This window comes from Salmo salar, chromosome ssa06, assembly GCF_905237065.1.
Source record: "Salmo salar chromosome ssa06, Ssal_v3.1, whole genome shotgun sequence".
Taxonomy (NCBI): Eukaryota; Metazoa; Chordata; class Actinopteri; order Salmoniformes; family Salmonidae; genus Salmo; species Salmo salar.
Window position 1 is genome coordinate 37,982,268 of NC_059447.1, and position 72,089 is coordinate 38,054,356.

At 42.1% G+C, this 72,089-nt stretch overlaps 1 protein-coding gene across 1 annotated transcript; it reads left to right on the forward strand.

Moving 5' to 3' along the window:
• Positions 1-5,585: 5,585 nt before the first annotated feature.
• LOC106607398 (protein shisa-9B) lies at positions 5,586-37,385 on the forward strand. The gene is made up of 4 exons (XM_014204320.2): positions 5,586-6,486; positions 8,199-8,314; positions 27,065-27,223; positions 33,348-37,385. Exons 1-4 carry the CDS (start codon positions 5,966-5,968, stop codon positions 33,764-33,766), a joined length of 1,215 nt encoding a protein of 404 aa, XP_014059795.1. The 5' UTR covers positions 5,586-5,965; the 3' UTR covers positions 33,767-37,385.
• Positions 37,386-72,089: the final 34,704 nt, after the last annotated feature.

A 72,089-nucleotide genomic window follows, 5' to 3' on the forward strand; every position in this document is an offset into this window, starting at 1 on the left:
TTTATAAAAGGTTTGTAGGGTGGGTGCTCCTTATATTAAGCAGGGAAGTTAACTATAGTGTATAGCCAAGGTTTGAGGATAAATCCTTTAGAATGTAATGTAAATATCTATACAATTGCGATCCACCAAATTAATAGAAATCCTATAGGAGAAAAAAAACATTGAAATCTTATAGGATCCTAATCTTACAGAAAAGTCCTATCAGTGTGCTGGAGTCTGGTGTAGTGGTCTAAGCTCCCAACTCCAGACCACATGCCCCCTCGGTGACAGGGGTTTGTGCCAAGGCTCGGCTGACTGTCTGTGCCTTTAAGCCCTTTCTGTACCCTTATCTATGTCTCCGTACCTCTACTTACATCTGTCCTGTAAAAAAAATAATAACTCTGATCTCCTAAAAAATAAATAACATTTGACCTACAGTATAGGATCCCCCCTGGAACTAGTCCTATTGGACTCCTATAGGATCCCCCCTGGAACTAGTCCTATTGGACTCCTATAGGATTCCCCCCTGGAACTAGTCCTATTGGACTCCTATAGGATCCCCCCCTGGAACTAGTCCTATTGGACTCCTATAGGATTCCCCCCCTGGAACTAGTCCTATTGGACTCCTATAGGATCCCCCCTGGAACTAGTCCTATTGGACTCCTATAGGATTCCCCCCTGGAACTAGTCCTATTGGACTCCTATAGGATCCCCCCTGGAACTAGTCCTATTGGACTCCTATAGGATCCCCCCTGGAACTAGTCCTATTGGACTCCTATAGGATTCCCCCCTGGAAATAGACCTATTGGACTCCTATAGGATTCCCCCCTGGAACTAGTCCTATTGGACTCCTATAGGATTCCCCCCCTGGAACTAGTCCTATTGGACTGCTATAGGATTCTAAAATAAAATCCTATGGGTTAGGGGCACAATTTTGTGAATGCATTTGATTTGTATGACTGTACATCTTGGCAGGGGTGGGAAAAGTACCAAATTGTCATACTTGAGTAAAAGTAAAGATACCTTAATAGAAAATGACTCAAGTAAAAGTGAAAGTCACCCAGTAAAATAGTATTGAGTAAAAAGTCTAAAAGTATTTGGTTTTAAATATACTTAAGTATCAAAACTAAATGTAATTGCTCAGATATACTTAAGTATCAAAAGTCAAATTAAAAGTATAAATAATTTCAAATTCCTTATATTAACCCTTGTGTAGTCTTAACATTCTGTATTCTCCCCTTGTCCTGAGGGTCAAAAATTACCCACCTTCACTAAACCCCTAAAATAAAGCAGCTTGATTTAATTTTAAACCCCAAATCTATTTTGTATAAAGAAACAACCTGTCATTCATCACAAACTTTTTCAATATCTGGGTTTTCCCTCTTCACAATGCAGAAAGTGCATTAAATCAGTGGACACCACTCATTTTTATTACAACACACCTGTCATAATTGTTTTCTTTACTAAAGTAGAGGGTTATTATTATTATTATTATTGCTAAAGGTACTGCATAGGTGTAAACACACATTTTTTAGCAAAAGATAGCACTTCTATAGCCTAAGAAAGTAGCAGAAATGTGCAGAAAGTAGTTTTGAATGAATTTTATTGAAGGGAAACTTTTTGGGCAACATAGTAATATGTTCTTATGTTCAATATGTTCAATGAGGAATTCAACTACAAAATACGAGTCTTCTCCCATTTTTTTAACCATTGCCCCCACCGACAAGATGTATAAACAGCAACAAAAAATAAGAATAAAATAAGATAATAGATACAAAACAAAAATGTGAAGAACATAAATCAATCAACTCTAATTAGCACATGTAGGGCAGTATGCAAGTGTGTGTGCATTGACTTTGCAGATGTATTTCTCACATGTGCAGCACATAGTATTTGTTTTACATTCCTTCTTTGGTGGCGTAATTGGCATCTCCTCCTCTTGCCTGTCCCAGCTGCAGCCACAGGTGGATCAGGACTGAACAGCTTTCACAAGCGCTGCAGACGCTGCTGTGCGGGGGAGGCGCTCCCTTCTTTGAATGTGTGGGGTTACACGTGCCATTCCCAGCTGCTCCAGGAACACCCTCCTCTTGTTCTGCTTATCAGGCATCCAGGTAGGGTTGATCTTGTTCCATATCACGAAGGCATTGTAAGAGGACACATCAATGATGTTTTGGAAGATGACCAAGGGCCAACGGGCAGTCATTCTCCTGCAGCTGTAAGTTCCAATCACCTTGTCCAGGTTGTCCTTGCCTCCTATGTTGTGGTTGTAGTCCAGGATGATGGCTGGCTTCCTGTCCTCACGATCACTGATCTCAGCCGTTTTGTGCAGTGTGCTAAGGAGGACCACATTCTTGTTCCTCTTTGCGAGGTAAGAAACTAGAGTGGTGGTGGGGGTGAATGCAAACTTTGATGAGAAGGCCTCTCTCCTCCTTGTTGCGGGGAGTGCAGGGGGGAGCTCAGGCTTGTTCTTTCTAACTGTGCCAACCATGGTGATCTTCCTCTTCAGGAGCTGTTGGCTGAGTTCATAAGAGGTGAAGAAATTGTCACATGTGACATTGTGCCCCCTCAGTTCATCTGTCACATCAAGCAAAACCCTCATCCCCTGGTTCTTCTCCGGGCCTCCACTGGTTGGCTTCCCTGTGTAGACTTGCATCTTCCAAGCGTAGCAGGATTGTGCGTCACAGGCCACACATATCTTGATGCCATACTTTGCTGGCTTGCTGAGCATATACTGCCGGAAAGGACAGCGACCTTTTGACAAAAGAGACCACTATCAGTAATTAGTATCAGTGTTACAGAAAACAATCACATAAATCAGTGATATTACAGCAATACATAATAAAATGAACAGTGAAAATCACTTACATTACAGATATGAAAATAAAAATGTACCTCTGAATGGAATTAGTTGCTCATCCACTATTACTTCAGGCCCAGGGTTGTAGAGGTATGGTAGACACTCCACTCACTTCTCCCAGACCGCAGTTTGTCTCTCACATGTCTTGCAGGTCTTGACTCACAGTTATCAAATTGTAGCATTTTTTAGAAAGTGTGAAAGACTTTCAGTGGCATCGTGAAACGGAAAATCTCCCTTCCACTCTCTGCATCCCAGAGACTACATGTAGCCTCGCCTCGGGACCTATACACACCCGCTAAGATTAGCAGCCCTATGTAGGAACGCAGGTCAATCTCATCCATCCTTTTCCAGTTGTCTCCATATTTACAGAAACCCTCCAAATTTGTCATCTTCAGGATGATTTTTTCGATGGCTGGTGTGATGAACATGTAGAATGTTGAGGCGATGTGCTGGGCATGGGTAACTGCATGTCTTGTGGGCCCTGGGGTCATCCTTATGACATTTTGTGCTGCCATCCTGCCCTGTTTGTCATATGGTGACAAGGACCATACTATTTTGCTGTTCTTTGACAAAAATGTCTCTTTTTCAGCTTGTGGGATGCATGCATGCATCGTGCATCGTGCTCTGGGTTGTATTCTTCCCCACCTTCTTCTTCAGATACCTCCTCCTCCTCTTCTAAATAATTGTTCTCTTGTTCCTCCTGGAAAACTGAAAAAAATCTGATCTACGACCTGTTGGGCACTGAAACGTGCACTCATGGCTTCAGCAAAGAGAGAACTGGGGGGACTGTCATCTGCAGCACCTTTATAGCGTCTGACTGCATTCCCCATTAGTAAACACCGCTTTCAAATAATTTTGATTTTGTCTGAAATTATTTTGATTTTGTCTGTGAACTTCCGTCATGTGTGGAGTCATGGAGGAGAGATGCTGCACATGCACAAGAAAGTTTTAGTTTTGTCTGAGTTCAATCAGTAGCGCACATAATCTCAATGTCTCATTGTGTGTGTGTGTGTGTGTGTGTGTGTGTGTGTGTGTGTGTGTGTGTGTGTGTGTGTGTGTGTGTGTGTGTGTGTGTGTGTGTGTGTGTGTGTGTGTGTGTGTGTGTGTGTGTGTGTGTGTGTGTGTGTGTGTGTGTGTGTGGTTTTTGTGGTGTGTAAATGATGTTATAACTGCTGGGTCAAAAATGACCCTAAGACAATCTTTGCACCCTGGTGGTGTACAGCTTTCATGAAATATGAACAAAGGCAATGTTTCACTTTTTCTCATGTTGGGGTCACTCTAGGAAAAGTCATCAAATTTCCAGTTGAAAAAATATAATTTAGGGTGTTTTCTCTGCTGTTAAACATAGTGGCGGGTCATTTTTTACCCTTAAGACAACACAAGGGTTAAGCAAACCAGACAGCATCATTTTCTAGTATTTTTTTTCAATTTACGGATAGCCAGGGGCACACTCCAACACTCAGACATCATTTACAAATGAAGCATGTGTTTAGTGAGTCCGCCAGATTAGAGGCAGTTCTCTTAATAAGTCTGTGAATTTGACCATTTTCCTGTCCTGCTAAGCATGCAAAATGTAACAAATACTTTTGGGTGTCAGGGAAAATCTATGAAGTAAAAAGTGCATTATTTTCTTTAGGAATGAAGTGAAGTAAAAGTAAAAGTTGTCAAAAATATAAATAGTAAAGTAAAGTACAGATACCAGCAAAAACAATGAAAGTATTTAAAGTATTTTTACTGCAGTACTTTACACCACTGGATTTTGAAATGCTGAATGTACTGTCTTCCCTGATTGTACCACACACAAAATAGCATGATCATGCAATTATTTATTTAGGACTTTTACTGTGGGAGTTGAAACCTCTGAAGCACTTTAATTTTGAGAACATCTACATAGTCAAGAACTCCTATTGGATTCCAATAAAATAAAAACTATTGGAACCAGTCCAAATGGACCCCTATAGGATTCTATAGGAATAAAATCCTATAGGATAGGTTCTACATTTTTCTATTGGAATCCTATAGGATTTTTTGACTAGGGAGTTGTTCTCAATGATCAAGTACTTTAAAGGTTTCAACACCCACAGTAAAAGTCTTACAGAATTATTATTATTTTTTTTTTTTTAATTTTTTTTTTAATGATGTGATCATGCCCTTCTGTGTGTGGTACAATCAAGGGATATACATTCAGAATTCCAAAATGTACAGGTATACAAATAAAATGCATTAGTCAGACGAATTGTATTGATTATGTATATTTTATCACCTCAAATGACAATACAGTTACAGCACTGCAATGACAAAGGTCACACCAATACTAATCACACCTTGTTTGCTTGGGCTATAGGCTCTTTTCATAGCTGTGGCCTATTGAACAATACATAATGATACAAATAAGGTGCAATATATGGGCCACAAATAGCAATCAAATACAACATGCATGAAATCACATTTGACTTGACAGACAACAGCAACATTACAACTCTATCATTTCAAAGCAACCTGCGACTTTATAGGCATATAAAGAAAAAACTATTCGGACAGTATTGTATTGTCTGAATACAGTATATATTTTTCTGTAGCCTGCAGTAGGCTACTATGAAAAAATGAAATCTGAGCATGTTGTTCTGTATAAAAACAACAGATTGCATACACCAGATCTCTCTCTTTCTGCCTGTCTCTCTCCCACCTACCACAAGTGTCTCCTCCTCCTCTTTCTTCCCCACTCTGTCGGTAATCGGTTCGGTAATATTCCCACTGCCTGGAGTGAACTACCAACAAGAGCTCCGACTGTCAACGGAGGATGTCTGTGGCGTAGCGCAGAGAAAAAATCTAAACCTATTTAAGATACCTGTAGCAACTGTAAAAGTGTTGTTGTCGCATCAGTGTAAAGATCTCATCAGTTTTTTTGTTATAAGAAATTGGAACAGATATAAAATTTACACAAATTCCCATACATCACCGTGCGCTGATGGACAATTACGCGCAGAAGGTGCGGTGCGTAAAATCATGATAATAATCGCGGATGGCTGTGTTTCACGTTCTTGGATTATGCGTACAAGCTTGTTATGATACCTGGTCATCGCCTTTCCTTCGTCTACAGTGGAGAAGAAAAGTAACAAAGGGACGCACATGATGAGAAGCGCGGGGTTGTTGCTTGGCTACTTTTTGGTGAAAGTTCTTGTATGCGACGCGGAGGGGGAGCCAGGGCAGAAGCTGGACGGCTTTATTATGGTACCAACGGGTACCAACGAGTCAAAATTGAACAGAGAGAATAGCGTTTCGGAGAGTCCGCATACAGAGGACAGGTGCCGGGGTTATTACGATGTGATGGGCCAGTGGGATCCGCCGTTTGTGTGCCAGACGGGCAGTTACCTGTACTGCTGCGGGACCTGTGGCTTTAGATTCTGCTGTGAGTTTACAAGCTCGCGGCTGGACCAGACCACCTGCAAAAACTATGACACCCCGCCGTGGATGATGACAGGCAGACCCCCGCCTAAGAAAAAAGACCCCACTCACGACCCCACAAAGGATAAGACAAACTTAATTGTGTATATAATATGTGGAGTTGTTGCCATAATGGCCCTCGTTGGGATTTTCACAAAACTTGGACTTGAAAAGGCGCACCGTCCACACAGAGAAAACATGTCAAGGTGTGTGTACAGTAAACAACATCAGCAGTCCCTGTGCGCAATGCAGTAACAACTTTGGATAGCCTAAATGAATGCAGGAATGTAACTTTTATTCGAGTGTCAGAAGTTTCCTAAAAAAAAAAATGGATGCATTAAATATGCTGTTTTGTTAAACTAGGTGATAACCCACTGGACACAGACGTCAGTTCAATTTCTAGTTTTGATTTACATTTGGTTGAAATCAACAACAAAAATCAACAAAACATTTCGTTTAAAAGTTGGGTGAAATAAATACGAAATTTCCTTACCTTGATGACCTTTTTCAAATTCAGTCAGTTTTCCCACATCACATAGATTTGTTGGTTGAAATCAAATCAAATTGTATTGGTCACATACACATGGAAACATTGATTCATGATCCAACCAATTTTTGTCCAGTGGGAAGTGTTAAAATATAGAATAAATATACATGCTCAGTCAGTTCTACTGACCACAATTTGATTGGCAATCATAGGCAATACCTATGCAGCCTACTATATTTTATTTGTGAGTGACTGTGAATACCTGTCCAATTGCGTTGATGTCTTGAGCCATGCTCACTACGTCCTGGTAAAACCAGATGTGTTGTAGGTAGTAGTGTGTGAGGAGCCACGCTCACTACGTCCTGGTAAAACCAGATGTGTTGTAGGTAGTAGTGTGTGATGAGCCACGCTCACTACGTCCTGGTAAAACCAGATGTGTTGTAGGTAGTAGTGTGTGATGAGCCATGCTCACTACGTCCTGGTAAAACCAGATGCGTTGTAGGTAGTAGTGTGTGATGAGCCATGCTCACTACGTCCTGGTAAAACCAGATGCGTTGTAGGTAGTAGTGTGTGATGAGCCATGCTCACTACGTCCTGGTAAAACCAGATGCGTTGTAGGTAGTAGTGTGTGATGAGCCATGCTCACTACGTCATGGTAAAACCAGATGTGTTGTAGGTAGTAGTGTGTGATGAGCCACGCTCACTACGTCCTGGTAAAACCAGATGCGTTGTAGGTAGTAGTGTGTGATGAGCCACGCTCTCATCTCTCTTGATGTCATCTACCAACATGGTGCCATTAAAAGCCACTTTTTTACTCCATTACACCTGCAATTGTTTTTAATTATCTCACTGCCCTAGATTTCAGCATTTTAATTAGCTTCGTTGTTCTTTTTTGGGGGAAGCGAACTTAAGGTTCACTTCCCCCAAAAACTGGTTGATTCAATGTTGTTTCCATGTCATTTCAACAAAAAGATTCAATGTGATGACTTTAAATTAGTTGACAACTCAACCGAAAGTAAATCAAAACCAGACGTTGAACTGACGTCTGTGCTCAGTGGGCTGCCTTCGTCTCAACATGCCTTGTGATCCCTATTGTGATTTGTCATAATTCTCAACTATATAATCAATGCACAAAGGAAGGTGATCCCACTAACCCAATATAGCATAAATGGTACTGTGCATTATGAAACGAAAACCCTTTGAGCGTATGATAATTGGTCATTGGTAGTTCATCTACAAGCATGAGAATAATTGATTTGATTTCATCTACATTATTCAAACATTAAGACCTGTAAGGATTTCCGATAAATATCAGATAAATATTGAGGTTTACGGTGTTTGAGCTACTGTAATTTTGCTCGATTTCATAGCCATTTTGACGTTTTATTAATGCGTGAACCAGCTGATTGAGGTGTTTGTGTTTCTTGTCAGGGCTCTAGCCCAGGTGATGCGCCAGCCTGGTCCAGGAGAACACTCAGAAGACATTGGAGTGCATGGACAGCACTATGACAACATGCAAGCCAACAGGGTACCTGCTAACAGTCTCCGTAAGTAGGCCTCTTCCATCCCACGTCTCATTTCATAGAGACTAGCCACTACAACAATAGTTTGATACACATTGGAAAGTACAACCAATGGTAAGATGCATAGTGTATTATGTGAAGCTCTGCAATGCATTGGGTATGGTCGTGATTGAGATACAGAGATGGTATAAACAGGATGCCATCTGCATAAGACTGAGGGTCTGACTGCTGTGATCAGCCGAATCATGCACAATCTTTACCTCTGTACACACATACACACAATGTTTCAAAACAGCCACTAGCAGTAAACCTTATCACGCAAGAGAACGTTGACATTTTAATTTTCATCAATTCTATGCTGGAGTCCTATTGAAGTGCCCAACAGTCTCCGATTGGTCTTTGTGGTTGTAGTGAGGCAGCTGTGAAATTCAAAAGGCTTATTCACCACCACCCTTTGCCTTCCTGGCTCGCCTGATTTAGCCGCTCCAGATAAGAGAGTTGTGAAAGAAGTCCATTCTGGAGAGTCCTGTGAGCTGCTGAAGCAATTACTCACAGCCTCAGTAATCATTTAACACACTGGGATAATTATCATCATCAACCGCCGCTGACTAATAGTAGTATAAGGCTTTCGCTGCTCTCCATCTCTTACAACTGGCTCTTTCTTTCTCATCCCTCTCTTTTTAGTCTCTCTCAAACAGGCAGGCACACATCTACACAGACCCGCAAGAACTCACTCACTCGCTCACTCACTCGCTCACTCACTCACTCACTCACTCACTCACTCACTCACTCACTCACTCACTCACTCACTCACTCACTCACTCACTCACTCACTCACTCACTCACTCACTCACTCACTCACTCACTCACTCACTCACTCACACTCATGAATGATGCAGGATGTATTATTTTATTATGCATTGCATGTCTCAGACTGCTGGTTGCAATCACACAGGCTAGGCTCTAGTCACTAATGGCAATGGACAGACTTTTCCCCATTTGCTTGTTTGGAAGTGATTGTAATGTATGCCGTCTGTTGTTGGAGAGAAGTAAAATGACATGTTTACTTATGGTAGTGCATTTTTCCTGCTGAAAAGGAGTGTCAATGTTTGACATGAAAAACAAGCTGTTTGTTTGTGTGAGACGGACAAATTCAACTTGGAGAGAATGATAATGGGAATACTAGTTTTATGTTGACGGCATAAGCAAATGGCAACAGTGTTTTTTAGTTTTTTTTTGTCAAACTGAAGTAGATGAGGTAGCTCTGGGTCAAGAGCCTCCACTTTGATTCTTGAGTGTAGCTGAGTGTAGCTTCCACCGATAATTGAAGCTTGTAGCTTGTATTCGCATGAAGAGCTGGCATATTTCTCTCCCATCCCTTGGGTAGGAATTACCAAAGGGATTGGAGATCCAGTTCTGCAATCAGGTGGGCTGCATGGACACACATTGGCATTGTCTCTCCTCACAGTATTGGGAAGGATCCATATGTTTTCACACAATAGCACTGTGGATTGGAGAGGGTAGATGAGTGGAGAGGTGGGTTCTGGGTAATCTCTTCCTTTGTCAGTGGCCCTCCCACCTCCTCCAAGCACAACACTATCTCTCTTAGTCCGTCACATCAAGTTGAAGCAACAAGGACCTCTTCAATCTCCACTGTGTCGGCTCACAAAAGGGATGTGTAATTTAGTGCGACATAGCTTTTCAGGTGTCCTTAGAAGGCCAGGGATTGGGTGAAAGCAGTGTGTGATTCCACTAGAATTCCACACACTGTTTTCTATTGGTTTGGTATAATGTGGGCATTATGGAATCATAAGGAGCAGTTTGTCACTATTAAGGTGTGCACTGTATTGGAATAGAGGTAGTGTTGTTTAGTTAGGCTAACTGGAACCCTTATTCAATACAGTGGGATGATAGCACAGGGTTCTTAGAGCAGCTATTCACACTCATTCCCACACTGACTGTTCTCTTGTAAAAAGTCTCACAGGCAGAGCAGTGTCTTGCTGTTTCATGAGAAGATGTGACGGGTTATTGTATCAGTGTGAACAGCTTCACCCAGTGAGCTCCCTGTTGAAGATGTGGAGAGGCGCAGGGAGGTGTGTGAGGGGAGACACCCAGGTGTTGTGCTGTTAAAGAGCTGACCCCATCTCCATGCAGGCTGAGGGGTAATAACCCAGAAAGTGGGGTGTGTGACTGTGCTGGGAGCAGGGCCATTTCATAGAGCACTGGGACTAAAAAGCCTTTACATTACTGAGGTTCTCCAGTCTGAAGTACCATTAAAGTGCTTAAAGCAGCGAGTGCTGAGACTGACTGGCAGGCACATACTCTCAGGCAGCAACACAGTGTGTGATTGTTTTGAATTAGGTAACCCACTGGGTACAGCTTAGTAGACAGACATCAAGTCAGGAAATTCACAGGGCTTTTTATGGTAGCATGGTACCTCAGCAAGAATAGTAAGAAACCACAGCCACTAGAATAGAGAGCATAATCAGGGTTGCTATAGTGGTGTAAAAAAAAGAAAAGACACAATCAGAACAAAGGAAATAGTTTAATTCAAATTGATTTTCAAATTTGCCTAACACAGCATCAATAGAATCGGAATGGAATGAAACCCTTTGGGCTGAGGCGCCTGAAGAGTGTTATTCTGGTGAATGAATCTCATTATCACACATGTAAAGCAAGCACACTACGCTAGCAGAAGCTCTCACTTAGACAGGCTATTCCAATGGATGTGAATTATGCAGGGTATCTAATCTAGTGAGGCTGATGTCCATGTATGTGACACCCCATGGCATACATTGACTGCCAAAGAGGACTGTCTGTGTGTGAACTGTGTCTTGTGAAGAGTAGCGCTCTGAAGAGGTGGCAGCACAAGTAATTAGGTTAATGTGAGGCTGCATGTGTTTGAGTAACATCTCCTCCTGGGTTTTCAATCTGATGTTATATTACACTGAACACTTGCTGCGTTGAGGGTTCAATTGAAAGAGACTCATTAGCATGGTGAAAGGCTTACTTGTGTCAATATTTAATTTTGTATTTATTTCACCTTTATTTAACCAGGTAGGCAAGTTGAGAACAAGTTCTCATTTACAATTGCGACCTGGTCAAGATAAAGCAAAGCAGTTCGACACATACAACAACACAGAGTTACACATGGAGTAAAACAAACATACAGTCAATAATACAGTAGAAAAATAAGTCTATATACAATGTGAGCAAATGAGGTGAGATAAGGGAGGTAAATGCAAAAAAGGCCATGGTGGCAAAGTAAATACAATACAGCAAGTAAAACACTGGAATGGTAGATTTGTAGTGGAAGAAAGTTCAAAGTAGAAATATAAATAATGGGGTGCAAAGGAGCAAAATAAATAAATAAATACAGTAGGGGAAGAGGTAGTTGTTTGGGCTAAATTATAGATGGGCTATGTACAGGTGCAGTGATCTGTGAGCTGCTCTGACAGCTGGTGCTTAACCTCTATGGGCTAGGTGGGACGCTAGCGTCCCCCCCGTGGTGCACTCCATCAACAGCAGGTGCATTTCAAGAGCGGCAAATTTGAAACCAAATAAATGTCAAAATTCAAATTTTTCAAACATACAACTATCTTACACCCTTTGAAAGATAAACATCTCCTTAATCTAACCACGTCGTCCGATTTCAAAAAGGTTTTACGGCGAAAGCATAAAGTTAGATTATGTTAGGAGAGTACATTGACAATAGCTGTGTGTAATGTTTTGTCAATTCAAAGACAGGGTCACCAAAACCATAAAACCAGCTAAAATGATGCACTAACCTTTTACAATCTCCATCAGATGACACTCCTAGGACATTATGTTAGACAATGCATGCATTTTTAGTTCTATCAAGTTCATATTTATATCCAAAAACAGCGTTTTACTATGGCATTGATGTTGAGGAAATAGTTTCCCTCCAATAACCGGCAGTAAAGTCAGCACCACAAATTAAATAATTAAAATTAGAAAACATTGGTAAAATATTATATTGTCATTTAAAGAATTATAGATTTACATCTCTTGAACGCAATCAACTTGCCAGATTTAAAAATAACCTTACTGGGAAATCACACTTTGCAATAATCTGAGCACTGCGCCCAGAAAAATACGCGTTGCGATACAGACTAGCCGCCATGTTGGGGAGTAAATCGAAAATACTATGTAAATAATCCATTACCTTTGATTCTCTTCATCAGATGTCACTTCCAGGTATCACAGGTCCATAACGAATGTAGTTTTGTTCAAAAAAGCTCATCATTTATGTCCAAAAATCTCCGTCTTGTTAGCACATGATCTAAGCCCGCCGGACTTCACTTCATGAACGAGGGGAAAAAATATATTTACGTTCGTTCAAACATGTCAAACGTTGTATAGCATAAATCATTAGGGCCTTTTTTAACCAGAACATGAATAATATTCAAGGTGGACGAATGCATTCTCTTTTATAACGTATTGGAACGAGGGTACCCAACATGAACTCGCGCGCCAGAGTCTAATCGGCCATCACCGTTCCATGGCTCTTGTTCGGTCAGATCTTTTTTTTTTTTTTGGCAAATTATGAAACAGCAAGACACTGCTCTGCCTGTGAGACTTTTTACAAGAGAACAGTCAGTGTCTCACAGTAAAAGACTCAAAACACTTTGTAAAGGCTGGTGACATCTAGTGGAAGCAATAGGAAGTGCCAAAACATTAATCAACCCCTGTGTGTTTCAATGGCATAGGCTTAAAGGTAATTCAACACATCAGGTATCCACTTCCTGTCAGAAAATGTCTCAGGGTTTTGCCTGCCAAATGAGTTCTGTTATACTCACAGACACCATTCAAACAGTTTTAGAAACTTTAGGGTGTTTTCTATCCATATATAATAAGTATATGCATATTCTAGTTACTGGGTAGGATTAGTAACCAGATTAAATCGGGTACGTTTTTTTATCCAGCCGTGAAAATACTGCCCCCTAGCCCCAACAGGTTAAAGCTAGTGAGGGAGATAAGTGTTTCCAGTTTCAGAGATTTTTGTAGTTCGTTCCAGTCATTGGCAGCAGAGAACTGGAAGGAGAGACGGCCAAAGGAGGAATTGGCTTTGGGGGTGACCAGAGAGATATACCTGCTGGAGCGCGTGCTACAGGTGGGTGCTGCTATGGTGACCAGTGAGCTGAGATAAAGGGGGACTTTACCTAGCAGGGTCTTGTAGATGACCTGGAGCCAGTGGGTTTGGCGATGAGTATGAAGCGAGGGCCAGCCAACGAGAACGTACAGGTCGCAGTGGTGGGTAGTATATGGGGCTTTGGTGACAAAACGGATGGCACTGTGATAGACTGCATCCAGTTTATTGAGTAGGGTATTGGAGGCTATTTTGAAAATGACATCGCCGAAGTCGAGGATCGGTAGGATGGTCAGTTTTACGAGGGTATGTTTGGCAGCATGAGTGAAGGATGCTTTGTTGCGAAATAGGAAGCCAATTCTAGATTTAACTTTGGATTGGAGATGTTTGATGTGAGTCTGGAAGGAGAGCTTGCAGTCTAACCAGACACCTAGGTATTTGTAGTTGTCCACATATTCTAAGTCAGAACCGTCCAGAGTAGTGATGCTGGACGGGCGGAAAGGTGCGGGCAGCGATCGGTTGAAGAGCGTGCATTTAGTTTTACTTGTATTTAAGAGCAGTTGGAGGCCACGAAAGGAGAGTTGTATGGCATTGAAGCTCGTCTGGAGGGTTGTTAACACAGTGTCCAAAGAAGGGCCAGAAGTATTCAGAATGGTGTTGTCTGCGTAGAGGTGGATCAGAGACTCACCAGCAGCAAGAGCGACATCATTGATGTATACAGAGAAAAGAGTTGGCCCAAGAATTGAACCCTGTGGCACCCCCATAGAGACTACCAGAGGCCCGGACAACAGGCCATCCGATTTGACACATTGAACTCTATCAGATAAGTAGTTGGTGAACCAGGCGAGGCAATCGTTTGAGAAACCAAGGCTATTGAGTCTGCCGATGAGGATGTGGTGATTGACAGAGTCGAAAGCCTTGGCCAGGTCAATGAATACGACAGCACAGTATTGTTTCTTATCGATGGCGGTTACGAAATCGTTTAGGACCTTGAGCGTGCCTGAGGTGCACCCATGACCAGCTCTGAAACCAGATTGCATAGCGGAGAAGGTGCGGTGGGATTCGAAATGGTCGGTAATCTGTTTGTTGACTTGTCTTTCAAAGACCTTAGAAAGGCAGGGTAGGATAGATATAGGTCTGTAGCAGTTTGGGTCAAGAGTGTCCCCTCCTTTGAAGAGGGGGATGACAGCAGCTGCTTTCCAATCTTTTGGAATCTCAGACGACACGAAAGAGAGGTTGAACAGGCTAATAATAGGGGTTGCAACAATTTCGGCAGATCATTTTAGAAAGAAAGGGTCCAGATTGTCTAGCCCGGCTGATTTGTAGGGGTCCAGATTTTGCAGCTCTTTCAGAACATCAGCTGACTGGATTTGGGAGAAGGAGAAATGGGGAAGGCTTGGGCGAGTAGCTGTGGGGGGTGCAGTGCTGTTGACCGGGGTAGGGGTAGCCAGGTTGAAAGCATGGCCAGCCGTAGAAAAACGCTTATTGAAATTCTCAATTATAGTGGATTTATCGGAGGTGACAGAGTTTTCTATCCTCAGTGCAGTGGGCAGTTGGGAGGAGGTGTTCTTATTCTCCATGGACTTTACAGTGTCCCAGAATTTTTTTGAGTTTGTGTTGCAGGAAGCAAATTTCTGCTTGAAAAAAGCTAGCCTTGGCTTTTCTAACTGCCTGTGTATATTGGTTTCTAACTTCCCTGAAAAGTTGCATATCACGGTATCTATTAAAAATAATGTTTTTTCTTGGCCTTTTCATCTGCATATTGTGCTTTTTTGTAATTGTACAATATTATTTTAAGCAACTCACTTAGCAAAAACATGTTGATTCAAAGTTGTTTCCAAGTAATTTCAACCCCAAAACTCAAATGTGATGACATTGAATCAATGTGGAATACTGATTGGATTTGCAAAAAGTCATCAACATAAGGGAATTTAGTATTTTTTTTACTTAACTTTTAACCTAAATCCAATGACAGGATGACATTTTTGGTTGATTTCACGTTGAATTCAAGTTAGTCGATAACTCAACCAAATGTAAATCAAAATTAGACGTTGCACTGATGTCTGTGCCCAGTGGGAAAGCTTTCTCCCATTGTTATGGCCGTAGACTTCAAGTACATTCAAGTAATGAGGCCTTTGTTTCAAAGACCAATTTTGAAACATTCATTAACCCTCGTCAGACCTTTAATTGATTATGAAAGAACTGTGTTATGATTAGACCATGTCTATGAATTTTTTTGAAGGGCTTTGACATTCACAATACAAAGTCCTCTCTTTTATACAAGAAGAGTCAGTGGTTTCCAGTGCTTCAGATCATGCATGCTATAGTGTCTTCAGGAAGTATTCATGCCCCTTGACATATTCCACATTTTGTTGTGTTACAGCCTAAATTCAAAATGGATGAAATATATTTTTTCTCACCGATCTACATACAATACCCCATAATGACAAACTGAAAACATGTTTTTAGAATTTTTTGCAAATGTATTTAAAATGAAATACAGAAATATCTAATTTACATAGGTATTCACACCCCTGAGACAATACATGTTAGAATGATCTTTGGCAGCGATTACAGATGTCAGTCTTTCTGGGTAAGTCTCTAAGAACTTTGCACACCAGGATTGTACAATATTTGCACATTATTTTTTTTATTCTTCAAGCTCTGTCGAGTTGGTTGTTGAACATGGCTAGAACGCAATTTTCATGTCTTACCATAGACTTTCAAGCCGATTAAAGTCAAAACTCTAACTAGGCCACTCAAGAACATTCAATGTCATATTGGAAAATAACTCCAGTGTATATTTTTTAGGTTTTTGTCCTGCTGAAAGGTGAATTTGTCTCCCAGTGTCTTTTGGAAAGCAGACTGAACCAGGTTTTCCTCTAGGACTTTGCCTGTGCTTAGCCCTATTCCATTTATTTATTTTTATCCCAAAACCTCCCTTGTCTTTACCGATTACAAGCATACTCATAACATAATGCAGCCTCCACCATGCTTGAAAATTTGAAGAGTGGTACTCAGTGATGTGTTGGATTTGCCCCAAGCATAACGCTTTGTATTCAGGACATAAAGTACATTTCATAGTGAAATCCCTGAGCGGTTCCTTTCCTCTTCGTCAACTGAGTTAGGAAGGATACCTGTATCTTTGTAGTGACTGGGTGTATTGATACACCATACAAAGTGTAAATAATATATCAAATAAAATATTAATTTAATCAATTTTAAATTCAGGCTGTAACACAACAAAATGTGGAAAAAGTCAAGGGGTGTGAGCACTTTCTGAAGGCGCTGTATATGGCTCAGGTGGTTTCCATTCTGATTCCCTTATGTCACATGATGGAACTAATACATATGGTGCCAATACGCATGACATCTCCATGGAAACGAAGGTATGACGACCAAGTGGCCTGTCCATGGATTTTTTCTGTTGTAGGTAAAATAGATAGGAGCAGAAAAAAGGTGACTGTTGTTGAATTACACTAACTTAAGAGGCAGAATACATTATATCTGACTTTGAATTAATTTCCCCACAGTGGCAAAAGGACCTGATTATACACTTGCAGTTTGCTGTTACACTATCAACTCCTATAGGATTGTGCATGCCTGTATCCATGGCAATCTCACACAATTGTGCTGACACTGATTTTTTTTCTGCCCCTTTTAACTTCAGATTGAACTGATAAAAAAATACTTTTATCTAAGGAAATTCCCCTGAGGAAAACTATACATATAGACATTTGAGGCACCCTTAAATATCATAATAATCATGCTTTGAGGGAAATACTAATAATGAATGAACATTCCTAATAGGCAGCTTAGTTCTTTGTTTTCAACACATCAACTGTTGAATAAGCATTTTCTTTGGTTAATGCTTCCACTTTCTCCTCTTACATCTAAACCCACCAAAGTAGAGTACGGAAATGTGTGGACAAGGTAGTATCTTTCAGAAAATGGCTACCTGGTTGTCACAGGCATATAGTACCCTGAACATCAAGCCTACTGTACCTCAAGGTATGCCTACGAGATGAGTTTTCTCCTTCAGCTGAAATTATTATTATTCACTTTAATGAATTCAGGCGTTCTTGGTGCTGCCATGACAGGCGAATAATTAATCATTCTTTAAACAGAGACCCCTTTTTTTCTTCCGTGCCCCCTCCTGGAATAATGATCCGTTCATTACCAGCCAGCCGACATGTTGACAGGTAGGTGGTGGAAATCAGGGGCTCAGGAGCAGCTAGCGATGGGATGGGAGCTTCAGCGCTTTGGCCTATAGCTGCCTCACTGATGGGTCATAGTAAGCTACATTTAAACCTACAGCAAAATGTAATACGAAAAAGATTAACATGAATCCCTCCCTATACAGTACATTAAAACAACACAACATGTTCAACAATGTATTTTAAAAGTAAGCTGTAGGTTTATCATATACCAGACTGCCGATCAGACCCCAAAACCCAATGCCCTCATGTATGACCAATGAAAATGATTTATTTTAGGACTGCCTAATGGCATTTTTGAGTAGTCCAATAACATGGGGGTTACTGCAGATACCTTAGAGCACTTGTTCTGAACATCCTCACACTACTCAGGATACTCTGCCTCCATGCTGGCTGGTGATTGGTAAATTACACAGAGGGCCTGTTGGGGGTTCTAACACATCCAATGTAATGTAATATTAATACTAATGTCCACTGAGAATGGTCACAGCTTCAAAGGGGGCTTTCTTCACTTACTCTTTAAAGATGGTTCTTTGGTCATCTTTTCTTTGTTGGCTAGTGTTGGCAAGCCCCTCTTAAGTGGTAAGTGTTTAAGTTTACTCCCAGCTAAATGATGAATATCTACATTTATAAACAGATTTATATGTAGATGAAGCACAGCCCATGTTAGATCATGAGCGTTATTAGTGCATCATTGGCATCATAGTATCCACGATCTACAATACCATAGGAAACACATCCCTCTGAAAAATATATTGCTGTTTTTGACCATAATTGTCATAATGTTTGTGAAAATTACTGTCCTTCCATAACTCTTTTGTAATTATTACTAGGTCAGCAAAGACAGAGGTAGTTCATGTCAACAGATGACCAGACGTTTCTTGTAACAAATGGATGCTTTGGGGTAAAAAATGGTCATTGTCAGAATAGAAACCCAAACAATCACAACCATGCATCTTACAACCTCAAAACCACCAGACTTTATTAGTCCAGGAGACCATGAGTTCAGGAGCAGCATAGTAATACCCAGTCAACTTTCAGTCATTGTAGTACACTAGCATTAAACCTCCTGGGCCTGGTAGTTCTCTCTTTGTAGATAATGCCTCAGTTGTACAACAACATACCTCCCATGTTATTTTCAATTTTCATGCCAGGTTTGCATCTGGTTGCAACAAAATGGGTTGTGCTCTGTTTTCGTCCACAGGAAAATCTATCACCGTCACTGTCGTTTTGATGTATTTGAGGACATCGAGGTGTGGCTTTCATACACACACACACACACACACACACACACACACACACACACACACACACACACACACACACACACACACACACACACACACACACACACACACACACACACACACACACACACACACACACACACACACACACACAGACTATATTGTTACGAGATAAACAAAGACACAAGGATCTAATTTTGTCAACTGAACATGAGAGGTAAATAATTGCACCGGCAGGAACAGCAGCACTAGCTATGTGACTGAGCCCTCTTCAGTTGGTTGGTAAGCATTCAGCAGATTAATCCCCTTGTTCGGATGGAGTAGTCTGTGAGAATCAAGAAATCAGGGCAGCACAGATGGATTTTAACATTAGATCAACTAGCTACAATGGACAGATATTACAATAGAACAACAAAGCCTGTTAGCATACAAAGTCTCCTTTCTCCCAATCAACAGAAAAAAGCCTTCAGAAACACATGACAAAATCCTGTACCCTGTATACAGAATATAGTCTGCTATATCCCTGAGATTATAGCCTTGAGAATACATTGTCGGGAGACAACGCATTGTGCCTCCTTCCCATATGTGTTGAGGACTGCTGTTGTTTTGACTGCACAACAGCTCCACTAAAATGGTTATTTTCTGCTTCTGTCTCTTTGACTCACTTCTGGGCAGGGGGTAGAGTGGTGTGTCTATAGGGCACAGTCCTGCGCCTGTTCCCCTCCTCGTCCCCTAGCCATGTCTGACACTGTCAAGTGTACCCATGCCAGGGCTGCCTCCCTAGGATGGATACTGCCTCTATGGCAGGGGTTGTGGGTGCCTGGTTGGCACTGAGTGAAATGGTCCAGAGGGAGTTCTCACACGTGTCAGCCGTCACAGATGACACAATCCTCTCAGACAGACAGGGCTTTGTTCTAGTTCCCTCTCCTCTCCTCTAGTTGCCTCTCCTCTGGGTGGCTGGCTGGCGGCTAGGCTACACTCCACTTCTGTCCTGTGTGCTGCTGGGGCCATCTTGGCCACACGCACTGTCCTGTCCCTCTCCTCCAGGCCTGCCTGTGTGAGCAAGGGGCACCTGTGGCCACTTGGCCTCTTTTCTCTCTAGGCAGCCAGCCGAAGAGAAGAAAGTTCTCCCTTGCTGCCAACACACACGGCCGGACGGTCTGGCAGGCCCTTTCCCCACAAGACAGTGTCACAGGAAACTGTATTTAAATGGGTTACTACTACCTTCAATGATGAATGGAAAACAGTTACAAAACATCACCTTTATTTCCAGTTATATGCCTGTTTTTTAACAGGGCATTTTGTATCTCCTTTTCCTTTTTATATCTGCCTTGTTGAATGGTATTAGACAAAAGAATGCTGTGATCATTTTGAGACACTTTAGTTAAGCTTCCGCCTAAGGGCCAAACCTTTAAAAGTACTGGTGCTGCATACTAATACTGTAGTTCTATATCTTTGTTGGTACCTGACATGAATGATAACACCTTGTCAAGCTTCCAGGCTGAGAAGAGAAGCTTCATACAACAAGGTTGAAAAGTGAGATGAGTGTTTACTCCCACTAATGGAATACAAATTAAGTTCTCTCTTGTCTAAACTAAATGATTTAATGTACCATAAGTAGCACATGGCAATATGCAAGCACTTGGATGAGCAGATAGTGATTAGCTTTTGCATTGCTGTGGGCATATTATCTATTTTGTAGAAGTCACATTTGTGGCTGTACTATAGACGAATGAAACGCACGCTTCCATGCACAGACAACTTTGACCCAACTGGTGGCATGGAGAGTACCACTATCACAAACAGTGCACACAAACCCACCATCATGCAGGGTTGTAAGTAGTTCACCCAGACCACAGCATACACATCTTAATGCACAAAATAGTGAATATGGTGTATCTATATTTAATGTACCTTTTGCACATCGTTATTCTGTGCTTGCATTTTTACCTAACGGTTTACTGAATTATCCATTCATAAAGCACATACAATGGAGTCAATGTAATGAATAAGTTTGACAAAATAACTGTGTTGTCCATCCAATATACCCTTAGCATAGGGGAACGTCAATTTCATTCAGTAATACAAAACGACAAAGCTTATACATTAGATTTACACAGTGCCGGAATATAAATTCATTAAATGTTAATTTCATGCAGGCTTTTTGTGATCTCCCTCAGCAGATAAATAATGTGAGTATGAACTGTTGCTCATGTGGGTGTTGCCAACTTTAATGTATGAACTATGGTACAGGCCATTGTAAGTTAGAGATTCCATTACTTAGTTGACGTAGTCAAACTTGCCTCTGGAGAGAAACCTGTTCACCTAGTTTGCCAATCAAGCCATAAACATCAACAGTTACAAAGTGAAGTGTCGCCCTCAATAACACTCAGAGTCTGGAAGCGTAGGCTACATTTCAGAGGTGAGCTGATGAATGCGTATGAATTTAAGGTAATGGAAGCAGGTAGAGCACAGAGAAGGAGTGAACAATGCTCTGAGAGAGGAGAAGAGAGGAGGCATTATTGATTCTTCTGCTGCTTTTATCTCACAGTGAGCTCTACCTGTCAGATTGGATTACACAGACAATGGCTTTCCTCAGTCTGGATGAATTCCGATACATACTGTTTTTATGCCATCATCTGCACCCAGATCGGTTATGTTCCATCCCTGCATATGCCTATTTTATGTAAATTACAACTGAGGAAATTCAACCTATAAAATGACCTGTCAAGTCATGATTTACCCTGGTAAATCAAAGGTTTTTCTCATCAATCTTCAAGGCCTGACTATTAATCTTTCAGCTTGTCCAACCTTTATGAGTATAAAGAAGAAAAGCCAGGGGCTAGACACACATTTACATGGAATATAGACTTCTTCCATCAGGGCAAATAAGAGTGACTGAGTGACTTTCTTCTTGCGCACTGTCTAATACCCTGTAAATCCGTCTAGCAGAAGTAGGTTTCTGCGAGAGGCTTAGTGTTAAATGTCACACTGACTATTCTAGACAAATTCATTTGTGAAAATCAACATCAAATACTGACAAACTGTGCAAAGTATTGAAATCACATTCCTTGCAGTAGGTAAATTGGAAGTATGCATATATTAGGTTATTTTCTGTACATGCTTATTGAATCTGAAATATTTCAATGCAACAAAGCAATGCCAAATCATCTGATGAAACTACAAGTGTGCATCAAATATTATGAAGTATTGCTAATAAAGTATACAGTACATGTTATTGGAGGTCTTAGGACTAAACCTTCTGCAGACTTTCACTCCCCAATTGGAAATAACCTGTAAATGAGAGTGTCCTTCCCATTGTACCATCCATCCCTTTGGGGCATCCAGCTCCCAAAATACACTCTTGCATTTTTTATGAGTTCTTGGAAGGTATCTGTGTCTGTAGTGTTGATTCACTTATCCTGCAACAACCTTTGAGTCTTTAACCTTACAAAAGTTTTCACAAATGGACCACTTTTTACCAGTGGCAGACAGATGGAAAGTGAATTAAAGTGGGACTCCAGTAATTTAGAAGAAACGGTGTGTAAAGAGGACCAATGTCTGGCAGATGAAATTGGATTTTATCCATTGTACACAGACAATGGAGGGACAGATGTATTACTACTTAAATTAGCAGCTCAATGCCAAAGAAACAGCTTGTACTTCAGATTTCCAGATTTCCAGAGGTGGGGTAATTTCAGAGAACAAGGATTCTTGAAAACCACTCATTGTTTTCACCTAGTCACAGAGCCATACCTATACAGCTTCCCTGTATATGTCTTTTAATGAGACAACACGGATCATTTCATGGTCTTTTGCAAAGTAATTAGCACAGCACGGAAACATCTATTTGACCGGTGGGAAATTAGCTTTTAATTAGCCTATTTCACTATTATTCTATTTTTTATTATCATGGAGAGGCTGCACCATGGCATAGTGGACTCTGAACAACTAAAAGTTGATACTTGTTAAAAAAGTTGTACCATCTTTTATTTTTCAGTGGCAGAGAAGAGTACAGTAGTCCTTCTCTCTTTAAAGTATATTGTAGTTCTGTGCAATGGTCTCTTCCTCTTTAAACCCTCGTCTTTTCCCACAGAAAACACTGGAACGTTTCAACAATCATCATTCATTCATGCTGGGGTCCCTCCAGACCTCTGTTGAAAGCTCTACTGCCCTGTTGTTCCTGAACCATCTCCTGTTGGAGCGTATCTATTGGGACCACTGTGCAGCAGGGGGAATATGTTTCCAGGTGGCAGTGCAGTATTTCATAAGAATTTCCAAAGTTTCTGATTATCATAGTCAGTAGCCCTCAGGGAACCTTTAGGTCCAAATCTGGTGGGCAAGTTGCTAGGGTAGTTTCTATGAACTTTTCCCATTCTTCATATTTATTCCCCTGTGGATAAGCACGAAATAAACATAGAGGGTCAACTTCATAATTAATTTTTATGAAAACAAAAGTTGATTTTGAACAGCAATTTTTTTTGCAGTTGGTGCTGTATTTTTCTGGGGATACGTTGATTTCAAGCCGTCCATTTATACATTTTGGTTCAGAACTTCTGAAAGATCATGCAACTTTTCTTATCATGAAACCTATTTTTCTCTCCTCTCCAACCAAAATGGATTAATGCACCTGCTGTTGGCTACAGCCCTCTTGGCCCGGCTGTCAGACTAGTCAGACTAGACATCTTTTCTTACATCGCTGCTGCCTTCAGCCTTTCGGACCTGTAGATCCAGCAATGATTGTGTTCATCATCTGGAGAAGAGAAACCTTCCAGTGGCCGCTGCTGAGTCATGAGCCAGGAAGCATGCGTAACTAAAGCTGGCATATTCATTAAGTAACTGTCTGGGAAAAATAGACTAGAATCCAATCAAATCGCCTGCCAGCCGGGAAGACGAGGAGAACAAAAGCTCTGGTGACATTTCAGCGATAGCTGACATCTCTTCCCTGACGAATGGTCATTGCTACCAAGACCCTGTTCCAAATCAGAACATCTATTTCAGTCCACTTGGCATCAGTCTTTTCCCAGACAGACGGAACCATTTTAGCCTAGATTTGATTTGATTGGATCCATTTCTTTCACGGTTCATTGTCCACTGTCCAAAGCAGATGACAGTGTTCAGCTAAATGTGTAAATGCAAATGTATTTAGTATATTAGCTGTGGAGCTAATTAGAATGGAATATTGTGTACTAGTTGCAGCACTGACAAACAGGGTTCCACGTCCACTGACCTCCTTATCAACTAACTAACATGAAACCGAGCAAAAGAGGCTCTTTGCTTTTCACACTGTGGTGTGTGTGCCTGATTAGATGTTGCATGGCAACAATAAAATGAGGTATTATACTGCAACAGATCTTACAGATAAGACATTTTATTTGATTAAATCTGTATCATTACAAACATTGATGTTGACTACTCAGTGATCGTCATGTCTGGATTCTCCCCTCATACCATCACTGCAGAAGAGAGATGTATGTGTACAGTAGCATCGAGTTAAAACAAGATGTGAGTCCTATTATGCGAACTGCTTGGTAAGATTTGGGGCATAAGTAATGGGGATTGTATGTTCTTTTCACCATTTAGCCTCCCTTTGGCAATCTACTGAAGTGTAAACTTGCCAGAGAAATCTGCTCTCAGAACATGTTGACCTGTTGACTTGCAAAAGAGTTGTTAAGTTGTTAATTGGCCTCAGTGTGCCTCCGCAAATATGCCATTAATCACGGCCAGTTATTATGTGTAACATACAAGTTGACAGCCTGTTTTGATCATCATGATTGGGGAAACAAAGGAGGGTGGTCACACTGTAGATATGATTGAATTCTGGCCATAATTATTGTTAAGTATGATATAGTGTGATACTATTACACAGCATTTATCATAGGCACTACTGTATGTTGTTATTGTGGAACCTAGAGCATTGATACTAACTGAGTCCTGCGCCTGCGAATGAATGCACTGTGCTTGAACTTGAGTTTGAACGATAAAGTCATGTCAATGTTATCTCTGTTTCAAGTATAATGTATTACTGTTTGTGTCGTAGTAAGAACACAACAATTATATATTAAAAAAGCATTCACACTGGAGTAAATGTTGCCAGTTCTTCTACTATCTGTGAGATGAGTAATGAACTGGAGGTTCTCATCTCTATTTTCCAAAGCAGACGTTTATAGTTCTTCATTTATCACAGTCTCAAAGGTACAGTCAAGGTAACTCCTTTTCATCTACTCTTTTTAATGAATACTTGTTCACTATAAATAATAACTGAATGACCTTTGTCTTTTGATTAATCATAATAATAATAAACAGTTACTTAATATTGCTTTTATATTACGCAGTTACTTATTGATGGTGCTGTAAAAATCAAAAAGATTGTAGACTTGAATGAATATCTAATGTAGGACAGGGCCCATAAGAAGTCAGATCATTATTTTCCCTTTTTCTAACAGATGTTATTTACAATTTGTAGTAGCCTTCAAATTAATCCAGACCTTCAAGCAGTGCTGGACCATTCTATTTTACTTGTTGAATATGTGGTCATACATAGGAAGCTATTGTTACTTCGTGCCATAGGTTCATTTCGTGCCATAGGTTCAATCTGCTGCTCAACAGATTGCTTGTACTTTGAAAACTCATTAGTGTTCTCAACATGCCCAAGCAGCAGTTTATGGGCACTTACAATGTCTACTACAATGACTCTACTTTCTCAAGGTGCTGGTATTGTTCCTCACATTGGCTGTGGACATCAGTAATGGAAGAGAGTTATGTTTACATGTGCAACATGAATACAGATACAACAACAACATAGGCTGAATGGATGTACAGTAATACCTTGACCAATCAGTAACTGCTACAGCCAAACTGGGGGAATGCATTTTATGGAACTCTGCTATTACACACAATATCAATATTGAGCAATTAGTTAACTTTACATTAGTGATATTCTACTGTAGATAGCTACTGTAGTATTGCTGGAGTTATTAAGGTGGCATTCACCGTCCCCCAAACTGACACCTGGGCGTGGGTGCAGTCTGCTGTCTCCTGACCTCCTTTGGGTCCTGCGGGGCCAGTTGAAAATGATGCCCACAACATCTGGTTGCGCTGCCATGCCAGCAGGCAGGGGGCCAGTCAATTTGCCATGGTTCCATGCACTCCTCAATTAAGCAGATGTCTGCATGCTGGATGCTGGATTAGTACCATCTTATAAAGAGCAGTCATCACACTCTCTCTCTCCAGCTGAGTCCCCAGGGAGGGCCAACCAGCACGGGGTGCAATGTTACCAAGGATCTGAAACAATTACCTCTGTCCATTCTTATCCATCTGTCAAATTGATTTCTATCAGGCCTATTGAGAGACATATCAGCTGGGGGCTGAGCTACGTTGCTGTTGGTTTTGGCTGAGGCTTGTTTGGAGGAAACCAAAGAGATTCGATTGGAAGAGGATTAGCACAGTGAGCTGGCTAGATGAGCCATCTAGCTCGGAGCGATGGACGGTTAATGATTTGTATCCCGGGGCTAACATGAAGAGACTATAACAATTGTATTGGCAGGTCAATGAGATAGACCTCACGTAGGCAGCTTACACTATCAGGTCTCGACTTCCACAGCTTTCCTGGGAGACACCAGCTCTTACATCTCACCACTGACAGGAAGGAAGAAACACTGATTTCAAAAATACTGCCGATAGCCCTTTCATGCAGCCAAATTACCTAGGGGCCTCGTGGATAGAATGTTATTAATTTTTTTCATCATTTCAAAATCTATAAACATTTCTTTTTATATGTCACCGAAAATCCGGTGATTCTATGTCAAATGGTCTTATGTGATGTATATAAAGTGTAATATTGGGATGCAAACTCAAAATGTAGTACATTTCAACTATATCTGACATTATAGTGGTGTTTTATTTTTTTTTGCCATGTGAGGGAGGTTTCAAAGTAGATATGTTTAAGACTACCAAGAAACACTGTGTGACCCTTATTTAGCCCACTGCCGTAAAAGGTAAAAAATATTGCCTCACTTAAGTGGAAAAACAATACAACAGTGCACAATCAAATTTGCTAACTTGCAAATACATTGTAGCATTTATATGGGCCCATAATCTCAATCACTCAGATGGAACATCAATATTTAATGACATTTTTTACTTTTTCTGCCAGACTGACACCTCTCTCTCTGCCATCTTTCTCTTTCTCTCCCTACAGAGGCTAATCAGATGAACAGTGTGGGTCCAGGATCATCACTAATGCCAGGCTTAGGGTCTCCTCCCCACCCCTACCCTTCCATGGGACAGATCACTAGCCCCTATGAGCAACAGCAACCTGGGAAAGAGCTCAATAAGTACGCCTCCCTCAAGGCTGTCGGTAAGAGACACTTATTGCTCATTCTAAGATATGAGGATATGGGAATATAGGAATAAGCGCTGAGCAGCTTCTCTGATTAACTTCATAATCAAAATAGCTAAACAGATTTCATCAGCTAATCAAAAGGGGTAATATATAATTTAATCATCATTTCAAATCTAACGAAATGCATATATTTCACAGTACAATATAAGTACCAGTCAAACGTTTGGAGACACCTACTGATTTAAGGATCTTTCTTTATTTTTACTAATTTCTATATTGTAGAATAAGTGAATACATCAAAACTAGGAAGTAACACATATGGAATCATGTGGTAACCAAAAAAGTTTTCAACAAATCAAAATATAATTTCTATTTGAGATTCTTCAAAGTAGCCACCCTTTGCCTTGATGACAGCTTTTCACACTCTTGGCATTCTCTCAACCAGATTCATGAGGTAGTCACCTGGAATGCATTTCAATTAACAGGTGTGCCTTGTTAAAAGTTAATTTGTGGAATTTCTTTCCTTCTTAATGTGTTTGAGCCAATCAGTTGTGTTGTGACAAGGTAGGGGTGGTATACAGATGATAGCCCTATTTGGTCAAATACCATATTACGGCAAGAACAGCTCAAGTAAGCAAAGAGAAATGACAGTCCATCATTACTTTTTAAGACATGAAGTTAAGTCAATCTGTAAAATTTCAAGAACTTTGAAAGTTTCTTCAAGTGCAGTCGCAAAAACCATCAAGCGGTATGATGAAACTGGCTCTCATGTGGACTGCCACAGGAAAGGAAGACCCAGAGTTACCTCTGCTGCAGAGCATACGTTCATTAGACTTAACTGCACCTCAGATTGCAGCCCAAATAAATGCTTCACAGAGTTCAAGTAACAGACACATCTCAACATCAACTGTTCAGAGGAGACTGTGTGAATCAGGCCTTCATGGTCGAATTGCTGCAAAGGAACCACTACTAAAGGACACCAATAAGAAGAAGAGACTTGCTTGGGCCAAGAAACACAAGCAATGGACATTACACAAGTGGAAATCTGTCCTTTGGTCTGATGAGTCCAAATGTGAGATTTTTGGTTCCAATCGCCATGTCTTTGTGAGACGCAGAGTAGGTGATGATCTCCGCCTGTGTGGTTCCCACCGTGAAGCATGGAGGAGGAGGTGTGAGGGTGTGGGGTGCTTTGCTGGTGACACTGTCTGTGATTTATTTAAAATTCAAGGCACACAACCAGCATGGCTACCACAGAATTCTGCAGCGATACACCATCCCATCTGGTTTGCGCTTAGTGGGACTATCATTCATTTTTCAACAGGACAATGACCCCAAACAGACCTCCAGGCTGTGTAAGGGCTATTTGACCAAGGCATGTGATGGAGTGCTGCATCAGATGACCTGGCCTCCATAATCACCCGACCTCAACCCAATTTATACGGTTTGGGATGACTTGTACCGCAGAGTGAAGGAAAAGCAGACAGCAAGTGCTCAGCATATGTGGGAACTTCTTCAAGACTGTTGGAAAAGCATTCCTCATGAAGCTGGTTGAGAGAATGCCAAGAGTGTGCAAAGCTGTCATCAAGGCAAAAGGTGGTTACTTTGAATCTAAAATCTAAAATATATTTTGTTTAACACTTTTCAAATCAAATCTAATTAATTTTCTTTGTCACATGCGCCGAATACAACAGGTGTAGACCTTACAGTGAAATGCTTAAAAACAAACAAAATAGCACGGTTGGTTAAGAGCCAATCAAACGGCAGCCATCCTCTCCGGCACCATTCTTATTTTTTGGTTACTACATGATTCCATGTGTGTTATTTCATAGTTTTGATGTCTTCACTATTATTCTACAATGTAGAAAATAGTAAAAATAAAGAAAAACCCTTGAATGAATAGGTGTGTCCAAACTTTTAACTGGTACTGTACATGCCATGCATACCTATAGCATGTGAGAAAGGGAAACCATTCCACTGAAATGGATGGGAATGGTAGAGTATTTATTTGGCCATCTGTTAAATTGAAGGCATCTCTTCTCATAAAAGAGGACGTGAGGATTAGAATATCAGCCGAGATCGCAAATGAGCATACGCCTCTGAAGTGTCGAACTTCCATGTAATCACACTCAAATTACATGATTAAATGTGGGCTAATTAACACAATGGAGATCTGGAATGATGAGCAAAAACACCAAGCAGCTAGTGTAGATATTTTCTGCTGCCTGCTGTAATTATCAGTTAGCCTGGTCTCCGTCTCTATCCTAGCATGCTGTATGGTTACTTACTGAGAGACACTATGTTTATGTGACACTTTCCGTTTAAAGAAAAACCTCAAAGAAAGAGAGGCTCTCAACAAAAATATTTACACTGTGTTAACGGTTTATTTCTAATTAGACAGGATAACAGATGTAGAATTTTGCCTTTCAGAAAGGGAGGAAAATAACCTCGCTTTTAGGAAAATTACTGTAATTGATTTGCCTTTCAAATTTCATGTCTCAAGGCTATCCATTGCTTTGCCTTTGTTGCTCTTATCACCTATAGTTTTGCTGCTGCAAATCATAAATGAAGAAGCTTGTGAAATGTTGGACAGCCACTGTTACAGTACCAACATCAACTAGTGAAGGTCTACATTGAGAGTCAGATCTCATTGAACCCATAACTGATATTAGGATCATGAAACCATGTCTCTTCAGTTATCCTTCAACATTATATTGTGAAATAGATTTTCTATAACATTTAGCGAGGGCAAGTATAATAAATTAAACATCACAGCTTGACCCACCCCCTGCACAAGGGAAAAGCATTGTTTACTGCAATGTGTCTTATGCCTCACCTCTAAATTCCCTGAGTGCTAAATCCAAGGTTTGGGAAATGATCAACCAAAATCTAGCAATGAATTATTCTCTCCCGCTGTCCCCCCAGTGATTTTGTAAGGTCACAGAATTGGATTTCTCACAGACATTTACAATCTGAACTGGCTAAATTATAAAGGAGCGGGAGCCCCATCAGGGAGGTGTCTGAAGACATTTTGGATCTGCCTGCCGCTCTTCTGGCTGTAAACACTAGGCTAATTATTTCTCATGCCATTCTCCAAAAAGCTGTAATTATAATTGAGTTGAACATGACAATTCTGCAAGCAGCCTTCTCTTTGATGCGTTCATTTAGGATACAAGTCTACATGAAGATCTCTGCAAGTTCAGTATTGTGTGTATGCCATAGACAGTGAATTAGATTGGGATTCTAATTTATGTATGGCTGTCATGTGCCAGGGGATATTGTTGATTTCCTCGTCATGTAGTTATGTCAGAGACTTTCCCTGTTATCTTTGCCTCTCCATTTGAAGCAAAATGCCATGGTGCTGAACTAATGCCTCTGAAATATAGAAAAAGGGAATGATTAATTAGGCTCACAGGAAAGCAATGTCTAAGCATGTTGACTTTATCTCTAAGTTTTTTTTTTACACTGATTGATGCTCAAACAGTCAGTCGTTTTCTCCATAGACCAATAAGAGAAACAGGCGAGTGAGCTAGCAGAGCAGATAAACGCTCGGATTAATAAACCAGAGAGACAGGCATCAGAAACCAGCTCTGCTTCTGATGGGGAATTAAAAGAAGTGATGGAGACATATTTGATAGTGTTTATCACCCTAATTAAACAGGGGTCTCTTTATGGATTCTGCCTGATTCAACTAAAGGAACTTCAAAGGCCCTCGCCATAAATGGGGCTGGATGAGATGGCAGCTGTCAGAGTTGCAGAGGCACAATCCCACAGAGGATGATGTGGCGGCAGGCATGTGGAACATTCACCAGATTCTCTCTGTGACATCATAGACAATCAGATGAAACTTATCTGACTGCTGCTAATCTAGTGAAGAGGCGTCAAGCTGCAGACGGATCATTAGGGGATATAAAGACTGTGGTGAAACGTACACTACCATTCAAAAGTTTGGGGTCGCTTAGAAATGTTCTTGTTTTTGAAAGAAAAGCACATAATTGGTCATTAGGAAACCCTTTTGCAATTATGTTAGCACAGCTGAAAACTGTTGTCCCGATTAAAGAAGCAATAAAAATGGTCTTCTTTAGACTAGTTGAGTATCTGGAGCATCAGCATTTGTTGGTTTGATTACAGGCTCAAAATGGCAGCATCATTAAATAGTACCCGCAAAACACCAGTCTCAACGTCAAGAGTGAAGAGGCGACTCTGAGATTCTGGCCTTCTAGGCAGAGTAGCAAAGAAAAAGCCATATCTCAGACTGGCCAATAAAAATAAAAGATTAAGATGGGCAAAAGAACATAGACACTGGACAGAGGAACTATGCCTAGAAGGACAGCATCCCGGAGTCGCCTCTTCACTGTTGACGTTGAGACTGGTGTTTTGCGGGTACTATTTAATGAAGCTACCAGTTGAGGACTTGTGAGGTGTCTGTTTCTCAAACTAGACACTCTAATGTACTTGTCCTCTTGCTCCGGGGCCTCCCACTCCTCTTTCTATTCTGGTTAGAGACAGTTTGCGCTGTTCTGTGAAGGGAGTAGTACACAGCATTGTACGAGATCTTCAGTTTCTTGGCAATTTCTCGCATAGAATAGCCTTAATTTCTCAGAACAAGAATAGACTGACGAGTTTCAGAAGAAAGTTCTTTGTTTCTGGCCATTTTGAGCCTGTAATCGAACCCACAAATGCTGATGCTCCAGATACTCAACTAGTCTAAAGAAGGCCAGTTTTATTGCTTCTTTAATCATAATTGCAAAAGGGTTTTCTGATGATCAATTAGCCTTTTAAAATGATAAACTTGGACTAGCTAACACACTAGCCATTGGAACACAGGAGTGATGGTTGCTGATAATGGGCCTATGTAGATATTCCATAAAATATCTGCCGTTTCCAGCTACAATAGTCATTTACAGCATTAGCAATGTCTACACTGTATTTCTGATGAATTTGAAGTTATTTTAATGGACAGAAAATGTGCTTTTCTTTCAAAAACAAGGACATTTCTAAGTGACCCCTAACTTTTGAACGGTAGTGTATCTAATGAGAGCTGCCCGGTGACTAGGGGATGGGAGGGAGAACAGAGGAATGAGTGCCGGTGGGGAAACTTATTAAACTGTTTGGGTTGAGTCTATGTGAACCAATGTGGTCCCCTCCCTCCTCTCTGATTCTCTGATGTGTATTAAGCTGTGGGCAATTGATGTGTACGCTATGAAAGCACATTGTTCAGAGGGAGCTCTGCACTGCTCCTCCCTGGTTTGAGACGAGTCTCGCGCTAATGTGGCGGTGTCCGATCCAGAACATTGAGGCTGAGGCCGTCTGCCTCTCCCTCCGCCCACCAGGGTATCATAACAGATTAAAGGTCACCGGCAGGACATTTAATTAGAAAGTCTGAAATGTCACACAGGGAAATGACTGACGCTGTAGAGTATGGTGTTAGTGAGGGGATAATGTTTTCAGAACAGGTCTGCACCAGACTGGACATGTCAAATGACACCATGTAACAATGTCAGTGGCTGTTAAGGGCAAATGATGTCCGATAGTTAAAGGATATATTATACACAAAGCATCAAATATACTATAGAAATCAAGTAAACATTCCAGAATGCTCAGGGACATATTAATTTGCATATTACAATACAACTGTGCACACAGCCAGCTTTGAAAAGAGCAAACTCCCCAACCAGTCTGGAGGGGGTTGTTTACTATTAGCTAAAGCCTGCATGTTTCCAGATGATAATGGCAATGTTGGGAAAATCATTTACATTTATTTTCCAATGGCATGATGATATACAGGACATATCAACAACATTCAACACGGCTCAGGCAAAATGTATTATTCACCTCGGTATCCTTTAAAAAACCTTTAGCTACCATTTTCTCAACTGTTCCTCACCCCACATGACAATATGTCATCTACCCCAGTTTAGGATTAATATGGCATTAATATTGCATGTACATAAATATAGATTTGGAAACAGTCCAAAATCCTCAAATACTTCAATATCTCAACTAATCTAAATAAATCTCGCCAAAGCAAAGACCTGAACATTTGCTATTGTCTGTGCATGACATTAACAAAATGGCTGTCATTACAATATTTTTTCATTTATGTTTTTTTGCTCATGTATGTGTGTATGTCTGTTTCCAGCGGAGAAGGTTAATGACAACTTCTACACCAACCGGCGGCACATGGTAGAGATGGCAGCCAAGGGCAGTCTCCCTATGCACCCGATGCATCGCATAGAGCAGGAGCCCAGCAACCCCTACAGCCCTCCCTTACAGCCTTCCCTAAAGCAGAACGGACACAAGTCCAAAAGCACCAAGGGCCACAGCAGCCACAGCAGCAGCTCCCATACTCTGGCCTATGGCTCCAACACCATCGCCAACCCAGGGATGCAGAAGAACTGGGACGGCTCAGAGACGGTGGGCCGCCGGCAGAGCCACGGCACTAAGAAACACTGCACCATAGAGCAGGTGAACGAGATGCACAGCACCTCGCGCAGCCAGCACTACATGCCCCCGCAGCCCTACTTTGTCAGCAACAGCAAGACAGAAGTGACTGTCTGATCTGAGAGCCCACCCCACCACTATAACCACTATAACCCCAGCTGCAAGAAAGAGAGAGAGAGCGAGCGAGAGAGAGAGCGAGAGCGAGCGAGAGTGTGAGAGAGAGAGAGAGAGAGAGAGAGAGAGAGTTGGTCAGAAGGTTGCTGTAGAGGCTGAAGAAGAACAGCAGTCCTGGATTGAGTGCCCCTCTCTAGGGGTGCTATGTGTCAACTAATGCGTGTGGCTGACTGTGCATGTGACAGGCATGTGTGGGACTCCTGCCAGTGGGGGGAGAGTGACCACAACAACATACTCCAAACCTCCAAGGTTTCAGTCATCACTGTATTAATGATTATATTGCAACTAATACAAACAAATCATATACTGCAAGTCAGACTAAAAACTTCAATGAGCAGAGCATAGCAATGATTGACCTCTGATGGACAGGTTAGCCAGGATGAGCCTGGAGCCATGCAGTGGTGGAAGAGACTGGAACTGTACAAAAGCCCAGTGGCAATAGACTTTTCCTATTGTCAGTATTAACTGAGATCTCAAAGGGCCTGAAAATGTGTATCATCTCATGTAGTTTCCATTGAATCCGCCTCGGATAAGCCAGTAGGTTTAGATCTAGACGCAGTGGAGCAGAGCAGCCGTTAGTGAAGGGATACATTGTTCACTTCAACATTGATTGACATTTCCTCAGATGTTGTGTACTGTATATACTGTGGGGGGACTTGTGGGTAATGCTCATGCTCGGAACCTCGGGCTCATGATTACATCTATAGGGAAACAGTAACAATTTCAGATATGGACTGTATATTCTCCTTCAGAAACTACAGAGCATGAGGTGGATGAGACTGCACCAAACCAGTTCTGTAGCCACAACATTATACACACCCTACTCTGCTCTCTGGTGTTAGGGCTGTGCCTTTCTCTGAGAAAACTATGAAATACTGTTCAAATCAAAGAGCTCGTCTTATAAACCATTGTCTAAGGTGTGGAATTTACTTAAATGTCTTCATCTTGCAAACAGGTCCACAACTGTCAGTTGAAAATGGTGAGTTACATCTATCATTTCACATTCTTTATTTCTGTTTCCATTAGACAATGCATTGTGTGTGTGTGTTTACCTTGGTACCTTAGAACAATGATAGAGAAAACACAGAAGGAATTGTGTCCTTTCCATACATGTAACGTCACTGCCCAAACATTTGTGAATATATTGCCCATATATTTATGATAATTCCCAAATTGATTAGCATGGGATTCATTTTGTGCAGGGGTGCCTGTTTCTCACCCACCTCCATCAATACTAGAGCCTAGAGCCAGGCCCCCATCTCAGACTGTTGTGGCAGTAGAAGACTGCTGAGGGCTCCTTTACGGCTACCCAGAGAGATGTTAAAGGGTAGTGGATGTTCCTGAAACAGCCATAAAAGGTACAGCCTGGGTAAATAGAGTGGATGGATTTCATTTAGTATGAGATCAAGCCCTGGATTAAGACAGAGAAGGTCTTCTGAAATCACCATGAGTTGATGTCATTGCATGCACAAATCAAACTTTAACTATCTGTAAAAGATAAATTGCAATACGTTATGTACTAATTATTGTTAAAACGTTTTTTTCTCTCCTATTTTTCTTATTATTATTTAAAAAAATAAAATCTACAGTTTCATCAACTTTATAAGATATACACATAAAAATAAAATGTCTTCTTTTTGAATATCTGGAGTAGCCAACTAAAACATCTGAGAGTACCCATGTACAAACACACAGGTCAAGATGTGCCTGTCTTTTCCATTGGGCTAGTTGTGCGTCATCAGATGAAAAATAGTACATTTTTCTCTCAACACTCCATTCTTGGGAGCCCACACGAGCGGCACAGCGCATTAGCATGCCACACTTACCAAAAAAGCGTTTTAAATAAAGGGCTTCTGATGCAATTTGCCATGTGTTGCGTTTGTCACTGCCCACTGATTCAAGAGCAGCCCACACTTTGTCCGCATGTCTTAATCATGCCTCTCAACTTTCCATGGCTTTCAACTGTCCATTAGTCTGTCTGCCAGTAACAAAGTGGCTCTAATGGCTGGAGGAGTGACAGCCAGCAGCTTGTCGTTCATTCTCTTACTCACCACATGAGATCTGGTAAGAATAGCCGTGAGTCACATTCCCTACGTTTAGGACTTTGGAAAGCATTAGAGGTAGACAAAAAGTATTTTTATTTTGTGGTTGGTACAGTACGAAAAAACACAAGTCGACATTTTCGGATTAGACTAAGGGAACAATCATCAAGACTGATTTTTAACCACATTTGAACCAGATATGTATTGTATAGTCAGGCACACAACTATATGTTTTGAGTGTGTTATCACATTGTCAGTGAAACGTAATGCACCAATACTGTAGATTGCCGCAATATGCTAACAACCAAGGCACCATCTTACATTTCTCATAATGAATATGTTCACATCTTTATTTTGCATGACGTAACTCACAGTCACACAAACTGCAACACGCTGTATTGTTGTTTCATCACACAAGCCACTCGTATGTAGAATTTTCTAGACTAGACTAGTCATATATGCAGTTTTTGGCATATATGCAACGCATATCAGTTTAACATTTGCACCAATAAGACAGAAGACTTCAGAATACCAATGATGTGATGCAAAAAAATGGATACATATTTGTGTATTACATTTGTCTATACAAAACAATGTCCAACAATGAAAATGGTAAGGAAAAGTACTGCAAATTTGCATTGACTGCAAAAGGGCTGATTCTTTAGGTCATAAATATAGAGACATATTTATTATGCCTGTACAGTACATAGTTAAGGTGATGTTTTGGTAGGGCCATAGAAAAAGTCTGTGCCTTGTGTCCAAATGAAATGTGCACCTGATTTAATTGTCCAAATACTGACTGGTCTATGAACAGATTGATGCATAATATTATACCGTATAGCATGATATGAAATCACTGTTCCACTTCAAAGGACCCTCTCAATAACAATATCATATCCAACAGAGTTCATTTATTAAACTATAATCACCAGAAAATGTATCTGGTTTCTCAGTGTTAAAACATGTGCAAAAGTCCACAGCTCCATTGATTGTAGATAGAGTGCACCTATTATACTGTTTCAGTCATGGAGGGAACCTACAGTAACACTTATATGTGTAGTAGTGAAGTATAACTCCCTCACTAAAATAGCTTCCACTGATATAATAGCATAAAACATGTACATGACGTGTAGATTAACATTCCAGCTGACTGGTCACCATGCTACATAATGGCATACTGTAAAGTAATAACACAATGGCCATTGATTCTAAATCATGTCCTATGAAATTATTTAACTATTTACATCCAAACTTTGCTCATTTCTCAATCTAATAAAAACATTCTCTACCTAATCCTCATTGAACTAAATTGTGCCCCTGGCTGAGGCTGAATTGCATTCATGATGCAGCTAGTGGTCTTGGTTCCAACCTTTAGGAGTGGGAAGACGATGGTGCTCTTTGTCAGTGGATCATGTTATTCGTGAAGCACAACTGATTTTGTATTCTAACAAAATGAAATATTACTTGTCATATATGTATGTGCAAGTTGGGAAGCGGAAACTCCATTGTATTGTACACATCTAAAATCATATTTACAATAAATCTGTTTCTTCTCAAGATTTTTGTGGTGAGGTACAGTATATCCATGGTTGCATTATTTGAATGTTGCATTTCTCTTGATCTTACTATGATTAGGCTTTAGCTTAGAGGGCTAACACTTGTGTCACACGACACAAAGGAGACCCAGGTTAGAACCCAATCGGTCATTCATCCAGTTAACGTTTCTTGTGAACATACAGGAGGCTGCATAGATCATCGTAAACTTGCAGAAATTCCTTTGAACAGCATCCACTTGCAGCCATTCAGTGGAGACTGATTGTGTTCCCAAGCATTCAACTTAGCTAATAAAACCCCAGTGGTCCTACGCCACGCCTTGTTCCCTGTAATGAGAGTTAACCTGGCTGTCTAGCGTGATCATTTAGCAGCCCTATCAGCAGGACAAGAGCCCTGCCTATCTCTTCATGTTGAGATGGCTCTTCATTAAAGCCCAATCTGTCCCTGGACGTTTTAATTAACACACAACTCTGCTGACCTTTCTATGGAGATTGTTCTCCTTCAACACCATCCATCAGCAACAAGGCTATGGTGTCAGCGCCACATTAAATGTTTGCTCAAACAGAAGGTCTTTACAGGTACTTTAGAGGTACTATTGGGACCCTCAGCTTCATTCATTTCAGTCTTCAAATTGGTTTAGATACAGAGAATTTGTTTTCTACTATCGATTTTAACCCACTTTATCTAGCTAATCAGATTAAATATGACTTTTTACAATAAAGTTATTTTGACTAAAGTTTGGATTTTTTAAAAAATGTTCTAAGACAGTGAGCAACATTTGGAGACGTTTAAGAGATGATTTTCAAAACAGTTGCATAGATTTAACTTCGCTGATTGAGTCATTACCATTGGCTAAAACTGTAGGAGCCACTTAAATTCTCCACCATCCAGCCAGTCGTATAGGAGATTAGCCAATATTGACGCAGTACTGAGATTAGCCAATATTGACGCAGTACTGACTGCGGTCTTATTACAGATGGAGATGGCAGCTGTTGAAGTGCCTATGTCACTCTCATGTGAAGTGGTCAGTACGAGCTAATCTCCTGCTTCAGCTTGGATAAATATAGAACTGGAATCGTTCCTGTGGCTCCCAGCAGACAATGAGCCTGTGGATGTCACGATGTAGTTGTTTAAATGGCTGGATCTTAGTGACTGAATAGTGCAAGAGAACTTCCGACTTGAGTAGTCGGCACCTGGACAACAATTAGTCAGATTAATCAAAGAAAATCTTTCCATGTCTTATCTTTAATGGGATGCCATTGTGCAGGACAGGACTCCCAGTAACTATTAGCAGTTGGTGGCAGTGGCTAGGTAAACAAACCCATAGCGTGGATTCGTTTGCAGTCCCTCTTTGACCGTAGACTGCTTTCAAAGTAAGGAAACAAAAATGAAATTTCATAATTTGGCTGAAATATCCCTTTAACACCCATATGTTGGAAGAGGCTCGCTGAGACTAGCAAGTAGTTGCACAGTCATTCTAATGCTATGAGTGGTCGTGTTCCGAGACCATCTGGAATACCTTGTTTTGCTATCTGTGCTTATGAAACAAGGACATCTGCTCGAGAAGCATTATCTGGTCTCAGCAGGACCACAGATGCTGCCAACAGAGACCCGACTCAGACTAATCCAGACTGCTCATCTGATTAATCACGTCGCTATGAAACTTCACTGTTCACAGAACTACTTTGGCATCCATGACTCATGTCCATACATCTATGCTCAATTTTAGAGTTTGGCACATTATTTTGTCATCCCTTTTAGTTTAAATGTCTGCTGCTGACAAACGTCACTCTAAAGTCAGGTGTAACTCGCTGAGGGGTGTTAAGGGTAATAAAGGGTAATGAGGCTGTGTCATTGATTCTTATTAGGTGAATGAACTACATTCAACGAACCGACCTCGCTCAAAAGCTAAGCAAATGAAACAGAACTGGATGTCTCTCTATCCTCAAATATGGTTTTCAATATGTAAAAGATATTTTTGTCCTAAAGCCATGCTATTTTCGTTTCATTTTGCAGAACACTTGAGTATTAACCTAGAAACCCAGTAAGACATTGTATATCAACAGTGTGACAGCCTGTTATCATTTTTAAACAAACCCTCTTTAATGACAATGACGCGACACCAGACAACCTTCCAACTGCCACTGTCTCACCTGCTGTGGGCTTGGCCTAATTACTACAGTTAATGTTCTAGTAATTAAGGCCACACTGAAGCAGGAGTTACTGTAGTATAATGTACTTCTGCTCTGATGCTGACACCCAGGCTTCCCATAAGGAGCATTGTATTTCACATCTTCTAGCCTCGGAGTGAAGATACTCGGGAAAAAACTGGTTGAATCAACATTATGTCCACATCATTTCAAACAAAAAGTCAATGTGATAACGTTGAATCAACATGGAAAATAAATTGGATTTGAAAAAAGTCATGAGCGTGAGGGAATTTCGTTTTTTTTTTCACCCAACGTTTAACCTAAATCCAATGACATGGTGATTTTATGGTTGTTGATTTCACGTTGAATTCAACAACTCAACCAAATGTAAATCACAACTAGATGTTGAACTGACGTCTGTGCCCAGTGGGTAGGTTATAGGTTCACTGACCAAAACTGAGGTTCCAACTTTGGATTAAACTTCATAGAGTTTAAAATATATTCCGCTATATACCATTCCAAAAACAACCACAGCACAGACATCTTATTATTGATCTTGGTAAAGTATTCAACTTTTTCTGCTAGAACTATCTGCTCCAAAGAATGCAAATATGTCGTTCTGGAAAAAGAAAGGAAGTGCATCTCTGTGGTTGTTTGTTCATTGATCTCAGGTTCTGCAGGTGCAGGATAACCTTCATGACATCTCACGTCAGAAGTGGAAGACTGACATGTGTTTCATTTGACTGCAGAGAGAGAGAGAGAGAGAGGGGGACAGAACATAGATGAAAGGCATGTTTCCAAAAAAACTATTCTTGAAATCATATAGTGACCCAGCACAAATGTGTGTGTGTGTGTGTGTGTGTGTGTGTGTGTGTGTGTGTGTGTGTGTGTGTGTGTGTGTGTGTGTGTGTGTGTGTGTGTGTGTGTGTGTGTGTGTGTGTGTGTGTGTGTGTACTGTATGTAGGCCTAAGCAGCATTCCAGATCCGAACGTCCAGTCTAATAAAAGGACAACCTTTCAGTGAGAGGAAGTGGGCCACTCACTATTTTGGACAGAAAACTGTTCAAACAAAAGCACCTAAGTTCTGATGGATTCAACAGAGAGTTCATTTAAATAGGCCAATGTAATTCATAACAGCTAACGGTCTAAGGTTTGCACTCCCAGGAGCCTGTCAAAGAAAAGCAATTTACTCCACTTTCCAACATTTAACATAATTTCCTTTGTGTGGCAAAAAGTACAAATAGAACTTGGCCAGCCCGCAGTGGGAAGGTCCAAGTGGATGCTACACTGCAACTCATTCTCCATCATGAGTCGTTTTAAGATTACAGACTTCAAAGTCAAGTCCCTGTTGGCTCTTAGAAAGATGGCGCCGGAGAGGATGTCTGCCGTTTTATTGGTTCTTAATCAACCATGCTATTTTGTTCGTTTTTTTGCATTGTTTGTAACTTATTTTGTACATAACGTTTCTTCTGCTACCGTCTCTTATGACCAAAAAGAGCTTCTGGACATCAGAACAGCGATTACTCACCTTAAATTGGACAAAGAACGGACGGGAAGGAAGGGAAGGATATACTCCAAACACCCGAACAGGCCCTCATCACCGTCAGTCGCTGGGGAAAGAAACTGAGATTTGGCGGAAAGAGATTGGGGTGCCTTGTGAGGATCAGGCGATGAGTGCCTGATCTCCCTGTGCCATCCGTACTGTCAGCTAACGTTCAATAGCTGGAAAATAAATGGGACAAACTGAAAGCACGTATATCTTATCAACAGGACATTAAAAACTTTAATATCTTATGTTCACCGAGTCGTGGCTGAACGACGACATTAATAACATACAGTTGGTGGGTTATACACTGTATCGGCAGGATAGAACAACAGCCTCTGGTAAGACACGAGGCGAGGGCCTATGTATATTTGTAAACAACAGCTGGTGCACGATATCTAAAGAAGTCTCAAGGTTTTGCTCGCCTGAGGTTAGAGTATCTCATGATAAGCTGTAGACCACACTATCTACCTAGAGAGTTTTCATCTGTATTTTTCGTAGTTGTCTATATACCACCACAGAACGATGCTGGCACTAAAACCGCACTCAAGGAGCTGTATACCGCCATAAGCAAACAGGAAAATGCTCATCCAGAGGCGGCTCTCCTAGAGGCTGGGGACTTTAATGCAGGGAAACTTAAATCAGTTTTACCTCATTTCTGTCAGCATGTTAAAAATGCAACCAGAGGGAAAAACACTCTAGACCACCTTTACTCCACACACATCGATGCGAACAAAGCTCTCCCTCGCTCTCCATTTGGCAAATCTGACCATAATTCTATCGTCCTGATTCCTGCTTACAAGGAAAAATGAAAGCAGAAAGCACCAGTGACTCGGTCTATAAAATAAGTGGACAGATGAAGCAGATGCTAAACTACAGGACTGTTTTGCTTGCACAGACAGGAATATGTTCCGGGATTATTCCAATGGCAATGTGGAGTACACCACATCAGTCACTGGCTTCATCAATAAGTGCAACGATTACGTTGTCCCCACAGTGACTGTACGTACATACCCCAACCAGAAGCCATGGATTACAGGCAACATTCGTACTGAGCTAAAGGGTAGAGCTGCTGCTTTCAAGGAGTGGGACTCAAGCCCGGAAGCTTATAAGAAATCCCGCTATGCCCGCCGACGAACCATCAAACAGGCAAAGCGAATATACAGGACTAAGATCAAATCGTACTACACCGGTTCCGACACTTGTCGGATATGGCAGGACTTGCAAACTATTACAGACTACAAAGGGAAGCACAGCTGAGAGCTTCCCAGTGACACGAGCCTACCAGACGAGCTAAATAACTTCTATGCTCGCTTCGAGGCAAGCGACACTGAAACATACATGAGAGCATCAGCTGTTCCGGACAACTGTGTGATCACACTCTCCGCAGCCAATTTGAGTAAGACCTTTAAATAGGTCAACATTCACAAGGCCATTCACGCCAGACGGATTACCAGGACATGTACTCTGAGCATGTGCTGACCAAGTGTCTTCACTGACATTTTCAATCTGTCCCTGTTTGAGTCTATAATACCAACATGTTTCAAGCAGACCACCATAGTCCCTGTTCCCAAGAATATTAAGGTAACCTGCCTAAATGACTACCAACCCGTAGCACTCACGTCTGTAGCCATAAAAATGCTCTGAAAGGCTGGTCATGGCTCACATCAACACCATTGTCCAAGAAACCCTAGACCCACTCCAATTTGCATACCGCCCCAACAGATCCAGAGATGATGCAATCTCTACTGCACTCCACACTGCCCTTTCACACCTGGACAAAAGGAACACCTATGTAAGAATGCTGTTCATTGACTACAGCTCAGCGTTCAACACCATAGTGCCCTCAAAGCTCATCACTAAGCTAAGGACACTGGAACTAAACACCTCCCTCTGCAACTGGATCCTGGACTTCCTGACGGTCCGCCCCCAACACATCCGCCACGCTGATCCTCTAGATGGGGGCCCAGTGCTCAGTCCCCTCGCGTACTCCCTGTTCACTTATGACTGCACGGCCAGGCACAACTCCAAGACCATCATTAAGTTTGCCGATGACACAACAGTGGTAGGCCTGATCACCGACAACGATGAAACAGCCTATAGGGAGGAGGTCAAAGACCTGACCGTGTTGTGCAAGGACAACAACCTCTCCCTCAACGTGATCAAAACAAAGGAGATAATTGTGGACTACAGGAAAAGGAGGACCGACCAAGCCCCCATTTTCATCGACGGGGCTGTAGTGGAGCAGGTTGAGAGTTTCAAGTTCCTTGGCGTCCACATCACCAACAAACTAACATGGTCCAAGCACACCAAGACAGTCGTGAAGAGGGCATGACAAATCCTATTCCCCTTCAGGAGACTGAAAAGATTTTGCATGGGTTCTCAGATCCACAAAAGTTTTTACAGCTGCACCATCGAGAGCATCCTGACGGGTTGCATCACTGCCTGGTATGGCAAATGCTCGGCCTTCGACCACAAGACACTACAGAGGGTAGTGCGTATGGCCCAGTACATCACAGGGGCCAAGCTTCCTGCCATCCAGGACCTCCATACCAGGCGGTGTCAGAGGAAGGCCCTAAAAATTGTCAAAGACTCCAGCCACCCTAGTCATAGACTATTCTCTCTGCTACCGCACGGCAAGCGGTACCAGAGCGCCAAGTCTAGGTCTAAGAGGCTTCTAAACAGCTTCTACCCCCAAGCCATAAGACTCCTGAACATCTAATCAAATGGCTACCCAGACTATATGCATTCCCCCCCCCCCTTCTAAGATGCTGCTACTCTCTGTCATTATCTATGCATAGTCACTTTAATAACTCTACCTACATGTACATATTACCTCAATTACCTCAACACCGGTGCCCCCGCACATTGACTCTGTACTGGCACCCCCTTTATATTGCCCCACTATTGTTATTTACTGCTGTTCTTTAATTATTTGTTATTCTTATCTCTTACTTTTTGGGGGGTATTTTCTTAAAACTGCATTGTTGGTTAAGGACTTGTAAGTAAGTATTTCACTGTAAGGTCTACACCTGTTGTATTCAGCGCATGTGAATAGTACAATTTGATTTGAGGTGTGCTATAATGTAGATGACTGAGATATGATATATGAATAGCAGCAGAGTAAAGATGCAGACTAATGTGTGACACCTCCTTGGGGGATGTACTGTGCGGTTTACATTGAGGAGCTGTGAAGGAGAGGACTTCTCGGGTCCAAAAAGTTGATCCTGGACCCGAACAGACCCGAGGATAATCAGATCCAGATCCGACCCGGACCCAATAGAAACATTTCAATTTCAGACCCGAACCCGTGAAGAACTCTACTGGGGAGCAATTTTGAAAATATATAATTTCTATTGTCTCACTCACACACAGGGCCTTTGGAAATTTAATTTGATTGGAACATCCTAATCCCTGAAATGACAAGCAATTTCATCAGTGGATCAGGATGATTTACAGAAAAAAGCTGCGTGGAAGTGGATTTCCTGAAATTGACTAAAATTGGCAGTTTCCTGCCTTTCGAAAGCCAGCTTTTCATCCATCTATTTTTAAACCAATATTTTCTGCAGTTGCACAATTAGAGCTAAATCCAGACTAATGAAGTAAAATGGAAGATGTGCTGTATCTGAGAGGAACAAACAGGTATTCTGAGGGAGAGTGCAGGTCAGGTTATATGGAGAGTTGCTTTCAGATCAAGAGCGTGATCCCCTGGCAAGCTAGTTATGTCCAATCATGTACACTGAGAATGAATGGTGCTTTTGACTTGGTGAACATCGGAGTGTGAGCCGTCTGTCTGTCAACATGAGGCAGCGGTTGTAGTTATATCTGCAATGTTAACATTGGACAATGTGTTCACAAGCTGATGCTCTGACAGCAGGTGCTTTAATTTAAACCTGAGTGACTTCAAAATGCTTATTGTATGTGTAGGTGCACTTGATTGAGCTCACTCATTAATATTCCGGGGTGGGTGGATTTTGAACCTCGGGATCAATGGAATTGGTTTCCTACCGAAGCTCATCAGGGCTTTGATTTGCTGACCTTACGTTAAACAAGTGCACATCCTGGTGGATGCCAGTTTTCTTTGATCATCCTACCTTCATGAAATGTCAGTATGCATGCATTATTGACAAGATTTTTTCACTCTCATTTTGTAAGATGTCTCAGTCACACATTAGATGAGTAACAATACTCTTGTACATTTAGTTGGGAATGTTCTGAAAGTTATAGTTAGTAATAGAAAGTCTGTCCAAAAGAATGGAAGTTACCATATACACTGGATTCAACTGATATTCTGGTTCTGATCTGATTGCTCTTAATAAGTTAGTCAAAACTTCACAACACAACTAGGAAACAGACAGAATAGAACAACACAAAACTTCTAAGAAGCCAGGCCTGTTATTCATTGCGGATTTTGAAAAGGCCTTTGATTCAGTGAGACTGAATTTTTTATATAAATCAATTTCGGTGAGTCTCTTATTCAATGGCAAAAAGTAATGTATAGCAACCCCAGGTGTAAAATAGTAAATAGTGGCTACTTCTCAGAGAGTTTTGAACTGTCAAGAGGAGTTAAACAAGGGTATCCGCTGTCACCATATCTATTCGTAATGGCCATCGAAATGCTAGCTATTAAAATTTGATTAAATAACAACAGAGGATTAGAAATCCAAGGCTTAAAAACAAAGGCGTCCATGTATGCCAATGCCTCAAGTTTTATATTAAGTTGGCACTCTAGATCCATGCAATGTCTCTCGACTAAAACATAAAATATGTGTACCATATGACGTATATATCTTTAAAAAACACAACTTTTACATTACCCTGCAGTGTACCTATAAAATGGGCTGACGGTGAAGTAGACATACTTGGTATTCATATCACAAAAGATATGAGCTCTCCACAATTAATTGCAATAGAAAACTAGAAACATTTTGCTTTATCTGGGATGCTAAACCAGAAAAGATAAAGCGTGCCTATCTATTTAATGAATATGAACTGGTTTGACTGAGATTATTAAATATCAAAGCACTAAACCTCTCTCTAAAAGCTTCACGAACAAAAAAGTTTTACTTGAACCCAAAATGGTTCTCAAGTAGATTACTAAAAAAAGCTCATCCCTTGTTAAAAATTGCATTTTTGCCGTTGTGCAGATTTCCATGTCTCATTTTCAATTAATTGAAAATGAAACCTTGTTCAAATTATCTCTCTTTTTCAAACAAGCATTGCAGAGCTGGTTACACTTGCAATTTCATCCCCCAGAAAATATATTACAACAAATATTATGGTTGAACTCAAATGTGCTGGTTGATAAAAGACCGGTATTTATGTTAAATAAAAGGGTATTTTCTTTTTACATTTACATTTACATTTACGTCATTTAGCAGACGCTCTTATCCAGAGCGACTTACAAATTGGTGCATTCACCTTATGATATCCAGTGGAACAACCACTTTACAATAGTACATCTATAACTTTTTTGGGGGGGAGGGTGGGGGGGTTAGAAGGATTACTTAATCCTATCCCAGGTATTCCTTAAAGAGGTGGGGTTTCAGGTGTCTCCGGAAGGTGGTGATTGACTCCGCTGTCCTGGCGTCGTGAGGGAGCTTATTCCACCATTGCGGTGCCAGAGCAGCGAACAGTTTTGACTGGGCTGAGTGGGAACTGTGCTTCCGCAGAGGTAGGGAGGTGAGCAGGCCAGAGGTGGATGAACGCAGTGCCCTTCTTTGGGTGTAGGGACTGATCAGAGCCTGAAGGTACGGAGGTGCCGTTACCCTCACAGCTCCGTAGGCAAGCACCATGGTCTTGTAGCAGATGCGAGCTTCAACTGGAAGCCAGTGGAGTGTGCGGAGGAGCGGGGTGACGTGAGAGAACTTGGGAAGGTTGAACACCAGACGGGCTGCAACGTTCTGGATGAGTTGTAGGGGTTTGATGGCACAGGCAGGGAGCCCCGCCAACAGCGAGTTGCAGTAATCCAGACGGGAGATGACAAGTGCCTGGATTAGGACCTGCGACGCTTCCTGTGTGAGGCAGGGTCGTACTCTGCGAATGTTGCAGAGCATGAACCTACAGGATCGGGTCACCGCCTTGATGTTAGCGGAGAATGACAGGGTGTTGTCCAGGGTCACGCCAAGGCTCTTAGCACTCTGGGAGGAGGACACAATGGAGTTGTCAACCGTGATGGCGAGATCATGGAACTGGCAGTCCTTCCCCGGGAGGAAGAGCAGCTCCGTCTTGCCGAGGTTCAGCTTGAGGTGGTGATCCGTCATCCACACTGATATGTCTGCCAGACATGCAGAGATGCGATTCGCCACCTGGTTATCAGAAGGGGGAAAGGAGAAGATTAATTGTGTGTCGTCTGCGTAGCAATGATAGGAAAGACCATGTGAGGATATGACAGAGCCAAGTGACTTGGTGTATAGCGAGAATAGGAGAGGGCCTAGAACTGAGCCCTGGGGGACACCAGTGGTGAGAGCACGTGGTGCGGAGACGGATTCTCGCCATGCCACCTGGTAGGAGCGACCTGTCAGGTAGGATGCAATCCAAGAGTGAGCCGCGCTGGAGATGCCCAACTCAGAGAGGGTGGAGAGGAGGATCTGATGGTTCACAGTATCAAAGGCAGCAGATAGGTCTAGAAAGATGAGAGCAGAGGCGAGAGAGTTAGCTTTAGCAGTGCGGAGAGCCTCCGTGACACAGAGAAGAGCAGTCTCAGTTGAATGACCAGTCTTGAAACCTGTCTGATTTGGATCAAGAAGGACATTCTGAGAGAGATAGCAAGAGAGCTGGCCAAGGACGGCACGCTCAAGAGTTTTGGAGAGGAAAGAAAGAAGGGATACTGGTCTGTAGTTGTTGACATCGGAGGGATCGAGTGTAGGTTTTTTGAGAAGGGGTGCAACTCTCGCTCTCTTGAAGACGGAAGGGACGTAGCCAGCGGTCAAGGATGAGTTGATGAGCGAGGTGAGGTAAGGGAGAAGGTCTCCGGAAATGGTCTGGAGAAGAGAGGAGGGGATAGGGTCAAGCGGGCAGGTTGTTGGGCGGCCGGCCGTCACAAGTTGCAAGATTTCATCTGGAGAGAGAGGGGAGAAAGAGGTCAAAGCATAGGGTAGGGCAATGTGAGCAGGACCAGCGGTGTCGTTTGACTTAACAAACGAGGATCGGATGTCGTCAACCTTCTTTTCAAAATGGTTGACAAAGTCGTCCGCAGAGAGGGAGGAGGGGGGGAGGGGGAAGAGGATTCAGGAGGGAGGAGAAGCTGGCAAAGAGCTTCCTAGGGTTAGAGGCAGATGCTTGGAATTTAGAGTGGTAGAAAGTGGCTTTAGCAGCAGAAACAGAGGAAGAAAATGTGGAGAGGAGGGAGTGAAAAGATGCCAGGTCCGCAGGGAGGCTAGTTTTCCTCCATTTCTGCTCGGCTGCCCGGAGCCCTGTTCTGTGAGCTCGCAATGAGTCGTCAAGCCACGGAGCAGGAGGGGAGGACCGAGCCGGCCAGGAGGATAGGGGATATAGAGAGTCAAAGGATGCAGAAAGGGAGGAGAGGAGGGTTGAGGAGGCAGAATCAGGAGATTGGTTGGAGAAGGATTGAGCAGAGGGAAGAGATGATAGGATGGAAGAGGAGAGAGTAGCAGGAGAGAGAGCGAAGGTTGCGATGGTGCAATACCATCTGAGTAGGGGCAGAGTGAGTAGTGTTGGAGGAGAGCGAGAGGGAAAAGGATACAAGGTAGTGGTCGGAGACTTGTAGGGGAGTTGCAGTGAGATTGGTAGAAGAACAGCATCTAGTAAAGATGAGGTCAAGCGTATTGCCTGCCTTGTGATTAGGGGGGACGTGAGAGGGTGAGGCCAAAAGAGGAGAGGAGTGGAAAGAAGGAGGCAGAGAGAAATGAGTCAAAGGTAATAATTTTACCTTTTAATTTTTAAATTATATTGTAAATTGGAATGGTAAAGTTATGTCCTTTATGGAGCTATTGGAATTGTATGGGTAGGTCTACTCAATCCAATATTACAACCAATTGATTACAGCATTACCCCAAAAATGGAGGAGGCAGGTGGCAGCGGGAGGATGTAGGAAACTGGTCTGTCTGCCCAATATAAAGGACCAAAACTGTCAGAGGAACAAAAATAGCATAAATAGGAAAGTTTACCAGTTTCATTTAAGGACCAGGAGGTTGACACCTGTGCAGCTGTGCAAAATAGCTGGTAAGTAATTTTTTATGTACCAATTCCATGGCACAGGGTGTTTGAGCTGATATATAAAATGACACAAGATTCAAGACTTCGTGCCTTTCGTGCCTTTCGGCTAAAATTATTGTACAGAATTCTTGCCACCGAAACAATATTGAATTTCGGTGACATACAATCATCACAGCTCTGCAGATTGTATCGTGAGGATACAGAATCAATAGACCATTTGTTCAGGTATTGCCCTCAGGTAGCCTGTTCCTGGTCTCAGGTTCAGGAATGGCTGAAAAAGCATAACAATAATCTAAAATTGACCATAGAAATAGCATTGTTGGCAGATCTGGAGAGACCTGGTCAGTCAATTACTAATATCCGAATATCAAATCAAATGTATTCATATAGCCCTTCTTACATCAGCCGATATCTCAAAGTGCTGTACAGAAACCCAGCCTAAAACCCCAAAAAGCAAGCAATGCAGGTGTAGAAGCACAGTGGCTAGGAAAAACTCCCTAGAAAGGCCAAAACCTAGGAAGAAACCTAGAGAGGAACCAGGCTATGAGGAGTGGCCAGTCCTCTTCTGGCTGTGCCGGGTGGTGATTATAACAGAACATGGCCATGATGTTCAAATGTTTATAAATGACCAGCATGGTCAAATAATAATAATCACAGTAGTTGTCGAGGGTGCAACAGGTCAGCACATCAGGAGTAAATGTCAGTTGGCTTTTCATAGCCGATCGTTGAGAGTATCTCTACCGCTCCTGCTGTCTCTAGAGAGTTGAAAACAGAAGGTCTGGAAAAGGTAGCACGTCCGGCGAACAGGTCAGGGTTCCATAGCCGCAGGCAGAACATTTAAAACTGGAGCAGCAGCACAGCCAGGTACTGGGGACAGCAAGGAGTCATCATGCCAGGTAGTCCTGAGGTATGGTCCTAGGGCTCAGGTCCCCCGAGAGAGAGAAAGAAAGAAAGAGAGAAAGAGAGAATAAGAGAGAGCATAGTTAAATTCACACAGGACACTGGAGAAATACTCCAGATATAACAGACTGACCCTAGCCCCCCGACACATAAACTACTGCAGCATAAATACTGGAGGTGTAACGGGCGTCGTAAGGAGTGGACCAAAATGCAGCGGGTATATTGATCATCTTTTTATTTATTGAAGGAAAAAAACACTTAAACAAAACAAACGACGACAACAGTCCCGTAAGGTGCACAGACTATACAGGAAACACCCACCACAAGAAGACCAAGCAGCGTGGATTGGAGCATCGGGGAGAAGGATGGACATGGGAGTCGGAACGTAGATTCTGGAAGGACAAGTTAAGGGAGCTACGGGAACCTGAGAGGCAGCCCCAGAATTATTTTTTTTGGGGGGGGGGCACACGGGGAGTTGGGGTAAGTCAGGCAATAGACCTGAGCCAACTCATTGTGCTTATTATAGGGAGCGTTTGGTGGGGAGAGCACTGTGCTATGCGGAAGTGCGCACGGTCTCGCCCATCCGCACGCACAGTCTGGTGTGGTCAATACCAGCCCCCCGCAAGTGCCTTGCTAGAGTGGGCATCCAGCTAGGAAGGAGTATGCCTGCTCAGCACATCTGGCCACCAGTGCATCTCCTAGGCCCAGGCTGCCGCTCTATGCACGGCAGCCATCAGTCCTCAGCACAGCCCAGTTTGCCCTGTGCCAGCAATCCGCCCGTGCCGGGCTACAGTAACAACTCAGCCAGGACGGGTTGTGCAGGCCGTGCGCTCCAGACCTCCAGTGCGTCTTCAAGACCCGGTCTATCCTGTGCCTGCTCCCAGAGCCAGGCCTCCTGCATGTCTCCCCAGCCTGGTGAGTCCTGTGCCTGCGCCCAGAGCCAGGCCTCATGCAAGTCTCCCCAGCCTGGTGAGTCCTGTGCCTGCTCCCAGAGCCAGGCCTCCTGCATGTCTCCCCAGCCTGGTGAGTCCTGTGCCTGCTCCCAGAGCCAGGCCTCCTGCATGTCCCGCCAGTCCGGCGCCGCCAGAGTCGCCCGCCTGTCCGGCGCCGCCAGAGTCGCACGCCAGTCCAGCGCCGCCAGAGTCGCCCTCCAATCCGGGGCCTGCTGCGAGGGTCCTCAGTCTGGGGTCGGCGGCGAGGGTCCCCACTCCGGAGGCGCCACCTAAGTGGGCCAAGCCGAAGTTGGAGCGGGGTCCACGTCCCGCACCAGAGCCACCGCCGTAAGGAAGGCCCACCCGGACCCTCCCCTTTAGAGTCAGGTTTTGCGGCCGGAGTCCGCACCTTTGGGGGGGGTACTGTCACGCCCTGGCCATAGAGCGGGTTTTATTCTCTATTTTGGTTAGGCCAGGGTGTGACTAGGGTGGGCATTCTATGTCCTTTTTTCTATGTTTTGTATTTCTTTGTTTTGGCCTGGTATGGCTCTCAATCAGGGACAGCTGTACATCGTTGTCGCTGATTGGGAGCCATACTTAGGTAGCCTGTTTTTCCTTTGGGTTTTGTAGGTGGTTTATTTCTGTTTAGTAATTCTTACCTGACAGAACTGTTTGGCTGTCGGTTTCTGTTTCTTTGTTTCAGTGTTCAGATCAAATAAATGCATGATGAGCACTAACCACGCTGCGCCTTGGTCTACTCCATTTGACAGCCATTACAGGAGGCTGAGACAGGAGGGGTCAGGAGACTCTTAGCAAAAGTATTTATCTATCTTCAACTCACAATCTGTGGATTCTATTCGATTAGATAGATTAAAATTGTATGTTAAACATCACAGCATAGTTGAAAGATATATGGCGTGTAAAAAAACAGGTTGCTGGTTCGGGTTCCCGATTTGACTTGGTCGGAGATCTGTCGATGTGCCCTTGGGCGGGGCGCTAGACCCAGGTGGCTCCTGTGGGTCGCTCTGGATGGGAGTGTCTGCTAGAACACTGAATGCAATGTAAATGTTGAGCAGGTAGGCTGTATGTTTTAATATTCAATAAAAAATATATATTTTAATAAAATGCTTGGAGCAACAGTTTCCTCATCCTCAGTTAGGACCCATAGGGAATTCACCACCACCATAGAGTGCCTATTTGTACAGTGACATCAAGAGAACAGTATGACACTCTCATGTCAATGTAAAGCTAGTGTTTCTGTGAGAAGGAACACAGTGTAGTGTTGTGGACCTGCTTGGTCGACCTGGTCCTGCTGTCTGCCTGGAGGAGCGGGCCGGTGGCCAGCACACAGATGGCAGGGTGGGAGGACAAGCTGCTACTTCTGGGTTAAATGAATTGAAAATGTGCTCTCAGCCCTTTAGCCATGTTTTGCTAGGCTCCCATTTATTTTGGAAACTTGTTGACTGGACATTCTGGATTCAGGATTCACCCCCAGTACTAGGAAAAATAGTTTCATCATCAACTGAATAACTTTTGGGGAATATAAGCTCCATGTTCTCATTAAAGATTGGTGGTGGAGAGAGCAGTATGATTGAATAGGACATGATAATAACAGACATTACTAGGGTCATTATTTGATCACAGTCATTGCAGGTATTCCTGTATGGACTTGAGATGAGACCATCCCGTTAATGCTCTCATTGAGGCATCCCAAGTTCCGTTGCCTGAACTGTTAGATCTACCCACAAGTCTTATGTATTGTATTTTAATATTTGCTTCCCCCTCTAGTACTCTTCATCATCCTTGTCCCCCAGAGAGCCATTTAGATGGAGTGTAATAGATAGCTGCAGCCAGCGAGGAGGACCTGAGTTTCTGCTGTCCCTCTCCAAGGAGCTCCCATAATGGCGCTATCATCATTGTGAACACTGTTCATTTTTCAGGCCCACTGACTACCGAGCCATGCAGAAACACATTTCACAAATGACCAGCACTTTATACAAAAAACTAAAAAATATGTTTTAGTGTCACATACACTGGAAAGGTGCAGTGAAATGTGTTGTTATATAGGGTCAGCTATAGTAGGTTCTTTGCGTGACCCAAATCCCTTTAAATATCCATTTATCTCCCAGGTGCAGCTGTGTGTGTGTTTGAGTGTGATGTGTCATTATGTATATTTTTTTTTATTGGCTAGAATTGCTTAAGGTGGAGGCAAACAGCATGTAGCCTAGTGGTTAAGAGAATTGGGCCAGTAACCGAAAGGTTACTGGTTCGAATCCCCATGCTGATAATGTGAAAAATCTGTCCATGTGCTCTTGAGCAAGGCACTTAACCAGAATTGCTACTGTACGTCGCTCTGGATAAGAGCGTCTGCTGAAATGTGAAACATTCCGTAAGTCACTTTTCCATCATATGTTATTTTATATACAGATATATATATATATATATATATACTGCTCAAAAAAATAAAGGGAACACTTAAACAACACATCCTAGATCTGAATGAATGAAATAATCTTATTAAATACTTTTTTCGTTACATAGTTGAATGTGCTGACAACAAAATCACACAAAAAGAATCAATGGAAATCCAATTTATCAACCCATGGAGGTCTGGATTTGGAGTCACACTCAAAATTAAAGTGGAAAACCACACTACAGGCTGATCCAACTTTGATGTAATGTCCTTAAAACAAGTTAAAATGAGGCTCAGTAGTGTGTGTGGCCTCCACGTGCCTGTATGACCTCCCTACAACGCCTGGGCATGCTCCTGATGAGGTGGCGGATGGTCTCCTGAGGGATCTCCTCCCAGACCTGGACTAAAGCATCTGCCAACTCCTGGACAGTCTGTGGTGCAACGTGGCGTTGGTGGTTGGAGCGAGACATGATGTCCCAGATGTGCTCAATTGGATTCAGGTCTGGGGAACGGGCGGGCCAGTCCATAGCATCAATGCCTTCCGCTTGCAGGAACTGCTGACACACTCCAGCCACATGAGGTCTAGCATTGTCTTGCATTAGGAGGAACCCAGGGCCAACCGTACCAGCATATGGTCTCACAAGGGGTCTGAGGATCTCATCTCGGTACCTAATGGCAGTCAGGCTACCTCTGGCGAGCACATGGAGGGCTGTGCGGCCCCCCAAAGAAATGCCACCCCACACCATGACTGACCCACCGCCAAACCGGTCATGCTGGAGGATGTTGCAGGCAGCAGAACGTTCTCCACGGCGTCTCCAGACTCTGTCACATCTGTCACATGTGCTCAGTGTGAACCTGCTTTAATCTGTGAAGAGCACAGGGCGCCAGTGGCGAATTTGCCAATCTTGGTGATCTCTGGCAAATGCCAAACGTCCTGCACGGTGTTGGCCTGTAAGCACAACCCCCACCCGTGGACGTCGGGCCCTCATACCACCCTCATGGAGTCTGTTTCTGACCGTTTGAGCAGACACATGCACATTTGTGGCCTGCTGGAGGTCATTTTGCAGGGCTCTGGCAGTGCTCCTCCTGCTCCTCCTTGCACAAAGGCGGAGGTAGCGGTCCTGCTGCTGGGTTGTTGCCCTCCTACGGCCTCCTCCACGTCTCCTGATGTACTGGCCTGTCTCCTGGTAGCGCCTCCATGCTCTGGACACTACGTTGACAGACACAGCAAACCTTCTTGCCACAGCTCGCATTGATGTGCCATCCTGGATGAGCTGCACTACCTGAGCCACTTGTGTGGGTTGTAGACTCCGTCTCATGCTACCACTAGAGTGAAAGCACCGCCAGCATTCAAAAGTGACCAAAACATCAGCCAGGAAGCATAGGACCTGAGAAGTGGTCTGTGGTCCCCATCTGCAGAACCACTCCTTTATTGGGGGTGTCTTGCAAATTGCCTATAATTTCCACCTGTTGTCTATTCCATTTGCACAACAGCATGTGAAATGTATTGTCAATCAGTGTTGCTTCCTAAGTGGACAGTTTGATTTCACAGAAGTGTGATTGACTTGGAGTTACATTGTGTTGTTTAAGTGTTCCCTTTATTTTTTTGAGCAGTGTATATACACACACACACACACACACACACACACACACACACACACACACACACACACACACACACACACACACACACACACACACACACACACACACACACACACACACACACACACACAGTTGAAGTCGGAAGTTTACATACATTTAGGTTGGAGTCATTAAAACTCGTTTTTCAACCACTCCACAAATTTCTTGTTAACCAACTATAGTTCTGGCAAGTCGGTTAGGACATCTACTTTGTGCATGACACAATTAATGTTTCCAACAATTGTTTACAGACAGATTATTTCACTTATAATTCACTGTATCACAATTACAGTGGGTCAAAAGTTTACATACACTAAGTTGACTGTGCATTTAAACAGCTTGGAAAATTCCAGAAAATGATGTCATGGCTTTAGAAGCCTCTGATAGGCTAATTGACATAATTTGAGTCAATTGAAGGTGTACCTGTGGATGTATTTCAAGGCCTACCTTCAAACTCAGTGCCTCTTTGCTTGACATCATGGGAAAATCTAAAGAAATCAGCCAAGACAGAAAAAAAATTGTAGACCTCCACAAGTCTGGTTCATCCTTGGGAGCGATTTCCAAACGCCTGAAGGTACCACGTTCATCTGTACAAACAATAGTACGCAAGTATAAACACCAGGGGACCACGCAGCCGTCATACCACTCAGGAAGGAGACGCATTTGGTCTCCTAGAGATGAACGTACTTTGGTGCGAAAAGTGCAAATCAATCCCAGAACAACAGCAAAGGACCTTGTAAAGATGCTGGAAGAAACAGGTACAAAATATCTATATCCACAGTAAAACGACTCCTATATCGACATAACCTGAAAGGCTGCTCAGCAAGGAAGAAGCCACTGCTCCAAAACCGCCATAAAAAAGCCAGACTACGGTTTGCAACTGCACATGGCGACAAAGATCATACTTTTTGGATAAATGTCCTCTCGTCTGATGAATCAAAAATAAAACTGTTTGGCCATAATGACCATCGTTATGTTTGGAGGAAAAAGGGGGAGGCTTGCAAGCCGAAGAACACCATACCAGCCGTGAAGCACGGGGGTGGCAGAATCATGTTGTGGGGGTGCTTTGCTGCAGGAGGGACTGGTGCACTTCACATAATAGATGGCTTCATGAGGAAGGAATATTATGTGGATATATTGAAGCAACATCACAAGACATCAGTCAGGAAGTTAAAGCTTGGTCGCAAATTGATCTTCCAAATGAACAATGACCCGAAGCATACTTCCAAAGTTGTGGCAAAATGGCTTAAGGACAACAAAGTCAAGGTATTGGAGTGGCCATCCCAAAGCCCTGACCTCAATCCTATAGAAAATTTGTGGGCAGAACTGAAAAAGTGAACGCGAGCAAGGAGACCGACAAACCTGACTCAGTTACACCAGCTCTGTCAGGAGGAATGGGCAAACATTCACCCAACTTATTGATTGGACAATAGCAATGATGCCAGTAAGGTAGACTGTGCAAATAGAATGGCTCTCTATCTTCCATTGAACATATACATATGGTAATGTGCTTTTGGGGGAACGGGATAAAGCCATCACTGACAGTAGGAGACCGTATCAGGATGTTGAATACGAAGAACATAATAGGCTTTCTGCCTGAAATAAGCACTTTCTGTCCAGGTACAGAACAAAGTGAGGCTCAGAAATTACTGTTGCAGAAAAAGGAAGAGAAACAGCTATTTCACTGGTCAAGGCTCCTAAATTAACTTTCACAAAAGCCTTTCAATCTGTAATGCTCTTTGCTGTAGCCTAACATGCTGTACAAGTAACCAAAATGTCCTTGGCTATTTGATCAGTAGTCTCTGCAGTAGTCAGATGTTCTTGAGGAAGACCATTCAATAATTAGCACAGCATTTTCAATTAACTGAGAGAAAATTAAGCTCACTATATGAATAACACATGTATGTGTACATCATGTATGGATGTATTACAAATCTTTCCCTTCAAGTGAATGGGAAATTCAGCTATACAGCTTGTAACATTAGAGCTACAGTGAGGGAAAAAAGTATTTGATCCCCTGCTGATTTTGTACGTTTGCCCACTGACAAAGAAATGATCAGTCTATAATTTTAATGGTAGGTTTATTTGAACAGTCAGAGACAGAATAACAACAACAAAAATCCAGAAAAACGTATAAAATCAGCAGGGGATCAAATACTTTTTTCCCTCACTGTAAGTTTTTCGCTTTGTACAGTACCAGTCAAAAGTTTGGACACACCTACTCATTCCAAGATTTTTCTTTATTTTTACTATTTTCTACATTGTAGAATAATAGTGAAGACATCAAAACTATGAAATAATACATATGGAATCGCGTAGTAACCAAAAAAGTGTTAAACATATCAAAATATGGTTTATAATTGAGATTCTTCAAAGTAGCCACCCTTTGTCATGATGACAGCTCTGCACATTCTTAGAATTCTCTCAACCAGCTTCACCTGGAATGCTTTTCCAAAAGTCTTGAAGGAGTCCCAACATATGTTGAGCAATTGTTGGCTGCTTTTCCTTCACGCTGTGGTAGCCATGCTGTTTAAGTGTGCTTTCAATTCTAAATAAATCACAGACACTGTCACCAGCAAAGCAGCCCCACACCATCACACCTCCTCCTCCATGCGTCACGGTGGGAACCACCACACATGAGGAGATCATCCATTCACCTACTCTACGTCTCACAAAGACATGGCGTTTGGAACCAAAAATCTCACATTTGGACTCATCAGACCAAAGGACAGATTTCCACCAGTCTAATGTCCATTGCTTGTGTTTCTTGGCCCATGCAAGTCTCTTCTTCTTATTGGTGTCCTTTAGTAGTGGTTTCTTTGCAGCAATTCGACCATGAAGGCCTGATTCAAGCAGTCTCCTCTGAACACTTGATGTTGAGATGTGTCTGTTACTTGAACTCTGTGAAGCATTTATTTGGGCTGCAATCTGAGGTGCAGTTAAGTCTAATGAACTTATCCTCTGTAGCAGAGGTAACTGAGTCTTCCTTTCCTGAGGCTGTCCTCATGAGAGCCAGTTTCATCATAGCACTTGATGGTTTTTGTGACTGCACTTTAACCTCTATGGGCTAGGTGGGACGCACCTACTCAACAGCCAGTGTAATCCCGTGGCGCGTTATTCAAATTCCTCAAAAATGCAAAAACTTCAATTTTTCAAACATATGACTATTTTACACCATTTTAAAGATAAGACTCTCGTTAATCTAACCACACTGTCCGATTTCAAAAAGGCTTTACAACGAAAGCAAAACGTTAGATTATGTCAGCAGAGTACCCAGCCAGAAATAATCAGACACCCATTTTTCAAGCTAGCATATAATGTCACATAAACCCAAACCACAGCTAAATGTAGCACTAACCTTTGATGATCTTCATCAGATGACAACCCTAGGACATTATGTTATACAATACATGCATGTTTTGTTCAATCAAGTTCATATTTATATCAAAAACCAGCTTTTTACATTAGCATGTGACTAGCATGTGACTAGCATTCCCACCGAACACTGCCGGTGAATTTACTAAATTACTCACGATAAACGTTCACAAAAAGCATAACAATTATTTTAAGAATTATAGATACAGAACTCCTCTATGCACTCGATATGTCCGATTTTAAAATAGCTTTTCGGTGAAAGCACATTTTGCAATATTCTCAGTAGATAGCCCGGCCTCACATAAAATCAATTTTTATGCCATTTTTCTCATAAAAAAGTGATAATATTCCGACCGGGAATCTGCGTTTAGGTAAACAGACAAAAGAAAATAAAGCATTCGGTCGACTCGGGCACACGCCTAAGCCCATAGTACTCTGATCGGCCACTTGCCAAAAGCTGTAATGTGTTTCAGCCAGAGCCTGCCTCGATATCGTTCAGCTTTTTCCCGGGCTCTGAGAGCCTATGGGAGCCGTAGGAAGTGTCACGTTATTGCAAAGATCCTCAGTCTTCAATAAAAAGAGCCAAGATTAAACACAATTTGTCAGACAGGCCACTTCCTGCATGGAATCTTCTCAGGTTTTGGCCTGCCATATGAGTTCTGTTATACTCACAGACACCATTCAAACAGTTTTAGAAACTTTAGGGTGTTTTCTATCCAAAGCCAATAATTATATGCATATTCTAGTTACTGGGCAGGAGTAGTAACCAGATTAAATCAGGTACGTTTTTTATCCGACCGTGCAAATACTGCCCCCTAGCCCCAACAGGTTAACCTGTTATGGCTAGGGGGCAGTATTTTCACGGCTGGATAAAAAACATACCCGATTTAATCTGGTTACTACTCCTACCCAGTAACTAGAATATGCATATACTTATTACATATGGATAGAAAATACCCTAAAGTTTCTAAAACTGTTTGAATGGTGTCTGTGAGTATAACAGAACTCAAATCGCAGGTCAAAACCTGAGAGATTCCTTTACAGGAAGTGGCCTGTCTGACCATTTCTTGAACTTCTTTTCCATCTCTATCTTTTACTAAGGATCTCTGCTCTAACGTGACACTTCCTACGTCGTCCATAGGCGCTCAGAGCCCGGGAAAAAACAGAATGTCGTCATCCCAGCCCCAGGCTGAAACACATTATCGCCTTTCTCAAGTGGCCGATCAAGGGACTCTGGGCTTAGGCGCGTGACCCGACCGCCCCCGCCTTTGTGATTTTTTTCCTCTGTTTGCCGAAAAGGAGATTCCCTGTCGGAATATTATCGCTTTTCTACGAGAAAAATGGCGTAAAAATTGATTTTAACCTCTATGGGCTAGGTGGGAACCTTAAAAATCCTATTACTTCAATTTCTCAAACATATGACTATTTTACAGCTATTTAAAGACAAGACTCTCGTTAATCTAACCACACTGTCCGATTTCAAAAAGGCTTTACAACGAAAGCAAAACATTAGATTATGTCAGCAGAGTACCAAGCCAGAAATAATCAGACACCCATTTTTCAAGCCAGCATATAATGTCACCAAAACCCTGAAGACAGCTAAATGCAGCACTCACCTTTGATGATCTTCATCAGATGACAACCCTAGGACATTATGTTATACAATACATGCATGTTTTGTTCAATCAAGTTCATATTTATATCAAAAACCAGCTTTTTACATTAGCATGTGACGTTCAGAACTAGCATACCCCCCGCAAACTTCCGGGGAATTCGCTAACCTGTTAGGGCTAGGGGGCAGCATTGACACGGCTGGATAAAAAACATACCCGATTTAATCTGGTTACCACTCCTACTCAGTAACTAGAATATGCATATACTTATTACATATGGATAGAAAACACCCTACATTTTCTAAAACTGTTTGAATGGTGTCTGTGAGTATAACAGAACTCAAATGGCAGGTCAAAACCTGAGAGATTCCTTTACAGGAAGTGGCCTGTCTGACCATTTCTGGAACTTCTTTGCCATCTCTATCATTTACTAAGGATCTCTGCTCTAACGTGACACTTCCCACGTCGTCCATAGGCTCTCAGAGCCCGGGAAAAAAGAGAATGTCGTCATTCCAGCCCCAGGCTGAAACACATTATCGCCTTTCTCAAGTGGCCCATCAAGAGACACTAGCTTATGCGCGTGACCCGACCGCCCCCGCCTTTGGGATTTTTTCCTCTGTTTGCCGAAAAGGAGATTCCCTGTCGGAATATTATCGCTTTTCTACGAGAAAAATGACGTAAAAATTGATTTTAAACAGCGGTTGACATGCTTCGACGTACGGCAATGGAATACTTTGAATTTTATTGTCAGGAATTGCGCCAAGCGCGGCACTTCTTTACTATTTCGGATAGTGTCTGGAACGCATACGAACAAAACGCCGCTATTCGGATATAACGATGGATTATTTTGGACCAAACCAACATTTGTTATTGAAGTAGACGTCCTGGGTGTGCATTCTGACGAAGACAACAAAAGGTAATCACATTTTTATAATAGTAAATATGATTATGGTGAGTGCTAAACTTGCCGGGTGTCTAAATAAGCGAGCCCGTGATGCCTGGGCTATGTACTTAGAATATTGCAAAATGTGCTTTCACCAAAAGCTATTTTAAAATCGGACATATCGAGTGCATAGAGGAGGTCTGTATCTATAATTCTTAAAATAATTGTTATGCTTTTTGTGAACGTTTATCGTGAGTAATTTAGTAAAATGTTAGCGAATTCCCCGTAAGTTTGCGGGGGGTATGCTAGTTCTGAACGTCACATGCTAATGTAAAAAGCTGGTTTTTGATATAAATATGAACTTGATTGAACAAAACATGCATGTATTGTATAACATAATGTCCTAGGGTTGTCATCTGATGAAGATCATCAAAGGTGAGTGCTGCATTTAGCTGTCTTCTGGGTTTTGGTGACATTATATGCTGGCTTGAAAAATGGGTGTCTGATTATTTCTGGCTTGGTACTCTGCTGACATAATCTAATGTTTTGCTTTCGTTGTAAAGCCTTTTTGAAATCGGACAGTGTGGTTAGATTAACGAGAGTCTTATCTTTAAATGGCTGTAAAATAGTCATATGTTTGAGAAATTGAAGTAATAGGATTTTGAAGATTTTGAAAATCGCGCCACAGGCTGGCAGTGGCTGTTACGTAGGTGGGACGAATTCGTCCCGCCGGTCCCATAGAGGCTAACATTTTACTAAATTACTCACGATAAACGTTCACAAAAAGCATAACAATTATTTTAAGAATTATAGATACAGACCTCCTCTATGCACTCGATATGTCCGATTTTAAAATAGCTTTTTGGTGAAAGCACATTTTGCAATATTCTAAGTACATAGCCCAGGCATCACGGGCTCGCTATTTAGACACCCGGCAAGTTTAGCACTCACCATAATCATATTTACTATTATAAAAGTTTCATTACCTTTTGTTGTCTTCGTCAGAATGCACACCCAGGACTGCTACTTCAATAACAAATGTTGGTTTGGTCCAAAATAATCCATCGTTATATCCGAATAGCGGCGTTTTGTTCGTGCGTTCCAGACACTATCCGAAATAGTAAAGAAGTGTCGCGCGCATGGCGCAATTCGTGACAATAAAATTCTAAATATTCCATTACCGTACTTCGAAGCATGTCAACCGCTGTTTAAAATCAATTTTTACGCCATTTTTCTCGTAGAAAAGCGATAATATTCTGACAGGAAATCTCCTTTTCGGCAAACAGAGGAAAAAATCCCAAAGGCGGGGGCGGTCGGGTCACGCGCCTAAGGCCAGAGTCCCTTGATCAGCCACTTGAGAAAGGCGATAATGTGTTTCAGCCTGGGGCTGGAATGACGACATTCTGTTTTTTCCCGGGCTCTGAGCGCCTATGGACGACGTGGGAAGTGTCACGTTAGAGCAGAGATCCTTAGTAAATGATAGAGATGGAAAAGAAGTTCAAGAAATGGTCAGACAGGCCACTTCCTGTAAAGGAATCTCTCAGGTTTTGACCTGCCATTTGAGTTCTGTTATACTCACAGACACCATTCAAACAGTTTTAGAAAATTTAGGGTGTTTTCTATCCATATGTAATAAGTATATGCATATTCTAGTTACTGGGTAGGAGTGGTAACCAGATTAAATCGGGTATGTTTTTTATCCAGCCGTGTCAATACTGCTCCCTAGCCCTAACAGGTTAAACAGCGGTTGACATGCTTCGAAGTACGGTAATGGAATATTTAGAATTTTTTTGTCACGAATTGCGCCATGCGCACGACCCTTCTTTACCATTTCGGATAGTGTCTGGAACGCACGAACAAAACGCCGCTATTCGGATATAACGATGGATTATTTTGGACCAAACCAACATTTGTTATTGAAGTAGCAGTCCTGGGAGTGCATTCTGACGAAGACAACAAAAGGTAATGAAACTTTTATAATAGTAAAGCTGATATTGGTGAGTGCTAAACTTGCCGGGTGTCTAAATAGCTAGCCCGTGATGCCTGGGCTATGTACTTAGAATATTGCAAAATGTGCTTTCACCAAAAAGCTATTTTAAAATCGGACATATCGAGTGCATAGAGGAGGTCTGTATCTATAATTCTTAAAATAATTGTTATGCTTTTTGTGAACGTTTATCGTGAGTAATTTAGTAAAATGTTAGTGAATTCCCCGGAAGTTTGCGGGGGGTATGCTAGTTCTGAACGTCACATGCTAATGTAAAAAGCTGGTTTTTGATATAAATATGAACTTGATTGAACAAAACATGCATGTATTGTATAACATAATGTCCTAGGGTTGTCATCTGATGAAGATCATAAAAGGTTAGTGCTGCATTTAGCTGTCTTCTGGGTTTTTGTGACATTATATGCTAGGTTGAAAAATGGGTGTCTGATTATTTCTGGCTTGGTACTCTGCTGACATAATCTAATGTTTTGCTTTCGTTGTAAAGCCTTTTTGAAATCGGACAGTGTGGTTAGATAAAGGAGAGTCTTATCTTTAAAATGCTGTGAAATAGTCATATGTTTGAAAAATTGAAGTTTTTGTATTTTAGAGGAGTTTGTATTTCGCGCCACGCCCATCATTGGATATTGGAGCAGGTGTTCCGCTAGCGGAACGTCTAGATGTAAGAGGTTAAGAAAATGTCAAAGGAGAGTGATGGAGTGCTGCATCAGATGACCTGGCCTCCACAATCACTCGACTTCAACACAATTGAGATGGTTTGGGATTAGTTGGACCGCAAAGTGCAGGAAAAGCAGTTAACAAGTTCTCAGCACTCCTTGAAGACTGTTGTAAAAGCATTCCAGGTGAAGCTGGTTGAGAGAATGCCAAGAGTGTGCAAAGCTGTCATCAAGGCAAATGGTGGCTACTTTGAAGAATCTCAAATATAAAATATATTGTGATTTGTTTAACACTTTTTTGGTTACTACATGATTCCATATGTGTTATTTCTTAGTTTTGATGTCTTCACTATTATTCTACAATGTAGAAAATAGTAAAAATAAAGAAAAACCCTTGAATGAGTAGGTGTGTCCAAACTTTTGACTGGTACTGTATGTTGTTCTTCAGAACATTGATTAGGTCAAATACGCCTTCCTGCCCTCTGGGCACTGCTACAGCAACAGAAGGCAATTGAAAAACTGAGATGTACAAGAGAAGACAGGAGCTATGAAAGCACAAGTCCCCCTCACATTTCCCACGTCCCAACCATGTAAAACATGCACAATTTGGTTTTACTCTCTCTTAAAGAAACACATACACACACATTTACATACGTGAGCATGCACACATAAGCGCGCACACACACACAGACAAACACACTAAAATTTCACACTAAAGCATGAACTCTGTGCTGGCATACAGCTGGGACCTGCAGACCATAAGCTCTGTGATGTAGCCAGGCAGATGTGTCAGCAAAATACATTAGCTCTCCATTCAAAATCTAAACCATATTTTTTTAAGCAGTTTCCCCTTGCCTGATTAAAATGGCCCCCCATTTCAAGATGACCCCAAACTACAGAAATATACACATAAAATTGATGTTCAAATATATTTTGCTATCGGCCTAGCTACTTGGTATTCCACTCATGGTTGTATGCAGAGATGACTAATTATCTTCAGCTTAAGTATTTTTATAGATTACTTGTCATCTTTCTGATTTTCCACTTGTCAGAGCATCCTCACTGTGTTGCAGGGGTTTGAATGGCACATCATTAGCGCTGCTGACAGCCGGGAATGAATGTACTTTGTTTACCATCCTGTTCTGCATTAACTACAGACGTTTATTCTTTTTTTTAATTGGGTTAAATATTTTAGTTGAACCTTTATTTAACTAGGCAAGTCGGTTAAGAACAAAGTCTTATTTCCAATGACGGCCTATTTATGCACTTGATCGTTCAATAATTCATTGTCATCATTCCCCTTATATTTTGTATTCGGTTGATTTCAAAGCAAATAGTGCTTATTCTGATTATTGTAATACCCTCATTTGTCTGTTACATTGCAATTATGAACTGATCATATTAGTGTGATTTATCATAAAGTACTGTATGTACAGGTTAACCTAGTGTGGTCTTTATCAAATAGACAGCAGCTGTACATAAACACAACACTGAAGAAACTAATGAGCATATAACAACTAACTTCCTGTAATTTCCACAGAGTTTACTCATGATTATGGACATGCTTTGTGCCTTCATTTAAACCTCTAGCTTTAAAAAGCTATTGCAGTTATTGTAATGTCCCCGAAAAGGACAGGAGAGATTATTGTTAATTGGCAAATCATGTTTTTTCCCACTGGGGTGATTCCCTCTGGAAATTAAATCAGCTCAATAACCTAATTCTGTCATACTTTAGTAAATGACCATGCCCCCACTGTGTATGATAAATCATATCGCTGACAGAATGGCATATTCAGATGAAGCATCATTAATGCATTTTTGAATAAATCACAAATATTATGGTATTTGCAGTCAAGTCCTGTATGTTGCTAAGCGCCAGATTTCTGAAGTGTACTGTCTCTGGATGATTTTTCTGCTTGGCATTTGATTGATGAACAACCAAAAAAACGAGTGCATCTGGGCTGATATCGCTGCTGTAGTAGAATTACATTTGTAGGCTCCAGGCTGGAGAGTAGCGATGAACATTTTTCACTGTCTCACAGGCCTGTCTTGAGAATCCACAGGAGACTGTAGGCTGCATCAGATGAGACCACTTCATGTCAAGTTCATGTCACTTCCCACTGGGCGTCTTTACAACACCCTTTTGTTTTTAATGTGGTCCACAGATAGCATCGCTAGCTCCAATCTCTCTGCCTGGGTAGTTATAGAGGCGTACCTGGCCACAGCCTGCACCAGAGACCCATTATCCCTGTGTTACATGAAGAGGTGGAATTGATAAAGCTCTAGTGAGACGAAAATGTAAATGAGACAACGGATTGAGAGGAGTCTGGGTTTCTCTAGTGGAGGAGTCTGGGTTTCTCTAGTGGAGGAGTCTGGGTTTCTCTAGTGGAGGAGTCTGGGTTTCTCTAGTGGAGGAGTCTGGGTTTCTCTAGTGGAGGAGTCTGGGTTTCTCTGGTGGAGGAGTCTGGGTTTCTCTGGTGGAGGAGTCTGGGTTTCTCTGGTGGAGGAGTCTGGGTTTCTCTGGTGGAGGAGTCTGGGTTTCTCTGGTGGAGGAGTCTGGGTTTCTCTGGTGGAGGAGTCTGGGTTTCTCTGGTGGAGGAGTCTGGGTTTCTCTAGTGGAGGAGTCTGGGTTTCTCTAGTGGAGGAGTCTGGGTTTCTCTAGTGGAGGAGTCTGGGTTTCTCTAGTGGAGGAGTCTGGGTTTCTCTAGTGGAGGAGTCTGGGTTTCTCTGGTGGAGGAGTCTGGGTTTCTCTAGTGGAGGAGTCTGGGTTTCTCTAGTGGAGGAGTCTGGGTTTCTCTGGTGGAGGAGTCTGGGTTTCTCTGGTGGAGGAGTCTGGGTTTCTCTAGTGGAGGAGTCTGGGTTTCTCTAGTGGAGGAGTCTGGGTTTCTCTAGTGGAGGAGTCTGGGTTTCTCTGCTGGTTTCTTTTTATAGAATATTTTACTATGAAACTACCCACTGCATTACTGACCTTATCTGGTACAGACATATTATGGAGTAATTGAAGAGTAATACATCCTCATATATTAGTTTAATGTGGGATACAAGTTGTTCAGTGATGCCAGTGTTTGTCTGATGCGGTAGTGTTGGAGCCTCACAATGAGTTTCACATCCTAAACCCATTGCTTATCCGTGTCCCTCAGAGATGGGTATGGTAGGCCTACATACTTATATGAGTGACACAGAGAGACACTAAGAGACACTGAGAGTGACACTGAGAGACAGAGATGAGCTATGGGATGGGTGGGTCTTTGGCTGGGTCCCAAGTGGCCACTCTCTCCCTGGCGTCCACATGGCTCATCGGCTCTGCCGTGATGCACTCAGGGGATGAACGTTCTGCTCCATTTAGCACATATGCTGAGGATCCACTCTCCTGTAATTGGCATCCCTGACTGACATCTATCATCCCATCTAAAGCTCCCACACTTTCTGCTGCCTACAACCCTCAAGGAACTTAAGCCTAAAGATGTACTCAAACAGAAACAGCTGTTTTTGCATTGGCAACTTCAAATCTCACTATGTAAGATTTGGTTTGTGGAACCAATGCAAAGATTTGTAAATACATAACTATAGACTGAGTCACATGGGAATGCATATGGATGAATTACCAATGTGTTTCTGTATGTTAAAACGTGGAGTAAAGTGGGATGACAGGTGAATGGTTTAGGACAGTGGTTCCCAAACTTTTTTTAGTCCCGTACCCCTTCAAACATTCAACCTCCCGCTGTGTATCCCCTCTAGCACCAGGGTCAGCGCACTCTCCAAAAATGTTTTTTTGCCATCATTGTAAGCCCGCATAAGAACATAAGAATGAGTGTGAGTTTTTGTCACAACCCGGCTCGTGGGTAGTGACAAAGAGCTCTTATAGGACCAGGGCACAAATAATAATATAATAATAATCAATAATTTTGCTCTTTATTTAGCCATCTTACATATAAAACCTTATTTGTTCATCAAAAATGGTGAATAACTCACCACAGGTTAATGAGAAGGGTGTGCTTGAAAGGATGCACATAACTCTGCAATGTTGGGTTGTATTGGAGAGTCTCAGTATTAAATCATTTTCCACACACAGTCTGTGCCTGTATTTAGTTTTCATGCTAGTGAGGACCGAGAATCCACTCTCACATAGGTACATGGTTGCAAAGGGCATCAGTGTTTTAACAGCGCGATTTGCCAAGGCAAGAAACTCTGAGCGCAGCCCTATCCAGAAATCTGGCAGTGGCTTCTGATTAAATTCAATTTTCACAGAACCGCTTGTTGCAACTTCGATGAGGCTCTCTTGTTCAGATATCGGTAAGTGGACTGGAGGCAGGGCATGAAAGGGATAACGAATCCAGTTGTTTGTGTCGTCCGTTTCGGGAAAGTACCTCTGTAATTGTGCACCCAGCTCACTCAGGTGCTTCGCTATATCACATTTGACATTGTCTGTAAGCTTGAGTTCATTTGCACACAAAAAGACCTGTGTGTTGTCCAACTTCCAACTTCTTAATCATAGCCTCAATTTTGTCCCACACATTGAATATAGTTGCGAAGAGTCCCTGTAATCCTAGATTCATTCAGGTGAGAAAAAACATCACCCAGATAGGCCAGTCGTGTGAGAAACTCGTCATCATGCAAGCGGTCAGACAAGTGAAAATGATGGTCAGTAAAGAAAACTTTAAGCTCATCTCTCAATTCAAAAAAAGTGTCAATACTTTGCCCCTTGATAACCAGCCCACTTCTGTATGTTGTAAAAGCTTTACATGGTCGCTTCCCATATCATTGCATAATGCAGAAAATACACAAGAGTTCAGGGCCCTTGTTTTAACAAAGTTAACCATGTTCACTGTAGTGTTCAAAACGTCTTTCAAGCTGTCAGGCATTCCCTTGGCAGTGAGATCCTCTCGGTGGATGCTGCAGTGTACCCAAGTGATGTTGGGAGCAACTGCTTGCACGTGCGTAACCACTCCACTATGTCTCCCTGTCATGGCTTTTGCGCCATCAGTACAGATTCCAGCACATCTTGACCACCAAAGTTCATTTGATTTCACAAAGCTGGCCAGTACTTTAAAAATATCCTCTCACGTTGCCCTGTTTCCAGTGGTTTGCAGAAGAGGATGTCTTCCTTAATTGACCCCCCATAAATGTAACGGACATATACCAGGAGCTGTGCCAGGCCCGCCACGTCTGTTGCCTCATCCAGCTGTATATAATTCACTGGCCTGTATGCGAAGCAGTAATTGATTCAAAACATCTCCTGCCATGTCACTGATGCGTCGTGAAACAGTGTTGTTTGATGATGAAATTGTCTGTATAGTTTTTTTGGCCTTTTGCCCCAGCATTGTCCCAGCCATATTCACGGCAGCAGGAAGAATTAAGTCCCTCACAATAGTATGGGGCTTGCCTGTCCAAGTCACTCGGTAGCTCACCATATAAGACGCTTCTAGCCCCTTCTTATTAATGGTATCTGTTGCTTTTATACATGTCTTATTACTCGAAAGTCGTCTTTATTCTCGCTCAAAAAACTCCCGTGGCTTATTTTTCAAATGGTCATGTTTAGTTTTTAAATGTCTGCGCAAGAGTGAAGGTTTCCCACGAGAGAGTAAAGGATAATGTGATTGGATGTTAATTATTTGACTAGGCTACCTGTATTTAACATTGTGTTGTTATTTTGCTGAACACTAGATGGTTTAATTTGGTTTTTGGCAGTGAAACGAGGCTACTCAGGTGAGAAAAAAAACTCACCCAAATGTATAGCCCCGTTTGAAAATATAAATGTACTGTTTGAAAATGTGAAGATTTTTAATTTATTTTTAATTTAATTGTAATATATATAAATAAAAAAATGTGAATCACATTGTTATTTGGCATACCCCTGACGGCATTGCGCGTACCCCAATGTATTGCCTTTCAGTTGTAACGAATAAGACACGTTATTGAATTTCAGTTAATGTCAAGCTTCTTTTTGAATTAATTAGAGTTGGGGGTATGCAGATTTTCATACCATTTCTGTGAGCAAGACAAAGGAGCTGATCATGGACTAAAAGGCGGGCCGAACAGGCCCCCATTAACATCGACGGGGCTGTAGTGGAGCCCATGAAATTGTCAGAGACTCCAGTCACCCAAGTCAAAGACTGTTTTCTCTGCTACCGCACGGCAAGCGGTACCGGAGCGGCAAGTCTAGGACCAAAAGGCTCCTTAACAGCTTCTACCCCCAAACCATAAGAGTGCTGAACAATTAATGAAATGGCCACCGGACTATTTACATTGACACCCTCCACTCCATTTATTTTGTACACTGCTGATACTCGCTGTTTATTATCTATGCATAGTCACTTTACCCCTACCTTACATGTACAAATTACCTCGACTAGCCTGTAGCTCCGCACAATGACTCGGTACCCTGTATATAGCCTCGTTATTGTTATTTTATTGTGTTACTTTTTATATATTTCTTTACCTTCGTTTGTTTGGTAAATATTTCCTTAACTCTTCTTGAACTGCATTGTTGGTTAAGGGCTTGTAAGTAAGCATTTCACGGTAAGGTCTACACTTGTTGTATTCGGCACATGTGGCAAATAAAGTTCGATTTGATTTGTACCATACCGGGGTATATGGTATTACCGGAAGTGCACACAAGAGGCGTTATTTTTAGGGGATGCACAAAAATCCCATAGAGGTGATTGAATGTCTCTGCAGCAACTGGAAGCTTGATCTTGACATCTAGCCACTTAGCTAGCAAGTTAGCAAACCAAATCCATAGCTGGAGCCCTTAGCTGGATATAATGTATTAAACACATTATAGATTTATTAGAATTATACTTAACTTAAGCATTGGCGTAGCACGCAACCCCCGTGAGGCAGGGGTGCCCCAATCCCGTTTTATTAAATGGTATTGAAAATCATACAGTCGCTATGTCGAAATACCCGGGTATACGGTATAAACGGTATATCGCCCAAACCTAGAATGAATGCCTTTCAGGGACAGCGTTTCCCTGTGTCAGGAGCTTTAAATCAGCATCAGTCTTCTTCACGTCTCCGAGAAGGAGATATTGGGAGTGGATTAAAAGGTGGACTTAGGTCTCTTCACCCATTAAAAGCACTGCTGTGGCCATGTAATAATAATTAATGCAATGGAATGGAAATGGATGTGGAAAACATGATAATGCATGTGCAAAAACAATGCACCGCAAAGAGACATTATCATGTATGATTGGTAAAAGAATATGCCTCCTAGTGCAACTCCCACCTCCACCTCCACCCCATACTAATATATATATATATATATATATATTTAACCTTTATTTAACTAGGCAAGTCAGTTAAGAACAAATTCTTATTGACAATGACGGCCTACCAGAAGGCAAAAGGCCTCCTGCGGGGACGGGGCCTGGGATTAAAATGTTCACATAAAATACAAATATAGGACAAAACACACATGACAAGACAGACACCACAACATAAAGAGAGACCTAAGACAACAACATAGCATGGTAGCAACACATGACAACCACATGGTAGCAACACAACATAGCAGCAGCACAACATGGTAGCAGCACAAAACATGGTACAAACATTATTGGGCACAGAAAATGGCACAAAGGTCAAGAAGATAGAGACAACAATACATCACGCAAAGCAGCCACAACTGTCAGTAAGAGTGTCCATGATTGAGTCTTTGAATGAAGAGATGGAGATAAAACGGTCCAGTTTGAGTGTTTGTTGCAGCTCGTTCCAGTCGCTAGTTGCATCGAACTGAAAAGAGGAGCGACCCAGGGATGTGTGTACTTTGGGGACCTTTAACAGAATGTGACTGGCAGAACGGGTGTTGTACGTGGAGGATGAGGGCTGCAGTAGGTATCTCAGATAGGGGGGAGTGAGGCCTAAGAGGGTTTTATAAATAAGCATCATCAACTAGTGGGTCTTGCGACAGGTATACAGAGATGACCAGTTTCCTATAAGAAGCATTGGTGGCAAATCTGATGGCCGAATGGTAAAGATCTATAAATGATATAGAAATCTATAGATTACGTCTCCGTAATCTAGCATGGGTAGGATGGTAATCTGAATCAGGTTTAGTTTGGCAGCTGTGGTGAAAGAGGTGCTGTATGTAAAGAGAAAAGGACAGTGTACCGTCTAGCCATACTCCCAAGTACTTGTATGAGGTACTACCTCAAGTTCTAAACCCTCAGAGGTAGTAATCACACCGGTGGGGTGAGGGGCATTCTTCTTACCTAACCACATGACCTTTGTTTTGGAGGTGTTCAGAACAAGGTTAAGGGCAGAGAAAGCTTGTTGGACACTAAGAAAGCTTTGTTGTAGAGCGTTTAACACAAAATCCGGGGAAGGGCCAGTTGAGTATAAGACTGTATCATCTGCATATAAATGGATGAGAGAGCT

Coding starts and splice junctions, on each gene's coding strand:
- LOC106607398 (XM_014204320.2), top strand. CDS start 5,966: ATGATGAGAAGCGCGGGGTTGTTGCTTGGCTACTTTTTGGTGAAAGTT. Junction 8,315..27,064: donor GGTACCTGCTAACAGTCTCC/GTAAGTAGGCCT, acceptor CTCTCCCTACAG/AGGCTAATCAGATGAACAGT. Junction 27,224..33,347: donor CGCCTCCCTCAAGGCTGTCG/GTAAGAGACACT, acceptor GTCTGTTTCCAG/CGGAGAAGGTTAATGACAAC.